Source organism: Triticum aestivum, chromosome 3B (assembly GCF_018294505.1).
Source record: "Triticum aestivum cultivar Chinese Spring chromosome 3B, IWGSC CS RefSeq v2.1, whole genome shotgun sequence".
Classification (NCBI taxonomy): Eukaryota; Viridiplantae; Streptophyta; class Magnoliopsida; order Poales; family Poaceae; genus Triticum; species Triticum aestivum.
Window position 1 is genome coordinate 86,589,809 of NC_057801.1, and position 72,089 is coordinate 86,661,897.

The 72,089-nt window shown below is 48.9% G+C and overlaps 1 protein-coding gene and 2 long non-coding RNA genes across 9 annotated transcripts; all 3 read left to right on the plus strand.

The window, feature by feature from the left end:
- The first annotated feature begins 13,219 nt into the window (after positions 1 to 13,219).
- Positions 13,220 to 13,889, plus strand: LOC123064910 (uncharacterized). Its single transcript, XR_006430844.1, has 2 exons — positions 13,220 to 13,393; positions 13,478 to 13,889. It is a non-coding gene; the product is annotated as an uncharacterized lncRNA (long non-coding RNA).
- A 3,317-nt stretch (positions 13,890 to 17,206) lies between these two features.
- Positions 17,207 to 18,311, plus strand: LOC123064911 (glycine-rich cell wall structural protein-like). Its single transcript, XM_044488304.1, has one exon. It carries the CDS (start codon positions 17,310 to 17,312, stop codon positions 18,069 to 18,071), a length of 762 nt encoding a protein of 253 aa, XP_044344239.1. The 5' UTR covers positions 17,207 to 17,309; the 3' UTR covers positions 18,072 to 18,311.
- Positions 18,312 to 39,755: 21,444 nt separating this feature from the next.
- On the plus strand, positions 39,756 to 48,504 carry LOC123068788 (uncharacterized). Of its 7 annotated transcripts, XR_006432022.1 has the most exons (11): positions 39,756 to 40,023; positions 44,276 to 44,864; positions 44,975 to 45,136; positions 45,254 to 45,367; positions 45,463 to 45,740; positions 45,850 to 45,903; positions 46,116 to 46,169; positions 47,105 to 47,166; positions 47,582 to 47,707; positions 47,789 to 47,868; positions 47,969 to 48,504. It is a non-coding gene; the product is annotated as an uncharacterized lncRNA (long non-coding RNA). The 7 variants fall into 7 exon arrangements; XR_006432020.1 differs by having other exon boundaries at positions 44,276 to 45,136; XR_006432024.1 differs by having other exon boundaries at positions 44,276 to 45,136; positions 45,466 to 45,740.
- The last annotated feature ends 23,585 nt before the right edge of the window (positions 48,505 to 72,089 follow it).

The window sequence follows — 72,089 nt, forward strand, 5'->3', positions numbered from 1 at the left end:
TACGTCTTCACGATCCAACCGATCAAGCACCGAAACTACGGCACCTCCGAGTTCGAGCACACGTTCAGCCCGATGACGATCCCCGGACTCCGATCCAGCAAAGTGTCGGGGAAGAGTTCCGTCAGCACGACGGTGTGGTGACGATCTTGATGAACTACAGCAGCAGGGCTTCGCCTAAACTCCGCTATAGTATTATCGAGGAATATGGTGGCAGGGGGCACCGCACACGGCTAAGGAATAGATCACGTGGATCAACTTGTGTCAACTTATGTGTTTAGAGGTGCCCCTGCCTCCGTATATAAAGGAGCCAAGGGGGGGAGGAGGCGCCGGCCAGGAGGAGGTGGCGCAGGAGGAGTCCTACTCCTATCGGAAGTAGGACTCCCCTCCAATCCTATTCCAACTAGGAATCCCCAAAGGGGGAAAGAGGAGAAGGGTGGCCGGCCACCTCTCCTAGTCCTAATAGGACTAGGGGAAGGGGGGAGGCGCGCAGCCCTGGTGGGCAGCCCTTTCACCTTTCCACTAAGGCCCATGAAGGCCCATATGGTTCCCGGGGGGTTCCGGTAACCTCCCGGTAACCCGGTAAAATCCCGATTTCACCCGGAACACTTCCGATGTCCAAACATAGACTTCCAATATATCAATCTTTATGTCTCGACCATTTCGAGACTCCTCGTCATGTCCGTGATCACATCCGGGACTCCGAACAACCTTCGGTACATCAAAATGCATAAACTCATAATATAACTGTCATCGTAACCTTAAGCGTGCGGACCCTACGGGTTCGAGAACAATGTAGACATGACCGAGACACGTCTCTGGTCAATAACCAATAGCGGGACCTGGATGCCCATATTGGCTCCTACATATTCTACGAAGATCTTTATCGGTCAGACCGCATAACAACATACGTTGTTCCCTTTGTCATCGGTATGTTACTTGCCCGAGATTCGATCGTCGGTATCCAATACCTAGTTCAATCTCGTTACCGGCAAGTCTCTTTACTCGTTCCGTAATACATCATCCCACAACTAACATATTAGTTGTAATGCTTGCAAGGCTTATGTGATGTGTATTACCGAGAGGGCCCAGAGATACCTTTCCGACAATCGGAGTGACAAATCCTAATCTCGAAATACGCCAACCCAACATCGACCATTGGATACACCTGTAGTACTCCTTTATAATCACCCAGTTACGTTGTGACGTTTGGTAGTACCCAAAGTGTTCCTCCGGTAAACGGGAGTTACATAATCTCATAGTTATAGGAACATGTATAAGTCATGAAGAAAAGCAATAGCAACATACTAAACGATCGGGTGCTAAGCTAATTAAATGGGTCATGTCAATCAGATCATTCAACTAATGATGTGACCTCGTTAATCAAATAACAACTCATTGTTCATGGTTAGGAAACATAACCATCTTTGATTAACGAGCTAGTCAAGTAGAGGCATACTAGTGACACTTTGTTTGTCTATGTATTCACACATGTATTATGTTTCCGGTTAATACAATTCTAGCATGAATAATAAACATTTATCATGAAATAAGGAAATAAATAATAACTTTATTATTGCCTCTAGGGCATATTTCCTTCAGCTGCATCACCCTTTCCTCTTCAAGGAAAACCAACGCAAGCTCAAGACATAGCATGTGGCTATCATTATGTTATCACCCTCACTGATGACTTGAGTAGATATGGGTATGTCTACTTAATGAAACACAAGTCTGAGACCTTTGAAAAGTTCAAGGAATTTCATAGCGAGGTAGAAAATCAACATGACAGGAAAATAAAGTTCTTACGGTCAAATCATGGAGGAGAATATTTGAGTCACGAATTTGGCACGCACTTAAGGAAATGTGGAATTGTTTCACAACTCACACCGCCTGGAAACACCTCAGCGAAACGGTGTGTTCGAACATCGTAATCGCACTCTATTGGATATGGTGCGATCTATGATGTCTCTTATTGATCTACCGCTATCATTTTGGGGTTATGCTTTAGAGACTGCCGCATTCACTAATAGGGCACCGTCTAAATCCATTGAGATGACATTGTATGAGTTATGGTTTCAGAAGAAACCTAAGATGTCGTTCCTAAAAGTTTGGGGATGTGATGCTTATGTCAAGAAACTTCAACCTGAAAAGCTCGAATCCAAATCGGAAAAATGCGTCTTCATATGATACCCTAAGGAAACTATTGGGTATACCTTTTAGCTCAGATCTGAGGGCAATCTCTTTGTTGCCAAGAATGGATCCTTTCTGGAGAAAGAGTTTCTCTCGAAAGAAGTAAGTGGGAGGAAAGTAGAACTTGATGAGGTAACCACTCTTGAACCGGAAAGTAGCGTAGCTCAGGAAGATGTTTTTGTGGTGCTTGCACCACTAGAGAGGAAGTTAATGATGATGATCATGAAACTTCGAATCAAGTTACTACTGAACTTCGTAGGTCCACAAGGACACATTCCACACCAGAATGGTATGGCATCCCTGTCCTAGAAATCATGTTGTTAGGCAACGGTGAACCTTCGAACTATGAAGAAGCGATGGTGGACCCGGATTCAAACAAATGGCTTGAAACCATGAAATCAGAGATAGGATCCATGTATGAGAACAAAGTATGGACTTTGGTGGACTTGCTCAATGATCAGAAAGCCATAGAGAATAAGTGGATCTTTAAGAAGAATACTGACGCGGATGGTAATGTGACCGTCTATAAGGCTCTGCTTGTCGCTAAGGGTTATCACAAGTTCAAGGAGTTGACTACAATGAGACCTTCTCACCTGTATCGATGCTGAAGTCCGTTCGAATCATGTTAGCAATTGTCGCATTCTATGATTACAAGATCTGGCAAATGGACGTCAAAACGGCATTCCTTAACGGTTTCCTTAAGGAAGAATTGTATATGATGCAGCTGGAAGGTTTTGTCAATCCTAAGAATACTGACAAGGTAAGCAAGCTCCAGTGCTCCATCTATGGGCTGGTGCAAGCACCTCGGAGTTGGAACATCCGCTTTAATGAAGTGATCAAAGCGTTTGGGTTTATACAGACTTATGGAGAAGCATGTATTTACAAGAAAGTGAGTGGGAGCTCTGTAGCATTTCTCATATTATATGTGGATGACATACTATTGATGGGAAATGATATAAAACTTTTGGAAAGCATAAAGGCCTACTTGAATAAGTGTTTTTCAATGAAGGACCTTGGAGTACATATTAGGCATCGAGATCTATAGAGATAGATCGAGACGCCTCATTGGTCTTTCACAAAGCACATATCTTGACAAGATATTGAAGAAGTTCAATATGGATCAGTCCAACAATGGGTTCTTACCTGTATTGCAAGGTGTGAAACTGAGCACAGCTCAATGCCTGGCCTCGGCAGAAGATAGAGAAAAGATGAGTGTCATCCCATATGCCTCAACCGTAGGCTCTATTATGTATGCCATGTTGTGTACCAGACCTCATGTGAACCTTGCCATAAGTTTGGTAGGGAGGTACCAAAGTGATCCCGGAATGGAACACTAGACAGCGGTCAAGAATATACTGAAGTACCTGAAAAGGTCTAAGGATATGTTTCTCGTTTATGGGGGTGCCGAAGAGCTCGTCATAAAGGGATACGTCGATGCTAGCTTTGACACAAATCTGGATGACTCCAAGTCACAAACCGGATACGTGTATATTTTGAATGGTGGGGTAGTCAGCTGGTGCAGTTGCAAGCAAAGCATTGTGGCGGGATCTACATGTGAAGCGGAGTACATAGCTGCTTCGAAAGCAGAACTGGAGGCGGTCTGGATGAAGGAGTTTATCACACACCTAGGAGTGATTCCCAATGCGTCGGGCCCGATGACTCTCTTCTGTGACAACACAAGAGCTATTGCCCTTGCCAAGGAGCCCAGGTTTCACAAGAAGACCAGGCACATCAAGCGTCACTTCAAATCCATTCGTGAATATATTCAAGATGGAGACATAGATATTTGTAAAGTGCATACGGATCTGAATGTCACAGATCCGTTGATTAAACCTCTTCCATGAGCAAAACATGATCAGCACCAGAACTCTATTGGTGTTCGATTCATCACAATGTAACTAGATTATTGACTCTAGTGCAAGTGGGAGACTGTTGGAAATATGCCCTAGAGGCAATAATAAAATGGTTATTATTATATTTCCTTGATCATGATAATTGTCTATTGTTCATGCTATAATTGTATTAACCGAAAAACATAATACATGTGTGAATACATAAACCACAACATGTCCCTAGTGAGCCTCTAGTTGACTAGCTCGTTGATCAATAGATGGTTATGGTTTCCTGACCATGGACATTGGATGTCATTGATAATGAGATCACATCATTAGGAGAATGATGTGATGGACAAGACCCAATCCTAAGCATAGCACAAGATCGTGTAGTTCGTTTGCTAAAGCTTTTATAATGTCAAGTATCTTTCCTTAGACCATGAGCTTGTGCAACTCCTGGATACTGTAGGAATGCTTTGGGTGTATCAAATGTCACAACGTAACTGGATGACTATAAAGGTGCACTACAGGTATCTCCGAACGTATCTGTTGGGTTGGCATGAATCGAGACTGGGATTTGTCACTCCGTATGGCGGAGAGGTATCTCTGGGCCCACTCGGTAATGCATCATCATAATGAGCTTAATGTGACTAAGGAGTTAGCCACGGGATCATGCATTACGGAACGAGTAAAGAAACTTGCCGGTAATGAGATTGAATGAGGTACGGGGATACCAACGATCGAATCTCAGGCAAGTAACATACCGATGGACAAAGAGAATTGCATACGGGATTGATTGAATCCCCGACATCGTGGATCATCCGATGAGATCATCATGGAACATGTGGGAGCCAATATGGGTATCCATCTCGCTATTGGTTATTGGCCGGAGAGATGTCTCGGTCATGTTTGCATGGTTCCCGAATCCGCAGGGTCTACACACTTAAGGTTCGGTGATGCTAGAGTTGTAATGGGAAATTGTATGTGGTTACCGAAAGTTGTTTGGAGTCCTGTATGAGATCCTGGACGTCACGAGGAGTTTTGGAATGGTCTGGAGGTGAAGATTTATATATGGGAAGTCCAGTTTCAGTCGTCGGAATAGTTTCGGGGGTTATCTGTATTGTACCGAGACCACCGAAAGGTGTCCAGGGATCAACCGGGTGGGGCCACCTACCCCAGGGAACCAAGTGGGGTGAATATGGGTGGGACCCAGCCCCCTAGTGGGCTGGTGCGTCCCCCAAAGGCCCAAGGCTCCCACCAACTTGGGGGGCAAGCTCCCCCCTCCCCCCCTTTAGTTGCATCTAGGGGGGCCGGCCCCTCTCCCCTTCACCCTATAAATAGAGGGGGGGTGGGAGGGCAGCCACACCCTTCCCCTGGCGCAGCCCTCCCCCCTCCTACACCTCCTCCTCCTCCCTAGTGCTTGGCGAAGCCCTGCCGGAGAACCATGAGCTCCACCACCACCACGCCGTTGTGTTGCCGGAGTTCTCCCTCAACTTCTCCTCTCCCCTTGCTGGATCAAGAAGGAGGAGACGTCCCCGGGCTGTACATGCGTTGAATGCGGAGTCGCCGTCCGTTCGGCGCTTGGATTGGATCTTCCGTGATTTGAATCGCCGCGAGTACGACTCCATCATCCGCGTTCTTGTAACGCTTCCGCTTTGCGATCTTCAAGGGTATGAAGATGCACTCCCTCTCTCTCTCGTTGCTAGGATCTCCTAGATTGATCTTGGTGACACATAAGAATTTTTTTGAATTATTACTATGTTCCCCAACATCTAGGCATAGTCACCATCTCTGACTTGATCTTGGTTACTTCCTGCTTAAGTTCTTGTAGTCCCTCGATCTCAGCCCTCAGATCTGCTACATCCTTTTCCACTCGATCCACTGTGATCTGTACCTTGGCTCTCGTATCCGCCATCTTGCCCGAGTATGAACTGCAACTAGTCCCGCCTACCTGAAGCAAGATGAATCCAACTCCTTTGGCGCACGGATCCCGTCAGATCCCGGAATTTTACCATCGAGAGAATATCTCTCAGCAACCGGATCGGACTTGATGATCTGCGCCCAAATGTCACCGTCACCGCGTCGCCGCCACTAATACCGCCGCCATGAACTGGGAGGGACGGGAGGGATTTTATGAGAGACCCCAACCTCCTGCTCTCCACAGCCCGATTCGCCGTCGTCGAGTAGCCGCCGAGGAAATCAGTCGGCGCTCCGATACCCTTATAAGACTCAAATTACCAGGAATTGCTAGATCAACTCGAATTACGCAAGAACAGAGAAATTCTCTGGGAGTTCGCTGGTACAAGAGATGGATCGCGAGGCAAGAGACCCTGTCTTCTGTATGATAGCTAGGGTTCTATCTACCAACTAAAAGGAATTCTGAATTACAACTTGCTGAGTCTCACCTTCACGTCTGCCTATAAGCTACCATCCAGCTTATCGCGGTAAAACCCTTTTACAATACTTAACTGTTACAGACAGTGACTGAAACTTAACCCCAGGTGAAATGGTGAGGATTCCATCCGAGCCGTTGAGTTGGTTGCTGCCTATCTGGACCGTTGCTTGTCTAAACTTGACTTGTCTCTGCAGGTTCTTCTTCAGTATGCTCTTGGTTCAGGTCCTGACAGTCTCTCGGTCACGGGATAAGTTAGCAGAATTGAATGTGGCGGTGCCGCTCAGCTGACTGTAGTCCATACGCTCATAGAACTGTACTCAACTGATGCGCGGCGAACAGCAGCTTTGCTAATCACCGAGCGGCGACGGTGCGCCGCCCGGCAGCTGGCAACGATTCGCAGGTGCTCCACCAAGGTCCAAGGGCAAACCCTAGCCGCTTAACACGTCGCCACAATGCGGCAGTTTAGCCGATGGTGTGGATGCGTGTGTACGTGCAGCCTTGAGAAGACTTGGCATGTGTTTCCATGTTGCAAATTAGTTTTGGGCCTGACAGCTTAGCCCATATCCTTGCTAATTGCCGGAGTAATTAAGCCTAATATTAGTACAGCCCTCCGCATTATTCCTGAACCAACCTGTGGTTGAGATGGCTAGGTGGACAGTGGTATCCCCAACCCACCAGGGTTCAAATCCTGGTGCTCGCATTATTCCTGAATTTATTTCAGGATTTCCGGCGATGTGCTTTCAGTGGGAGGAGACGTTCCCGTCGACGACGAGGCGCCTATGGTGGCTTCGTAAATCATCAAGATGATATGCCGGCTCAGTCTCTCGGAGGTGCTCATAGGGGTAGGGTGTGCTTGTGTGCGTTTATAGGGATGAGTGTATGCGCGTGTATATGAGCGTTTGTGTCTGTACTGATGCTCAAAAAAAAAGTACAGCCCTCCGCCTCGGCCTAATAATAAGGATTAGAGATTGTGGGTACACCCTTCATTTTTATATACAAGGCCACAAACTCATATTACAGATACCAAGATAAAATTTAATACATATTTTACAAGCTAGCTTTTTTTCATTTACTGAGACCATCAATACACCGCATGCATGGAAGAAAACTGAGTGGAGGAAGTAACCGCGTATCATTATAAGTGCAAGCATGCAAGTATTAAATGGGCTGTTAGCACGAGAAAATATCATTAATTTTTGCCTCCATTACGTTGATGGCCTTGTATAGATGCAAAATGTATATTCCATAGTGGTCTTGTATAAGTAAATGGAGGAAGTACAATGATTTGACCGTAAGATCCTACAGGGGTGCTTGCCTTGGACTAAAGGATGCCAGCTTGTAAGGTGGTAATGAGTGTGTACCTATTGTGGGTCTGTATCAGTCCCTATATAGGTGTTTGAGACTAGGTTATGTTGGAAATATCAACACGTTTTCGATTAGACTAATCCATGAGTAAAGAGTAAACATAGCAATCACAGTATGCATCTCATATCGATACCTAAGCATGTGAGCACTACACTACATAGAATCGAAACATCTATCAACACAACATATACGGCTAGCACATGAACGAGTAAATGAGGGATGAACAGATCATACCCACGGGTTGGTCAGGCCAACGCGGCGGCGGCAACAGCAACCTCAGCGGCGGTGTAGTCAGCCATGGGGTCGATGCAAGGGAAGTAGTAGAAGCCAAGGAGAACGGAGACGGGGACGGATCAGGAGCAATATAGGCCGTCGAATAGATGGGCCTGGGAATAGGCCCACGACCGAGGCCGCGAACAACCCACGGTCCAACATCTCGGACAGTGGCAGCACTCCGTTAGTGACTCGTTAATTAATCCATAATTAATTAATCATTCTTGACCGGCAAAAATAAGGTTAGGTCCATTTCCGCAACCCGCAGCGCGTGCGCGCGCGTGCATCGTGATGAGGCGAGGCGGGCGGGGGAAAAGGAGGAGCGCGCGTGTACAACTCCTCTTCCCAAGCTCTCAGTGACATATGATAGAACAACCCTTACAAAGGGGTCTCACTCTTACTACTATAACAGTATGGTACATAAATTTCCAACCACTTGCCATGCATCTAAATGGGTCTTAGAGATTAACCAAGGATTATTGTCTTATATGGACCAAAGCCCATCAGTAATTCAATAGGTTACAGGTCACCACAAAACACAGCCAAGAAGCTTGGTTGGAGGGGCGCTCAGATTCTTCCAACTCTGAAGGTGAACAGATGTCGTGGTCCAAGCTATGGAAACTAGATGTGCCTTCAAAGGTAAAGATCTTTCTTTGGAGACTAGCCCAACAGTCGATCCCGGCGGCGGATATGTTACATCACCGAAACATGTCGACGGTGGACAGCTGCGGTCTATGTGGTGCAACAGATTCCTGGCAACACTCCCTTCTGCACTGCCATGTTGCTTGTTCGGTTTGGGCATTAAAGCGCCGGAGATCTTTCAAGTTCTATCGGAAACGACCGAACCAGATGCAAAATGGTGGATCTTCTCCCTCCTGGACACGCTTCCGTCGGCGGAGTTTACTCAAGTATTGGTTACTCTCTGGGCCATTTGGTTCTCTCAGCGCCAAGCCTTACACGAGCACATTTTTCAGAGTCCGATGTCAACCCACCAATTCATCATGAAGTACATCCGGGAACTCAATGACTGTAAGCCAATTGTGGTGAAGAACACTCCAGCTATTCGATCCAGCGCGAGGAAGCCTAGCTGGGTGAGGCCACCAGAGAACTTTGCAAAAATACGTGTTGATGGGGCTGTTAATAGAGCAAAGATGAAGGCTCATTCAGTGCAGTGTGCAAAGACGGAGACGGCAATTACTTGGGCTCATCTGCAATCAGATGCGCCGGCATCATTGATCCTGCTACGCTCGAGGCACTAGCTTGCCGGGAGGCTCTTGCACTTGCCCAAGATCTATCGTTATCTCATGTTATAGTTGCCTCTGACTCCAAGGGTGTGGTGCAGGATATCAAGTTAGGCATTGGTGGAATGTATGCAACCATTGTGAAGGAGATTAGAGAGACGATGGAGCTTTTCCATCAACGTTCGTCATCTTTGAAGGCCGGGAAACCAATCAAGAGGCACATAGCCTCGCTAAGCATGATTTTGGTCTGGACCCGGGGCGCCATGTGTGGCTCATAAACCCCTCAGATTTGAATTGTATCCCTATGAACATTTTTCAATAAAGTGAAGTGTGTTTAGACTAAAAAAAGGTCCCGAGCTGATTAGGAGGTGTCCCGATCTACATTGAGTACGAGAAACCTTGTCAATTTGTACATGTAAAAAAGCGGACACCTAACCAGATAAGTGTTTTTAGCAGAGTCCTTGTCTTATCCCCCAAGGCGGCCATGCATCTTGTATTGTAGGTGGACTTCGAGTTGCATGCTTGGGCCGCCCTTTGTCCATTCGGCCTCTTCCGCCCTCCACGGATACACCCCAGGGGCATGTCATTGTCATGTAATTTACACACACAAAAATGTCAAACATTGTGTCTGTCATTTCAAAAATATGTTAACATTTTTCTAAAAAATTCATAAAATGTAAAAAATTGTTCATACTCCCTCCGTTCCAAAATACTTGACTTCCATTTATCTAAAAATGGATGTACCTGTATACTAAAACATGTCTAGATACATCTATATTTTAACAAATGGAAGGCATGTATTGTGAAACGGAGGGAGTACAATTTAGTAAAAAAATGTAACATAAATGTGACATTGAACATGTACATAAACACTATGGAGATAATTTTGCATGTTTTACAACTATGTTCATGAAAATACATACGTAAGATTAAAAATGTTCATGAAATGTAAATTCGTGTTCGCATAATTAAGTAAAAATGGTCAAAGCATAAATTAAATAATTGTGCCATTTATATAAAAATGTACATAATCACTTCAGAAATGTTTTATCATGTTTTACAAAAAGAATCATAACATCTTGGAAAACAAAATGGTCAAGGTGTGTTTAATATTATTCACTGTGTATTTAAAAATGGTCAATGTGCATTTTACAAATGTTTGAGATATATACAAATAAATGTTCAACGTGTATTTAAAAAATGTTCAACATGTATCTATTTTTTTCAACCTTTATGAGAAAATGTTAAATGTGTATTTAAGTAGTCAACATGTATTTTAAAAGGGGGGAAATAAAAGAAAGAAAAAATATGAAAAAAGTTGTAAGAGGACGAATAAAGCGAAAGAAAACTGAAAAGATAGACATAAAGAGAATAAGAAAACTAAAACAAAACAAAATCATGGTAAAGAATCGCACAAAAGAAAACATATAAAAGAAAGAAAAAATTGAAAACCAGAGAAAAATAACTTCTGAAATATCACTGTAAATAACGCTGCAAAACCGCTTTCCCAGAAAAACACATAACAACCAGAGCAAAAAAAACACTCGGGGCATAGCTACTAGGCCTAGACCACGTTCAATCGCGCCGAAGGCCAGCGCTAACTTCTCCTCGCACTCGCAGAGTCTAACTCAGAAAAAAAAAAACTACTCTTGCGGAAACAAAATGGCCGTGCTTTTCGGAAACGAAAAAAGTGTTTTGCTCTCTTTTTGTTATCGTGAGAGGCACGATTTTGCTTCCGCGAGAGGCACGACCGCGCCTCTCAGAAATGGCTTTCGGTAAGGAAAAAACATGCTCTCGGTCCGGGTTTTTCGTCCTGTTTTATTCGTGAAAAAAAAAAGTTCATCAAGACCTATCAACATGGAATCTAGTTTTGAATATCTCGACGTGAGGAATCTAACCGTAAAAATGGTCCGAGATTTGGGCGCACTGTTTAAGAGGTAAATCATTTTGAATAAACAGATATACAAAAAAGGAAAAACTTTCAGGTTGCAACAAGTGGCGCACAGGCAGCACGCCACTTTTCGCGACCCGAGGAGGTGGAAGTGATTTTGGAAGAAGTACTCCTCAATTAGTGTTTTCGATTGATCGGCAGCAACTAGCTGAAGAACGAAAAAAACACGTTTTCTCTTCTTTTTTTCCTTCCTTGAGAGGCATGTTTTTACTTCCGCGAGAGGCATGGCTATGCTTCCGTGAGAGGCACGCCTCTCGGAAACAAGAAAAAAATGTGTTTTTATCTTTCGCGAGAGGCACGGTCGTGCCTCTTTGAAACAACTTCTAGAAAGTGAAAAAAAGTGTTCCCAGTTTGGTTTTTTTGTTCAGTTTTTATCGTCCGGTTTTTTCGTGAAAAAACTTTGTCAAAAACTATCAATATGGGATCTAGTTTTGAAGATCCCAACGCGAGGAATCTAACGGTGAAAACGGTTCAACATTTGGACGCACAGTTTAAGAGATAAAACGTTTTGAATAAACCGGTCTACAAAAAAATGAAAAACTCCTAGGTTGCGACAAGTGGCGCACATGCAGCGTGCCACTTGTCACAACCTAGGGAGGTGGGAGTGATTTTGGAAGGAGTACTCCTCAATTAGTGATTTCGGGGTTTATGTTAATATGTATGGTGGAAATTTTAGTTGCACATTGCTAGTTGGAGAGGAGTTGGACCTCCTTATAAGGGATTCTCTTTCACATGCTATTGAAACTTGAGAAGTGGTTCCCGTGCGCTCCTTCACCTCGTCACGACGCGCTACGCTGCAGGTTGCGGCAATGAGCCAAGCCGAGCTCACACATATGTGCTTATTTTTGCCGGTCAGGAACGATGAGTCTCTAATAGAAGAGCATGATCTGAGACGTCAGATCATGGGCGGTTCCCGACGTGGGTCCGGCCCACGTCTCTCCACGCAGCCGCGCCTATATATTGGAGGGCCGGCCAACCCTAGCCTTCACGAAACATATCACATCTACCTTCAGGCCCACTGTCGTTCTCTTTGCTGCCGGCCAACCCTAGCAGACAAGAGCAAGCTAATTTCATAGAGGTTGAGGTCCAAGTTCCATTATTATTTTTGGAAAAACTTTCGATCTATTCATCATCAATCTTAACAGTAAAACGAGCACCTGAAATTAAAAAAAATACATTCAAATTCGCAGACCACCTAACGAGTACTGTAAGCACTGACGAGCCGAAGGAGCGCCCCCATCATCATCACTCCCTCGTCGGAGATGGGCAAAACATGTTATAATAGGCAGTCAGAAAGTCGTCGTGCTAAAGCCCCATTGGACCAACGCATCAAAACAACAACAGTCGCCGATAAAGAGAGACGTTGATCGAAAGGATCTAACATGAAGGCACAAGAACGTAGACGAACGAAGACCGGATCTGAGCGGATCCATCAAAGATAACTACCGATCAAATGATGTGAGATCCGTCGAAGACACACCTCCACACACATACCCTCCGCATATTTTGTCCAGTAAATATATCGAAGCTTATGAGTTATTTGATCCTTAGATGAAGGAGATGAGATAATTCTTTTCATTGAAATTTAGAGACTACTAGTTGGCCCGTCACATTCTTAGACTACTGGAGTACATCTTAAGCGAAGTCTACATACATTATCTCTTTTTTCATATTAATTATCATTCTGAGAGTGAACAAGCTAGTCATGTCCCCGTCATTGATCTGTTGCTTAGCTAGCAGTCAGATCGTCGTTCTGTCCATTTATTGCAATTCAAGTGTGACTTTGAGGCGTATGTTGCACCGCCTGCGTTTTTTTCTACTCTCGTACATATACATCAACCTTATCCTCCACTATTTCAGCAGTACCATGTCGTTATCCACCTCATGGAATTCAGTACTATAGTCAAATACAGCCTAACTAATTAAGCTAGAGGTTGCTTGTTTGACCTGACCGCATCTGTGAAGATAGTACTATCGTGTGGCGACTGCGCACCAATCTCGCTGCATATCTTCGTCCATAAATACAGCCCCCGAGCGAGCCGAGCCTCCAAGCCAAGTCAAGTAGTACAAACAAAGCTCTCTATCACGAATTCGATCAGGATCATCCTCCATCAGTCGAGGCTCGAGAGTGCGTGCTTCAGTTCAACAGGTGAGCACTACTCACCGTGCATGTCTCAGTTTTGGTGAATCTTTAGCTGGCTGGCTATTTCGATTTCTACTTACAATCTATAAGGTCCTCACTACGAGAATGAGCTCCTCGGACGACGCCTGCGGCAAGAAGGCGTCGTGGCCGGAGCTGGTTGGCAAGTCCATCGAGGAGGCCAAGAAGATCATCATGAAGGACAGGCCGGACGTGAAGATCATCGAGGTCTTCCCGGTCGGCACCGCCGTGACCGAGGACTTCAGGCCCGACCGTGTCCGCATCTTCGTCGACACCGTCGCGGAGACCCCCCGCATTGGCTAGCTTTGATTCATGCTCCACCGTTTTATGTGTGTGCGTGTGTTTGTGTGTGTTATATTCCTGAATAAACCATAGCTAGTGACTAGTGAGTAGTGCCATGTATGCATACTACTCCTAGCTATGTCGATCGCCATGTAAGAATTAATAATTAATAAAGTTTTTTATGGGAAATAATTAAGGTTGATCGCTGGCTTCAACTTTCATATCGTGATCTTTATTTCATTTCTCTGTTGAAACCATTTCAATATGAAAATACTCAAATGATCAAACATGCTCATCAATTACCAGGAACAAAAATATACTAATACTAGTCAATAAGACTCGTGCAAAAAAGAAAAAAAAACTAGTCAATGAGAGATTGCAAGAACTCCCACCCATCATTAAAACTAGGGCATCAAATAATATTTTTTTTGAGAAATCTCGCCACTTTATTATATAATAGCAATGTTTATAGGTACACGGCGTTGGTCATGGGGTGTTCCCAACCAAACATGCTGACCAACTCCTAAGTTACAAGCGAATTTGGTGAGACTGAGCCTCGAAATTATGACTTCTACGCTCGAAAACATAAAACAACCAAATTGAAGAAGCTTCTCCGAAGTGTTATTTCATGTACAATGGCCGAGTGCGCCCCACCTGAACCTTCATTTATATCCTGTACCACTCCTTTGCAATCCGAGGCAATCATCATATTTGTCACCTGAAGATCCTCTGCAAGAGCAAGGGCCTCCCTGCACGCTAGTGTCTCCAAGGTAGCGGGATCCGTTATACCATGATAAACAGCCGCTGAGGAGCCCAAACAGCCGCTGAGGGCATCAAATAAATAGGCAGGGTAGCGCACATACACTAATTACTGGGCCACCAAAGGCACGCCAATACTATTAGATTTTAGTTTTACAGCTTTTTTGTTTAAAAATTATTTTGTTTCACAAATGTTATTGAGGCATGTTTATGTATTTAATAAATTTTTCAAACATATTTCAATTTCTACGTATTTTCAAAAAAAATGTAAAAAACTATTCAAGTATTTAAAAAACTGTTCATGGAATTTAAGACGTCTTCACACATTTTAAAAATGTACATGTATTTTTAGAAGTGTTCACATATTTTAGTAAAAGTATTCTTTAATTTTATAAAAAATCATACCATTTGAAAAAAGAACATCATGTATTAAAAATATTTTTTCCATTTTTAAATTTGTTCATGTCTTTCAAAGGTGTGTTTATTTTTTTAAAAGAACTTTAAAAATGCCTTTGTCTATATATAAATGAAAAAAGTATTTCTTGAAATGGTAAAACATGAAAAAAGTTGGGAAATAAAAAATGAAAATGAAAATAAAAACATAAAAAATGGAAAATTATAAAGTAAAGAGAAAAAAACAAAGAAACAGAAATGAGAAGGAAAAATTGCTAAACCAATACAAGTGCACACGGTGAGAGAAAAATAAAATTAGACCCAGTGGCATAGCCAGGCAGTGGGCCAAGTTGGCCTAGCACTAGAACATTCCATTTGAATTTATTTATTTATGTATAAAGAATATATTTTTTGCTTTAATATGGAGGCTATAGGGAAACCTCGGTGTGGTCCATGGACCACCCTATCCACCCCTAAATACACTATCGGCGGGACTCCGGAATTGAATCGACCCATTTCTAACATCTGGTGTGTTTTGTCGATAGTTGGGTGCAATAAGCGTCGAATAGGATTTAACCATGAAAATGATGCTGTGACGGATTAACAACCACATGCACATGTAATAGTTGGCCCAATGTACAATTAAGCATGGACTCAGCCCATAAGAAGGCACTCACCTACCTGTCCAACACAGTTTTCCACACACATATGGACGTCCCCAATCTATCATGGATGCTCAATCTGCATCCAACGGTGGATGTAAATTATATGTGTTTGCATCCGTGAGCTTGAACATATTTGCCATTCTTGAAGTGCTTTTAACAGGAGGAATATGAGTGAGATGTGTTTGAAGTGTATCGAGAAAAACGTGAGGGGCTTGAAGGGGAAATTTTGGATGCATTTTAGGCTATTTTACTAGATTCCTAGAAAGAATCTTGATGTAATCAATTGCCTCGATAATTCTTGCACATCCACTGTGGACTTGAGCTTTCGCGGCACAAAGCTTGTTTAGATCATTATGGCACGGCCTCAGGCATGTACACGCCCCATGAGGAAAAGGCAGACTCCTAGCATATGTGCAAAATTGAAAAAGAACATCAACAAGTCATTGCAAATTTCCGCTGCAGTTACCTTTATAATCTTACAGAAAAAATATCTTGGTACAGTAGGTAGCAATTTCTATTACCTTCATCTCAAAAAGAACTTGTTTTAGATTTATCTAGATACGGATGTATCTAACACTGGAACGTGTCTAGATACACAAATGGAAGACGAGTTTTTTTGGAATGGAGGGAGTACATCATATCGGGAATTTAGTGATGTACAAAATAGAAAAGGTCAACCTTGAGTTTTTTGGCTCACGGTCCTTAAAGTACTCAATCCGTCCCAAAATTCTTGTCTTGGATTTGTCTAAATATGGATGTATCAAGTCACGTTTTAGTATTACATACATCCGTATCTAGGCAAATCTAAGACAAGAATTTTGGGACGGAGGGAGTAGAGAAAACGGAGAGAGAACTAGATGGATTTTTGCAAACAATTATATACAGTGATTTTATTGTTATATTATGTATGTAATTTCTCTCTCACAAGGTAGTTATAGGTTAAAATTAGACAATTGTGCCATCGTGCGTCAGCAGGGAGCGAAGGATACCTAGTTGCTAACAGATTCGGGGTGAACGGCGGCATAGTCGAAGCCAGGCAGGCACGCGCGTGGGAGGGTGGGGGGCGTCGGTGGCCGAAACGGTGGAGTGAGAGAATGTCGGTGTTGGGCTAGAAGGGTATGGATACAGAGCAAGGGGGAAGGAACATAGTGGAACAAAAGCGGACTGGGATTGTCAGAGTCCTACGTGGCGGAGGTTCGGACTCCCACAAATCTCTCCTGGTTTGTGGCCGGTTTGCGGAAATCCAGACTCGCGAACCCGTCCTCCAAAGTTTGCGGTATCACGTTGGATGGTTAAAAAAAAACGTTCGGACGCATCAATCTGGACGATTTGCGGACATTTTGTGACACGGCGTTGGAGATGCCTTTGGTTTAGCACATGCCCTCGAGCAGAACATATTCGCTAGCTGTCAGCACACCTGCAAGAAAAGTAAATCTGCACCCAGAAGATGAGCTTGAAAGGCCATGTGGAACTCAACTTTGCATGTACATGTCGACCAAAGTACGTGTGAATGGTTGCGTTAGTTTTTTCAAAAAGACCAGAGCAACACTTTAGAACATGACAGCAAATGAAATTGTTCCGTGCATTGAACAGCATTTTCTTGGCCATGCATGTGCTATACAGCTCACCTACAAACCACCTTTGCTTGAGGCCGGTTACTCAGTACAGCATTGATCAAGCAACATGATTTATTTATCATAACCGGATTATATATAAAGGCATGCAGCTACCAGCTACCCACTTACATCATCGATCGGTGTACACTACACATACAACAATTGCACCACCCTTCCCCGCAGTTCCTCATGGCCACTTCTTTTTCTTGCTTCCTTGCCATCTCAATTCTAGTAGTGTTCTTCTCACTCCCCCCGCCTACTGGTGCAAGGCTCCTGTATGCGGACAAGAACACCCTCAATGACAGCAAGTCTTTCTCCATCGGAGGTGGGAGAAGCAAGGGCGGTGGCCGAGGTTTCGGTGTGAGTATCAGCCATGGTGGGCACGACACCTCCATCGCCATAGGTGGCGGACTTGGAGGTGGAGCTACTACTAACCATGGCGGTGGCCCAAGCGTAGGTGGTGGAGCAGGTGCGGGCATTGGCATCAATATAGGGCATGGTGGCGTGGATGTTGGGATAGGCGGGGGTGGAGGTGGAGCAGCTAGCACCGGCGGGGTGCATGCAGGTGGTAGCGGTGGAGGTGGCATTGGAGTTCATATAGGGCGCCATGGTGGCGTGGATGTAGGGATAGGTGGAGGTGGAGGCGGGGCAGCTAGCACCGGCGGTGTGCATGCAGGTGGTGGCGGTAGAGGTGGCATCGGATTTCACATAGGCCATCGCGGGGTTACTATAAGCGCCGGTGGTGGGGGCGGTGGTGGCGCCGGTGTAGGTGGAAGTGGGGGAGGCGAAGGAGGTGGTAGCGGTGTTGGTCGTGCCGGCACTGTTGTGGGTGGTGGGGGAGGGTATGGCAGTGCAAACGGCGGTAACGGAAGCGGGGGAGGTACCGGAGTTGGGTCAGCTGGTGGAAGTGTAGGTGGTGGCTCTGGAAATGGTGGTGTAGTACATGGTTGATTGGTGTGTTAATTTGAGAACTACATATCCATACAACATACTTTAGTTTGCTAATGAAATACTCCCTCTGTAACTTTTTATAAGACATTTAATACAATATGGGTATGTATAGGAAACAATAAATATGCTAGTATTTTTATGTTTATTGTATGTCTAATATTATTGGTGTCACCTTCTAAATGAGCTGGAGTGCCTTGAATACGATGGTATTGTACTATGTGGTATCTTTTACCAATGGAACATGTAACGGGTCCACACTAATCAGATGGTGTCTTTTGTAAAGTTAGAGTGTCCGGTCACTGCCCACGGATGCGTCCGGACGCGTCTGCGGGCATTTGAGGGGTCATATTTGCCCTCTACGGTTGTAGATCAATAAACGGACACAGGCAAACACAATACTTTCACCAAAAGATCGGATGTCCAAACGACGACCAAAGTTCAAACGACGGACAACTTGAAACTACATCTAAAACTTGAAATTAAATTGAAGCAAAGCGGATCTTCACCACTTTCGGGCCGTCCCCTTCCCCTTCTGGTCGGCGGCGCTGCTGTAGCCGTTGGCGGTTTGTGGAGGATCGTCCGACTCGTCGAACAAGGAGCCGTCGTCGTCGTCGGAAGAGGAGGAGATGATGATGAGGCCCTTGAGGCGTCGGACGGCCCGGTCCTGCCGCCACTTCACCTTGGGCATCCGAGCCGCCTCCATCACCTTCTCCTTGGCCTCGCGCTCAGACTGCTTGATAGCTAGCCGGAGAGCCTTCGCATTCTTCCGGAGGAGCCGCCGAGCGTCTATCTCCGCCGTCGTAAGCGACCGGCGGTAGACCCAGGCGAGGAGCCGTCGTCGTTGTCGGAAGAGGAGGAGACGATGATGAGGCCCTTGAGGCGTCGGACAACCCGGTCCTGCTTCCACTTCACCTTGGGCATCCGAGCCGCCTCCATCACCTTCTCCTTGGCCTCGCGCTCAGACTGCTTGATAGCTAGCCGGAGAGCCTTCACATTCTTCCGGCGGAGCTGCCGAGCGTCTGTCTCCGCCGTCGTAAGCGACCGGCGGTAGACCCAGGCGAGGAGCCGCTCGTCCTCGTCGGGCTCCATGGGTAACCCGCGGCGGCTGCGGACAGAGCTCTTCGCCACGTCCCTCTCCCTTGCTCGCTGCCTCTCGCGACGGGCGGCTCACGCGTCTGACTCCGGCGTGCGTGTCTGGGCCGGCGCCGCAGGGGTGGGCACAAGAACCCACCGTTGTCCGCGTGGGGGAGCAGCAGCAGGCGGCGCAAGGGGACAACGTGGGGAGGCACGGACTGTGCAGCCCACACGGAGCCAAGCGTGGGCCGGAGGAGCCGGCGCCAGCTTCCTCGCTGCGCCGGCGGGGGAGAGGTGAGCCGATCCGGAACTGCCACCCGTGTCCACCTTGGATCTCTCGAGGACAATGCAGAGGGCTAGATCCTCGTCGGAGTCGAAGGAGGATCGACTGCCGGCGCTCGACATGGTGGCCACAGTCACCGGAGTGGTCAAAGTGATCGGAGTGGATCGAATCGGAGAAATTGGAGGGAAGAAGAAGAGACGGATCGAGAGTGGAGTGAGTTAGGGTTTTTGGATTGGGGATATTTGTGGGGACGAAGTGGGGTAGGGGTGCGCCGGACCGACGTGGCGGGCGTGCCCAGACGCCCCCATATTTGGGATGGATATGAGGGGTGTCAGACAGCCCGGGCGTTTGAGAGCCGTTTGAGGCACCCGACTGGGTAGGAAAAACGTGACTGGTCAGTGACCATGCGAGCCGTCTGGGCATTTGTGACCAGTATGAGGCGCCCGACTGTAGATGCTCTTAGATGAGTTTTATATATTACCCAAGACATGGTTTTTCTCAAGAGTACCCCAATTACATATCATATTTTTATAGAAGGCCAAAAGATTTCCATAACATAGCATAACTTTATGAGAAAGATTTCTCTAAACTTTATGGACATGTCTGGTTCGTGCTTCTGTAGCGTCACTTGATTAAATCGTTAAGGGATACCTGAATCATGTTTGCTTCGGTTCCTCTATAATCACGTTGATGCTCCTCATTTGTTCTCGTCATGTTGCCCCCGTCTTTGTCTTTGGGTTCATTTCGAATCGATCGATGCAAGCGGAAGTTTAGTAACGGAGGGAGTAGAAGAGAAAAGGGTATTTTGAATAAAAACTTCCTTCGTTTCATAATTTTTGTCATGGTTTTAGTTCAAAAAATAGAAGAGAAAAGGGTGCCAGCCAGCTGTAATGTGGACTTTGACAGGTCCCGAACCCAAACCAACGCATCAGACTTCACTTCACTGAGCCTGGTCATAGTGGGAGTAACTTAAAGAGTAACATAAATGCCACATAAGCAAAAATGATGAGGTGACAAGTAGTTAATGAGGAGAGAGACAAATAGAGTAGTAACAAGAGCATGGTTAATAGTATAGTCAGCCGTCAGCTATAAGCCAGTGCCATGTCATCTATAGCTCATCTTATAGCCAACATGTACAATAATAGATCAAAAAAGTGTACTATTTTTTTATTATGTGGCCCACCTTTCATTCTCACAAAGTGCCTAGGAGCACGTGCTAGAGCTGGCTCTTTACGAAGAGCCCGCTTACCTTCTCTCTCCTCTTCTCTTTCCTTCAACTAAGCAGAAATATACTAGTTTATTCCTTATAGCCCGCTGACTCAGCTCTATTATACTTGCTCTAATATGTTACCATCACATAGCATTTTTCAATGCAAAATGAGTCTACATAGTGATAAATGAAGACATCTATATTACTACACATATGACACTACCTACTATGAAGGTAGTAACATAGGCTACTAACTAAGTTACTCCCCACTATGACCAGCCTGACCCTCTCTCCAGTCTCCCAGAACACCCGAGCCGACCCACGTCTCCCTCTCCCTCTCCGTCCGCTGGATCCCCACCCGCCGCCGTAGCCGGTTCCCGATGGCCCAGAAGCGTGCCGCCCGGTGCGGCCGCAAACCCGCCGCTGGATCTGAGGATTCGGTGGAGCTAGGGCGCAACGGGGAGCCGGTGGAGCGCCGACCCGCGAAGAAACCCTCGCCGGAAGAGGCCGATGCCTCCCAGTCCGACCAAGTTCGGAATGGAGGGGAAGCGACGGATGAGGAGACCGCCGCTCGAGCGTTAGCGGCAATGGCGGCGGCAGGAGATGAGCCTCCAAAGGCGGCCAAGCCATCGGCGACACCGAGGCCCTCCGCCGCTGAACCCAGCGAAGAAGAAGACGGAGTTACCTCCCGCGGCCAGGAGGAGGTGGCAAAGAAGTTGTCTCCATCAGCCAAAAATACTGTTTCTCGGAAGGGAAACGAAGAGGAATCGACGAAGGCTCCGGGTCCAAATCCCCTGCCCAAGAGGAGGAAAAGGGCGTCGGGCAGCACCAGTAGGTCGCAGCAGCCAAAGGTACCGGCGCCTGCACAGCAACGGGAGAGTGAGCAGCTTATGGTTTCTTTTTTTTTCGAAAAGGGGGACTGACAAGCCCAAATCAAAGAAGATCAAGCGAGCACCAGCACAGGAAGGGACAAAAAAACAGGCCGAGGGGGTGCTAAACCTGTCCCAGACTGAGCAGTGCAACGTTCAGACTGTGGACAAGGACAAGCCCAAGTCAAAAAAAAATCAAGCGAGCACCGGCACAGGAAGGGGCAAAGAAACAGAAGATTCTCGTGGCGCTCGCTGATGACGACGTCAAACAGGCAGACGGAGAGCTCAACATGTCCCAGGGTGAGAAGTGCGACGGACAGACTATTGACAGGAGCTTTGAGGAAAAGTGTGCCATATATCCCCTAGTCGGGCAGGAGGTGAAGCGGCTCGCTGGAGAGCATCCTGGTCTCAAAAGCTCCTTCACTGAATTAGATGGCAAGATTGCGCTCTTGATGGAGAAGGAACTGAATAAAGTTGCATGGAAGGAACTGAAGATCCAGATTGAGATGGATACAAAGGTACAAGCACCGAAGGCAAGGGTGAGGAAAGAGCTTGTCAGTTTGCTGGCATTGGTTTCTAAGAAAGGATGAAGGTATGGGATATGATGTTCGTTACTTTCTCCCTGTTTTATTGTTTGGTTGATATAGTATATGTGGCCCGTGTGGGCATCAGCCCTTCCCCCTCAAATGTGGAAACCGATAGAACAACTGAACATACCTGTTGATCATATTATAAAATTCCAACAGTTTTAGGATTGACTTACAAAGAAGCGCCTAGGCGGGTGCTTAAGCGCGCCTAGCCTCTAGGGTCTAGGTGATAGCAAAACGCCTAGCATTTAATTGCGCTTAAGTGCGCACTTAGGTTAGAAAAGCACTAGGCGGTGGCAAAACGCACAATTAACGCTTAATGTTTTTTAACTATGGTTTTGGTTCCATCCGATCAACTGCCAGATGCTACTCTCTCCGAGGAATTAATTTGGGAGAATGAAAGGGGCCTCATTCACGAAAAAGGGTTTCCCTCCGCTTTGTATTACAAAGCAACCAACTTCGATACAGCCAACGTTAGGTGCTGGGGCGGAAGCAGCACAGTCACGCCCAAAAGAAATGAAAGAGAAAAGAAAAAAAAGAAACAAATGCGAACAAAGACGGATCAACGAAAACGATGAAGACCCACAACCGCTGCGCCCACCGGAGAATTCCACCACACTCCGAGCACTCCGGACCGCCGCATACCAAGAAACACCTTCAAGAAGGACAGCGACGTAGACGACGGTGCTGCCCGGACAAGTCCTAGGGTTTCCCCCGGTATGTAGAGGATTGCGGGGGAAGGGGCAAACCTGGCGTCCTTCAGGAAGGCACGATAGCGCCCACAGACGTCACCGCGTCGGTGCCGGACAAGCCGACACGGATTTCTCCGGACCACCAACCACCCACTACTCCAGACGATCCATCATGCGCCAACAAACACGCCGCCCACCAACATGCGCCACCACGGCCGTGCAGTCCCCATCGCCGTCTCACCGTGGCAAACGAAGCGAGACCGGCGGGAACAGAGAAGGCAACCAGGAACGAGGGGCGGCAACAACAGCAGCCACGCAGGAGGGGACAACCCCCACCGCCCGTGGCGGGAACCGACCGGACGTAGCAACGGGGCAAACCGGGCAACCGCGACCAAATCGACTGTGGGAAAGGGAAGGTGGAGAAGTGGCCCATGGCCACGGCCGGCGCTGTGCCGGCTCCAGCTCCCCCGCGAAACCATGTTTCGCCCCCGCGCCGAAGGCCCAGATAGGCCCGGCCGAGCCCGAGACGGGCTCGTGAAGCCCTCGTCGCCGCGCTGCAGTACACGAGCCGCCGTCGTTGCTACCCCCCGCACGAGTCGCCCCGCCGTCCGCCGGAGACGCCGCAGAGGAGTTCCGGCCAGGCCCGCCCAGACCCAGACGGGGCCCAAAAGGGCCCAGATCTGGGTCGGGAGGGCATCACCACCAGCCACTGCAATGCCCCACCGCCAAGCAGCAGCGCCGCCGCCACCTCGCCACCCGGCACCGCGCCACCCAAGGAGCCACGCCGCCGCCGAAGTACACCGCCGCCAGCCGCCAGCCACCCGAGCCGTGGCGCTGTGCAGGGGGAAGGGACGGGGCCGCCGCCGCCGGCACCACCCGAGCAAGGCCCGGTGGCCCAGGCCGGCGGCGGCGCCGCCGGGGGAGCAGTGGAGGGCTGGGAGGGAGCCCCCGGTCACCTCGCTCGGGGAGGCGACGCGGGGGTACGGTGGAGGGGGAGGGGGGAGGGGGGAGGGGGGAATGGAGGTGGACGGGGACGGGGTCCGCCAGTCATGAAAGGGGCCTCTAATCAACATATGTAGGATTTAACCTGATTTATTAAAATTTGCTCATGCTTCTTTATTACATTATAAATTAGGTTAATGTAAAGCTAGTATAATCTTTCTGAAGATATCTCAGGACTTGATTCGTATCAGAATTCCACCGATTCTATGTTAACATGGCATGGTCAAGTGGCATTTTAGTTTAGAGGGACTAAAGTTTTTCTCCATCTCTTCTTATTTCTCTCACTGACAGGCTGACACAATTAGACAAGGTCTAATTTCATAGTTTACCTCCTTGTTATGCTTGCATAGTCTATTGCTCACAGCTTTGCACTCTGTTTCCTTTGTCTAACAGCAGGTGATCAAGTTAGTGTTTTGGTGAAAGGGCCATGGAGCACTCACTGGCAGAGTCATTAGTGTTCACCGTTTGAATAGTCTAGATTAGTGGGTAAGGTAATTAGGGCGTAGTAAAACCTTTGGTTTCGGGATCTTGATGATGCGTAGAGCAGGAACTGCGACACAAAGTCATGCACTGATGGAGTGTTTTGTAGTTGTTGTCTTTTGCCCGCTGGTAATTTTTTTGGTGGCAGCGGTTGGTTGGTGAAAATGAAGTGGTAGGTAATGCCGTATTCTGGTAGTGTCATGTGTCTGTCGGAAAAGTTGACTAATTGATTAGTGGTTAATGTAGGATCATATACCTGCATACTTACAACATGTGTTCTGTGTCATGTGTCTGATCAATTATTTTTTGACCAAGTGTGCCTAATCTGATAGCACCGACCAGCCTATGCAAGCTGATCCACCGAAGCATGATCATGAATCGGAAAGGGGCATGATCTGTTGGCCGTGTCTGGTTTGAGTGCTTCCACCACCTCTGCACAATCAGACTCCAACTGAACTTTCCCCGTGGCCATGTACCGGTCAGCAAGATGCAGCAGTACCAGTCGAGGTGCCCAAGCCTTAGATTCCTCAGTTCTGATACAGTCAGGTATTCTGCATGCCATAGAAACTATCGCCATTCCGTCAGAGCCCTGGACTACCGTGTCAGAGCCCTTGGTTGTTTTTTACGCCAATGAATGCGTAGCTAAATTTTCTGAGGTACATTTGGTTTCCGGATCATGTCCCAGATTCCCCGCTCGCCAGTTCCTGCATTGGTGCTGCTCTCTGCCTTATCTCCATCTTGCTTTAGCTGTACCGCCAGTTTATATGCACTTGTGACAGCGAAGACCCAAGTTTTCTCGTGGTGCCAATCTATACAGTCATCTAACCCTGGTACACAAAATATCCGGTTTAGGGAAAAGCCTCCACGCTTGCATGACAAAAAGTGCTTGATTGAAGAGGTGCATGTGTCTATAGCCAATTTGTCCTGCGCCTTTTGCCTTGATCATGTTATTCCAGGCCATCAAGTGGACTTTTCACTGCCTGGATTCATCACCCGACAAGAAGTCCCTAACTAGTTTCACATTTCTAGCAGAAGCCTGTGACATCTTGAACACCCTCATAACATATGTAGGCAGGGTTTAAGCGATGTATTTGATGGAAATTTCTTTGCAACTTGAGACATGTATTTCTTCGGACCAGTTTGTGAGCCTCTTCTCAAACCTTTGCATTATCGCTTCGAACTGGTTTTCCTTCAGTCTCCCTTGAGGGGTTGGTCGCCCCAGGTATTTGTCTTCGAAAGTAGCATTTTGCACACCCGGAGCATATTTAATACCGTTGTAGACCTCCCATGGACAGTACTCATTGAAGAGGATCGAACATTTGTTCACTAAGGAGCTGGCCAGTACGACGCTGAAACAAAGAGATGGCCCGACACACAATGGTTGTTTGCTCGACTCACCAGTCCTAATAATTTATACATCAAATATACAAATCCAACAACTTCACACTGCATGACCTTCGCTATTGTATTTATGATTTATTTAGCATTAGTTGTTGTCGTCTCTACTACAAAGTCTTCAACATTAGTTGCCATCATTTTCTTTACAGCCATTGCCTGTTAACATGACTTGTTATTGGTAATATACACCGCAAGAAAAGTATTGCAGAAAAATGGCCAGCCTGGACCCTTCTATCTCAGGCTTGATCTATAAAATCGCTCGGATTAATACAATATAAGAACAGTGGAACAACCTCATATTAACCGGAATAATTTGAAACTCCCTGTTTCTAGGATAGATATGCCATTCTACCTTAGTTTTTTCTTGAACAATCATTCTACCTTTCTTAGACATATCAACAACTTAATGCCTACATCAAACCTGCAGAAATGGATCTTAGCGCATAGGTTGCTACAAGTCATAATAAATATTGTAATATATTGAACCTTCCAAATGCCATGTCAGATTTTATTCGGACATCTATCACATGACTTAGCAAAATTGCTTGACATGGAAGGCAGTGAACAATGCTCTGTTTCAATAACTACTGACAATTGATTTTAAAGAGATTGTAGAATAATAGATTCTCTAGAAATGCAACTAAGTGGAACACCCTATATGATGCACTAACATAGGAAAGCTAACACACAAGCAAACAAGCTAGCAAGTAATAGCACAAATTAAAGCAAAGGAGTGAGATAACCAAAGCGATGAAGAAGGATTTATCATGAAATTCACGTTCTTGGCAAGAATTCTAGTACCTGTTGGAAAGGTGGAGGCCTGCAAAATCCCTCATCGACAATTGACATCTCATGCTTGTTCTCCGAGAGCCTCAGCCAACAAATGCTCGAGCTCCCTCCACTAGTGGTAGTTCATGGGCGAACTCCAAAACCTCACAAACTTACCTGGATCACATATCTACAAATTGGAAGTTTATGATGACGCCAGCCGAGGGTTTCACAAACCCAAAAGTAACAAGTAGCAAAGAGAACTTGGGAGGATCCAAGATTGGCTTGGTAGAATCACAAATCTGGGGTTCCTCTTTCTTTTTCTCTTAAGATAAGAAATCAAACTTTGGTTGATTAGAGAGGAAAGAATTAAATCTTGAAGGCGACAACGATGGTCTGGATATGTCAGATCTGGTAGACACATCCCACTTGGGGAAGAAGGGGGGAGGAGGGGGGGGGGGGGGGTGTACATACATGTCTACTAGAATATGCCCGTTACTCAGCTTTTCAGGCAAACCTAGAGTTTCCGAGGCAGTTCAGAACTCCCGAGATCCATCCGAGAAATACTCCAGATTATTCAGTGCAATTCTAGACAATCCTGAAGCCTAGCCTAGATCATGTCGAGAGGGTCTGGGCCAAAAATGCTAGTAACAAGCACATTATAGTGGACACTTTATTTTTGGCTTCTGCATGAGTGTTTGTTGATAGGATTTATTTTAAGCATGAATCCTCACTCATTCCTCGTGCGACCCATCTTAATGTGAGTGGCCATAGTGACTCACATAATGCATAGAGAGAAGTGTAAATCAAATAGACACCATCCCTTTATCCTTTTTACTATGGGTGGTCTCCGAGCATCGTTGTTTCCCTTTTTGAATGGGGTCAAAACTATTCATATTCTCAATTTAACCATTGGCCCATCATATATCATTATCATTAAAACCCACTTAGGGGCTAATTGTTCTTTCAACAACAAAACACCCATACACAAGCATAATAAAGGAGAGGAGTTTGGTGTTGATTGGTGGCTCCTTGTTAGTGTTCACGAATCTTGTCCATGAAGGCTCAAACATAGTTGGATTCTGCCACACTCAGATCACTTTATTTTGGTTAGTTGGTCTGGAGATTAGTTGATTTGACATTTAGATTAGAGAGTGGTTTGGTCACATCTGTTTGTTGGGAACTCAAAGGTGTGCTGTCTTGGAATATTGTACATAACAGGGTCAAATATGGTCAGATTGTAATGAAATTTAGATAGAACATTGAAGACTCTCCGTACTAGGATCTATAAGTTCCAAACATTCTGTGCTAACGTTTTAAGGACAGTCATCTTAAAACCAAATAGGACAAAACAGTGGTTCATTTGTTTAGCAGATTTTAGCTTCCTCTTGTTTGTTCATGTTAAGAGTTGGTGGTGGTAGTGTCAGTGACAAGTTATAACTTGTTGTTGTTGTTATGACCCTCTAGAGGTTATAGAGAAGACTCTTGTATCTGTTTTGCTAATAGTGAAAGTTGGAGTTGGCCTGGTGGTCTGTGCTTTTTACTCACCTTGAGGTTTTGCTTTTTTATCTTCTCTTGTGCACACTGCTTTCTGTCCGACAGAGTCGGCATCTTTGAACACGTTCGTTTTTCAATTTGCGCCAAACTTAACTTGTGAAAGTGATCTGCTGCAAATGAAGGAGGCTGGCAATCTTAGCCCCAAGGAGTAGAGTCGAATTGGGGAATTGAACATATAAAGGATGAAGGAGTTGCTAGACACAACGGTGGCTCGAGCGCACCGCACCACGCGAGGGGATAAAACCACGGCACCGCGCTGCACTTGGGAAAGAAAACAGCGAGGGCGCACCGCACCACTCTAGGGCTTTCTCCTTCATCCCCGTTCCCTCGTCTCAACCGGCAGCCACTCCATCTCCATCCCCTCCCCTCTCTCGCCGCTGCCTTGCTCCCGCTCCCGCTCTCCCTCCCCGCCGTTGTGACGACTGAACCTTGGAAGGGGATCGATCGCACGGAGAATTTGGGATGAGGAGAGCAGACGGTGAAGCAAGGTAGGAGAAGGGGATTGAGATTCAGAACGAGAGAGTTCAATTCCTCGCTGACAAATACAACGTAGCAGGAGACTTAAGTAGTACCTTACACACGCTTGGCCATAGGCGGCCCAAGACGCCCATTGGGCTCAGCCCAGTTACCCTTCTCCCTATTTAGTCCACTGTTACACAGGAGCAGGCGTGACAATTTCCCCCTCTTGAGCGAGAGCGTCATCGGTCCAGCACGGTGCACCAGGGTAGCGCTGACGGAGCACCGTGTAATCCTCCCATGTAGCCGAGTCTGGTGAGAGTGAAGACCATAGAACCCGGACCTGCACAATGTAAGAATTACCTTTCTTGACCATACGGCGATCCAAAATGACTTCCGGTTGGAGCGGGGCAGCCGTGAGATCTGGTGTGCAGGGCAGCTCTGAGAAGACCGGTGTGTAATCCGGTGTAAATGGCTTCAACTGGGAGACATGAAACACGTTGTGTATTCTGCTATCCGGAGGTAATGCCAACTTGTATGCCATGGCGCCGATGCGTTGCTCCACTGTGAATGGTCCAAAGAATTTGTATGCCAGCTTGGGACATGGATGATTGGCCACTGTGGATTGAGCGTAAGGTTGAAGCTTGAGTAGTACCTGAGCTCCCACATCGAATGCTCGCTCAGTCCTATGCTTGTCTACCTTTTGTTTGCACCTATTCTGAGCACGAGTTAGTTGTGTGCGTAGTCTGTCATTGTGTTTGGCCCAATCCAAATCAGCATCAGCATTTTTAGGAAGGTGTGTTGCGATTGTAGGCAAGCCTCCCAAATTAGGTTCTTGTCCATACAGAGCCTTGAAAGGAGATGTATTGAGTGAGGAGTGATGGGTAGTGTTATACCAGAATTCAGCCATGGGGAGCCATTTGCGCCATTGCTTGGGTGTATCATGCACAACACAACGGAGGTACATTTCGAGGCACTGGTTGACACGCTCACTTTGGTCGTCGGTGTGCGAGTGATAGGCGGTTGAGTAGCTGAGTTTGGTCCCGGCGGCCTCTAGCAGAGCACGCCACATTGCACTGGTAAAAATACAGTCACGATCAGAGACAATCGAGTGTGGCACCCCATGTAACTTGATGATGTTGTCCCAGAATGCTCTTGCCACAGTAGCTGCAGTGAAGGGATGGCGGAGTGGAACAAAGTGAGCATACTTAGTGAAGCGGTCCACTACCACCATAATCACTTCGTACCCTTTGGATGATGGTAAACCTTCGACAAAGTCCATGGTGAGATCATGCTAAGGTTCTGTTGGTATGGGAAGTGGCTGTAATAAGCCTGATGTCTTCAGGTGTTCATGTTTTGCATGCCGACAAACGGAACATTGGCGCATGAAATCTTCGACTGCAGCTTTGAGACCCTTCCAAGCAAACAGTTTCTTGATGCGCTGATAGGTTGCAGTAACACCAGAATGGCCACCAATTGCACTGGCATGAAATGCACTGGTCAACTTAGTCTGTAGTGCGGTGTTGGCACCTATCCAAAGCTTGCCGTGACAACGAATCACTCCTTGTCGCAGTTCATACCCCTGATCATCTGGATTGTTCAATGCCAAACGTTGGAGCAAATCTTGACTGTCCATGTCAGTTTCGTAGGAATTTGCAACTTCTTGAAGCCAGTGTGGTTGGCAAACCGTCAAAGCATCTACTGAGAGCAGGTGACCGACTCGGGATAGCGCATCCGCCGCGCCATTGTCCGGGCCACGCCTATATTTGAATGAAAACTGAAGCCCCACCATTTTAGACATCGCCTTGTGTTGGAGCTCTGTTTCAAGCTGTTGATCATCGAGGTGACACAAGCTTTTGTGATCAGTGACAATGACGAATGGGGCGAGCTGGAGATATGGACGCCACTTCTCCACGGCCATCATCACAGTGAGAAATTCTTTCTCGTAGATGGAGAGACGTTGATTGCGAACACCCAGGGCTTTGCTAAGATAAGCAACTGGGTGACTATCCTGTACTAAGACTGCTCCTATGCCTGTGTCACACGCATCGGTCTCGATCCAGAACGGGCAATTGAAATCAGGAAGGGCCAACACCGGTGTGTTCACCATCGCCTCCTTGAGCAGATCAAACGCTGTTTGAGCTTGTTCAGACCAATTGAAACCCTTCTTAGTGAGGAGTTGAGTAAGCGGCTTCGCGAGAATGCCATATCGAGGCACAAATTTGCGGTAATAACCTGTAAGTCCGAGAAACCCGCGCAGCTCTGTTGCATTTGTTGGTCGTGGCCACGCTTTCATGGCCCTTGTCTTGCTTGCATCTGTCGCGACTCCCTCACGAGAAATCACATGTCCCAAATACTCGACACTTGGTTGGGCAAACGAGCATTTGGACTGCTTCGCATACAGTTGATGCTTGCGCAGAGTGGCAAAGACTATGCACAAATCCTCATGCTCTTCCAGGGAAGGACTGAAGACCAAAATGTCATCCAAGAAGGTGATGACGAACTTGCGATTCGGACCCGAGAAAACAGAATTTATGACACACTGAAATGTGGGTGGTCCATTTGTAACACCGAATGGCATGACCCGGAATTGGTAGTGGCCATGGTGGGGTTTAAAGGCCGTCTTCTCTTCATCGCCTTCTCTCATCCGTATTTGATGATAGCCCGCACGCAAATCGATTTTGGAGAAGAGCGTGGCGCCTGCCAGTTCATCCAATAATTCATCGATGGCAGGAAGAGGGAATTTGTTCTTTATCGTCACTTGATTCAAACGCCTGTAATCCACGCAAAAGTGCCAAGTGCTGTCTTTCTTTTTAACAAGCAGTACTGGGGCGGCGAACGGGCTCATGTTGTGTGTAATCACTCCAGTTTTTAACATCTCACTAACCTGTCGCTCTATTTCATCTTTCTGCAATGGCGAGTATCGGTACGGGCGGCAATTCACTGGTGCGGCCCCTGGCTCTAGGGTAATGGCATGATCATACTGTCGGTGCGGGGGCAGCTGAGTTGGTTCTTCGAAAATGTCACTAAACTCTGTCAGAATTTTCTGAATTGTTGAGGAATTGGTTGTCCAGAGTCTGAACTTGGTTGGGTCAGTTGAATTTCAAGAAGTGCTGCTCCCCAAATCTCGTTGGAATCATGCATTTGCCACAAGGTAGCCGCATCCATCGCACTGAGAGCTGGCTGACCATCTGATCGCACTCCTGTCAGATGCACTGTCTTGCCTTCGTCTTCAAATTGCATAGTTTTTAGTTGCCAGTCACACTGCATCGGACTGTGTTGGGCTAACCAATCCACACCCAACACTGCATCATAAACTCCTAATTCTAACACACGCATATCTGTAGTGAATTGATGCTCTTGGACACACCACTGCAGCCGGGGCACCATGGCCGTGCAATTCAATCTCTGACCATTAGCGACGCGCACTGATATTGGAGAGATGTTAGTGGTTGCTGCACCAATTCGAGCTGCAAAAGTAGCATTGACGAAGCTATGAGTGCTTCCAGAATCCACTAGCAACAACATGGTTTGATTGCCCACCGTGGCACGGAGACGAATGGTTTCCGCAGTTTCAGTTCCTTCGACAGCATGTGCAGAGAGCAGATAACACTCGGGGTTCCCAGCTCCATCCGGTTCGTCCAACAATTGCAAAGCTCTGACAGCTTCATCGGATAGCACCTCCCCATGATCACCCACTTCTATTGTAAGCAGCTGTGACGCCCCCGATTCAATCGTACACTAATCATGCACGCAAACGTGTACGATCAAGATCAGGGACTCACGGGAAGATATCACAACACAACTCTAAAACATAAATAAGTCATACAAGCATCATAATACAAGCCAGGGGCCTCGAGGGCTCGAATACAAGTGCTCGATCATAGACGAGTCAGCGGAAGCAACAATATCTGAGTACAGACATAAGTTAAACAAGTTTGCCTTAAGAAGGCTAGCACAAACTGGGATACAGATCGAAAGAGGCGCAGGCCTCCTGCCTGGGATCCTCCTAACTACTCTTGGTCGTCGTCAGCGGCCTGCACGTAGTAGTAGGCACCTCCGGCGTAGTAGGGGTCGTCGTCGACGGTGGCGTCTGGCTCCTGGACTCCAGCATCTGGTTGCGACAACCAGAAAGAAAGGAAAGGGGAAAAAAAAGGGGGGGAGAAAGCAACCGCGAGTACTCATCCAAAGTACTCGCAAGCAATGAACTACACTACATATGCATGGGTATATGTGTAAGGAGGCCATATCAGTGGACTGAACTGCAGAATGCCAGAATAAGAGGGGGATAGCTAATCCTGTCGAAGACTACGCTTCTGGCAGCCTCCGTCTTGCAGCATGTAGAAGAGAGTAGATTGAAGTCCTCCAAGTAGCATCTCCAAGTAGCAACTTCAAGTAACATCTCCAGTAGCATCGCATAGCATAAACCTACCCGGCGATCCTCCCCTCGTCGCCCTGTGGAAAAGCGATCACCGGGTTGTCTGTGGAACTTGGAAGGGTGTGTTTTATTAAGTATCCGGTTCTAGTTGTCATAAGGTAAAGGTACAACTCCAAGTCGTCCTATTACCGAAGATCACGGCTATTCGAATAGATTAACTTCCCTGCAGGGGTGCACCAACTTACCCAACACGCTTGATCCTATTTGGCCGGACACACTTTCCTGGGTCATGCCCGGCCTCGGAAGATCAACACGTCGCAGCCCCACCTAGGCAAAACAGAGAGGCCAGCACGCCGGTCTAAACCTAAGCGCACAGGGGTCTGGGCCCATCGCCCATAGCACACCTGCACGTTGCGAGGGCGGCCGGAAGCAGACCTAGCCTAGCAGGCGTTCCAGTCCAATCCGGCGCGCGCCGCTTCGTCGCTGACGTCTGAAGTGCTTCGGCTGATACCACGACGCCGGGATACCCATAACTACTCCCACGTAGATGGTTAGTGCGTATAGGCTCGTAGCCAACTCAGATCAAATACCAAGATCTCGTTAAGCGTGTTAAATATCCGCGAACGCCAAACAGGGCCAGGCCCACCTCTCTCCTAGGCGGTCTCAACCTGCCCTGTCGCTCCACCACAAAGATCCACTCGCGGGTGCTCCACCAGCCGACCCGACTTTAGTCACCATCTGTATAGTATGTATGTATGTAAAGTATATACCCGTGATCACCTCCCGAGTGATCACGGCCCGATAGAATAGCACGGCTGACGGACAAGAATGTAGGGCCACAGATGGAAATACTAGCACCCTATACTAAGCATATATGATTGTAGGTAAAGGTATCAACAGTAGTAACAAGGACAGGCTATGCAGCAGTATAGGATTAACTAAAAGCAGTAACAGGCTACACTACTCTAATGCAAGCAGTATAGAGAAGAGTAGGCGATATCTGGTGATCAAAGGGGGGGCTTGCCTGGTTGCTCTGGCAAGAGAGAGGGGTCGTCAACTCCGTAGTCGAACTGGGCAGCAGCAGTGTCGGTCTCGTAGTCTACCGGAGAGAAGAGGGGGAAGAAACAATGAATACCATGTAAACAGATGCATATCGATGCATGACAAGACAAGTAACGATGCTAGGCGTGCCCTAGCGTGGTATGAGGTGGTACCAGTTAAGGGGGGAAACATCCGGGAAAATATCCCAGGTGTTTCGTGTTTTCGGGCAGAGGAGCCGGAGGGGGAAAGTTGCGGGTTCGATAGGTTAGGGGTGTGTGGCGGACGAACGAACTGCGTATCCGGATTCGTCTCGTCGTTCTGAGCAACTTTCATGTATAAATTATTTTCATCCGAGCTACGGATTATTTTATATTAATTTTTAAAGTTTTAATTCATTTTCTAGAAATTACTGGATTTAATTTAATTCGAAATTATAACAGTAATTATTTTTGCCTCCTAGTGTTACTCTAGCCTATGAGTATGCCAGTGGGGCCAGCGGGGTGGGTTGACCTAATCAAAGATTGAGTAGTCAAAAGATGAATAGTGTAGGCTGGTCCCATATGCCATTGTCTCAAATGATAATAAAGCAACTCACTAATTTAATCAAGGGGGAGTCCCACATGTCATCTACTAGTAGATAACCTAACTACTAATTAATCCTAAACTAATTGGACATGGCTGGAAATTAGTCACGGCCGGCCACACACACAGAATACACATACGCACACACACGGAACACATAGCTAGGGGTTACTTCTGTTCCCTGTTAACACAACAAAGCATTTTGCAATTTTCATAGGATTTAATCCAGGCATCGAAAGGATTTGGTCCAGTGGGATAAAATGGAGTTTGTCATGTGTACTTTCTACTCATATTATTTTTACTCATGTTAGCACTTGATGAGTTGTTGTTTAGGGGCTGTCCAGAGAGCTAAATAGCATAGCAGCGCAAAAGCTAGCTACTACTACAGTAACTGAATGTTACTGTAGCAGAGCAGCATCATAGTAGCAACCAGCGGCGGCAGTAGTAGTAAGCAGCAGCAGATTCAGCAGAGCAGCAGCGGTGCGTGAGCAGCAAGCACGCATCAGCAGAGAAGGCACGGGGCTAGGCGAAGGCACGCAACGGCAGCGGCCGCAAGCAGCGTGCGGGCCGGTGGGCGCGTGGCCGCGGTGCTATGCGACCATGGCGCGCGGGCGCGAGGCAGGGGAGCGGCTGGACGGCAGCAGGCGGGGCGGGCATTCATGGGTGCCGCAGGGGCGCGGACGGATGCAGCAAGGGCTCGGGGGAGCGTGGCCAGGAGCGCGGAGTGCGAAGCTCCGGACGTGACGGCCTAGCACGGGTGGGGACTCCTACGGCGAGGGATTCGAAGGGGAAAGGCGGGGAATCGGCAGAAGGGCTCACCGCGGAGGCACACGGAGGCCCGGCGAGTGACTAGGAGCAGCAGGGGATGCTCAAATCGAGGAAGATTGCCGGCGACTGGAGGTTGAAGACGATCCCGATCCGGTCGAAGCAAAGGCACCTAACTCCAACGGGTGGCACAAGAAGACGAGGAGGGCGATGGCGAAGCTCGTGAACACGTCGGCGAGGCGAAGGGGGCTCGGTGGCCGCGTGGGCGTGCTCGACAAGGCCCAGGGAGGGCGTTGGCCATGGCCACGATGGAGCGACGGCGGTGGCAGCGCTCGATGGATCTGGAGGAGGGGGAAGGGAGAGGAGTGGGGGGCGAGTGGAGCAGAGCAGGCAAGTGGGAGGCGAGGGGGCCGAGGCGTCGGAGAGCTGGCGGCCTTATCCTCCTCCCAGCGTCGCCGACGAGGCGGTCGGGTGGGAGCGCGTCCAGGCGCCCGGTCGGAGGAGCAGTGAGAGGAGGGGATCGACCGCGGGTGTGTGTGTGGGGGGGGGTGGGCTGGGCCGGCTCTAGTGGCTTGGGTCCAGTGAACAGGGGGCTTGTTTACCTTTTAAAAAAATCCTTTTACCTTTTGTTTACTTTTCTTTTACTGTCTATTAGTTTCCTATTTTGTTTACTAATTATTTTATTTTTATAAAATATAAAAATAGTACCTAAACTAGCATTACCAAATATACCACTGCCAATATTATTTTGGCATTTAATTAAAATAGTTTGTAACCTTATAACTTGAAAAGGTATTTAATTAATTGTTCAAGTTGTTGTTTTAGTTAATTTGGAGCATTTAAATATTTTATAAAAATGTGGTTTCTCCACCATTACTACTTACGATTTATTTGACACAACCTGAACATTTTAGTTTTAGTTTCTGAAAACTTTTGTTGTTTGCCTTTAATTCAATTTTGAAGTTGGATCGGTTTCGAACTAACGCGAGGTTAGCAACAGTAATCGTGTGACGTGGCACCATTAACGTGCGATTACTGTAGCCTAATTATCCGGGCGTCACAGCAGCTGAGCTGACCGTTTGCACTGATGCTCTCTTGAGTATTTGTCCCCACATCTGAAACAAAGACCATGCTGTCTCCTGTAGTCACGAAGTTGGTGTTCGCGACTGAAATCGTCAGCAGCCGATTTGGGTGACGAACATCACGTGCTGGAGGTATTGCTGCAACGGGCAAGACAGGTGCTGGAGGGGGACGCCCGAGTGCTGGCAAGGTACTTGGAACAGGCAGTGGCCGTCCTGCAGACACCGGACGAAAACGAGGACGCTGAATCTCAAGTTCCTCCTCCTGAATTCGAGCAAAGACCGTCGCTCTTGTGATGCTGGTAGGCGCCTGAAGACGGACTGCTGCTCGGAGCTCATCCTTTAGGCCCAACAGGAATTGGGTGACAAAAAATTTAGAGCTGAGAGAGGCATCCAACGCTAGCAAATTATACATGTGGACTTCAAACTGTTGTCTATATTCTGCCACTGTCCCTGTTTGCCGAAGCTGCAGTAGGTTGTGCATTGTGGACTCGAATTCTTCAGGACCAAATTCCTCCACAATTGCAAAGGAAACATTTCCCATGTAATTTCCGTATGCATCTGACGAAACGCTCTAAGCCAGAGAGCGGCATGGCCATCGACGTAGAGCGCAGCAGTCGCCACCCAGTTGTGCGGCGGCACCCTGTATAGCTCAAAATAAGCTAAACAACGATCCAACCAAACACGCGGTGCCTCACCATCGAACCGAGGGAACTGATGCTTGGGAGGACGGGCATAGTACTCATCGCGCCCGACTGGCTGCGGTCGCGCTCCTGCAGGCAATCTGATCGGCGAGACGAGGAAGCAGAGGCGGCCCTTCGTTGGTAAGCCGCGTGAACGGAGCCGTGCCGATGATGACTTGAGGAATTGGCACGGCGCTCGGAGGCGGTGTGGGACGGAGCTCCGGTGGTGTCGGGGCCTCCCGTGTTACCCTTGGGCGTGGCGCAGGGGCGGAGGGATCATCGACTTGCGAGCCTGTCGACGGAGCCGACGAAGCCGACGGAGACGCAACCTTGCGCACATCATCGATCTCTGCCTGGGTGAGCCCGATCTGCTTCTAAAAGCTTTGTAGCTCCTGTGAGACTTGAGTGTTGAATGTTGTCTGCGCCTCCGCCCGCTTGTCCGCGAGCACTTTTTCCTCGTCAAATCTGGAGAGGAGCGTCTCCATCAGGGCGGTAAGGTTGCTGGTCTGCTCCCCCATGGCGGCTAGTAGTTGTCGCGTCTGCACAGAAGGTTTGGAAGGCGCCGTGGCTCTCGCCCCGAGCAGATCGAACCCCGCGTAGGATTTCGCGCGACCTGACCGGAGTGAAATCGCACCTACGGCGGTGGATATTACCGATCCGGCCAAGGGAGTATGGGAGTCGTGGTGGGGGAAAAAATCCGGCGAATTGAAGGCTCTGATTACCAATTGTGACGACCGAACCTTGGAAGGGGATCGATTGCACAGAGAATTTGGGATGAGGAGAGCAGACGGTGAAGCAAGGTAGGAGAAGGGGATTGAGATTCAGAACGAGAGAGTTCAATTCCTCGCTGACAAATACAACATAGCAGGAGACTTAAGTAGTACCTTACACACGCTTGGCCACAGGCGGCCCAAGACGCCCATTGGGCTCAGCCCAGTTACCCTTCATCCTATTTAGTCCACTGCTACACAGGAGCAGGTGTGACAGCCGCCCGCTTCGCCTACTCCGGAGGAGTTAATTGCATGAAAGTACCACAATTGAAGCATTACATGTAGATTGGTACCATTTTTGGTAATTTTTACATGTCAGTACCAAGTTTGAGGCTAACCGTTACAAGAAGGTCTAAACTGTGTATAAACGTGTATTGACGGTGTATCTGACCAGAGGGGCCCGTCCGTCCAGTGCCGACGTGGCATGTCTTTTTCAAAAAAGCCCCTTGCTTTGCATGTAATCACATAAATGCCCAAATCTTTTCCGGGAAAAAAAGTTACTTAAAGTCTTTTTTGTTTCGTTCCAATTTCCACCACCGAATCTGACTGGTTTGAAAATTTCCGTCCAATTGAACAAATAAATAAAACATAATAAGTGTGCTGTCCAGGGTGTCGCGACATAACCACTACGCCAGGCCTTCGCTCGCGTTGTACTTCAGGCATTCGTTCTTTTATACTATCACACTGTGGCTGGGCCGGCCCACCGAGGACTGCATTTTGTTTTCGTTTCTAACTCAACTGGCGCGCATGCTGGGCTCGTTCATTGCCCCGGATTCATTTCATTTCTCTTATGCTTTCAAATACGCACGAACATTTTTTAATGTACGCTGAGCACTTTGAATAAAAGTTGAACAGTTTTAATGCATTTCTAGAATTTATTATTATTACACAATGATTTTAAATACAGGTTGTCAACTTTTTCTTTTCAAACGGTCAACACTTTTTTCATCATAATGAACGTTGAACATATTTTAAATGCAAATTGAACATTTTTGTAATATAGGTTGATCGATTTTCTTAATATGATGAACATTTTACTTAATGTGTGATGATTTTTTTGTAATTTATGCTGAACATTTTCTTAATACACGATGAGTTTCAAGAATATTATGGTGAATATTTTCTTAATACATGGTTATATTTTTGTATTTCAAAAAATGTTCTGCATGTATTAGAAACTTATTGTGTAAAATGATTCTTGCATTTCCAGAAACATGTTGTTTTTTTAATAAAAGTTGAACATTTTTAATCCATTTCTAAAAATTATTATGATTAAAAAATTATTTTTAATACATGTTTTGCGCCATGTGTCTAAAATTTAATGCATTTCAAATTATATGTTCAACTTTTAATGCATTGCATGCAAGAATGATTAAGAAACCGGGGTAAAAAGTTCTTGAAACTCATCGTGTATTAAGCAAATATTCATCATAAATTACAAAAAGTTCACTGCACAATGTGTAAAGTGTTCATCATATCTTAAGAAAAAATTTCAACATGTATTACAAAAATGTTCAGTTTGCATTTAAAATATATTCAACGGATATTACAAAATTAAGAAACTGCTCACTGTTTGCAAAAAAATCATCATGCATTGAATTTTTTTCACTACAAGCAGAAAAGGTGCTCAGGGTACATTAAAAAAAATTACATGGGTATTTGAAAGCATAAGGGAAATGAAACGAACAGAAACCGGGGCAACGAACAACCCGAGGACGCGCGCCAGTTAACTGCGAAACCAAAAAAAAAAAGCTGGCTTTGATGGGCCGGCCCAGCGTTCTCCACATAGTATACTAGTATATAAGAAAGTATGCCTATAGTACGACGCGAGATGCCGAGTGGCTCTGTGGTTAGCGCGCGGCAGAAATTGTCAAACCAGTCCAGTTCCGTGGTGAAAATTGCGAACAAAAAAAAAGACCTCTCGGAAGCCTTTTTCCCGCAAAAAAAATTGGGCATTTATGTGATTACATATAAAGGAAGGGGTCTTTCTGAAAAAACATGCCACGGAGGAGGCGGGGCCCGTGGAGGAGGACAGCCGCCGCCTCTTCCCTGCCTCCCCATCTCGCCCGAAACATCGCTCCTGGAGCCCTTCCCAGTCCACGGTGGAGCCCCCATCCCAGCTCCGCATCCGAGATCCGCGACAAGGGAGGGGTGGATCGATGATGCTGCAGCAAAGAGGAACGAGGTTGGGCAGTGGTGAGGCATCGGCACCAGAGATGCAGATCTGCGGCGGAGCGGGATCGGTGACGAGGATGACCTGTGACTCCTCATGGCAAAGGTAATTTCTGACATCCCCTTCCTGGCTCCCTTCCTCTGCTTCCCTGCTGTCGTAATCCCACCATCCGGCTTGTGGCGAAGTCTTAGTTGAGGAGAGGGTGGCGCTGCCGTAACCCCACCTGCTTGATTTGATCTTTGCCAATGCACATTGTATAGATTGATTTGCATCATGACTCGGATTGCAGAAGTGCATTTTGTAAAGCAAAAAACTTTTGATGCAAAGGATCAGGGGACGAAGCTGAATGATCCCTTTCAGATATCAGCATTGTACTTGCGGAATTGCATGGCATGCAAAGCCTGAAAGCAACAACTCCCTGGACTGGACCGACGAAATGAACTTGCAGCTACAAGGTGGACATCAGAATATTGGAGATTAGGCACGCACCGGGCTGTGGACATAAGAATATTGGAGATTAGGCATGCACCGGGCTGCTGTTAGCACACACACATCGGTCGCTGATCACTGTCGTTTTGAGCAGTTTTCCGGTAAGCCTGAGCTTTAATCTCGGGTCAACTGTGAGCCTCATTATCAGAGCTAGGATACAAAGGACACACTGTGCATATGTTGCAACCTTGACTTCTCTCGTCTATGAATAATATAGCTGCAGACACATTTAGGACCTCTCGTTTCTGAAATGGACAAGAAAAAAGGGCAAAAACAAATTTGTCAAGTTGCTGTACACATTTCCTTTGCTGTGATCTGTGGATGACCCTTCAAGCAGGGATTAGGTATAGATGTAGAGTAATTTACACCGAAGGATTACACATGTAACACACGGCAACCTAATTCATTTGACCGAGTCAGAGTTGAGGTCCCTGTTGATGAAAACTGCTAACTGTTCTACTGTGAATCTTATCACTCCAGACTGGTTCAGTAATGGTTGTAAGGTAGCTGTATAGTTATTTTGGTTGTTTGGCCTCTTCTTCGTTGGTTCCCATTTTCTGCCATGGTTTCTGTTTTTTCCCCTGTCTTTTGCTAATCAATTTTTTTCTTCTAACCAAGATTTTGCACCCTTAGGTGTGTATATTCTATATCAAAATAAACATATATACGAAAGAGGAAGCTCGCCCTTCCTCTAACCAACTCAGATGACCTAAATCGCACGCTTAATTTATTTATGATTTAATAGGCACCTACAAAGAGCAACTTTGCTTATGATCCAGGGCAACGGTTATCTGTCTTAAGCACTCAATGAGCACTTTCTACCAGATTAATTGAATGTTAATTATATAGATGAAGCTTAAAGCATCCACCTACTATTTCCGACCTGCACATTGGTCTCAAGCTACAAACTAAACTGGACTCAGACTAATGAGTACAGAGTTACAGTACCTCTGGTTAGTGTTATTGTTGAAAATTGAATTAGTAAAATAGCTTGTGGTAAAAATAAGAAAGATATACTGGCCACATGTGTGTTAATTATTGTTTCAAACCTGAAAATAGAAGTCTATAAATAAATCCCTAAATGTTTTCCCCTCAGGACAGAGTTGTTATTTTTTAGGAGCAAGGTACATGATATATATGTAGGGCCTCTTTGGTCAACGTCTCAATGGATATGAAGTAAACTCACGTTGACTCCGCGGCCCCATGTCTATCGAGCCCCACCTGCCATCCTCTCCAGAATCAGGAACAAAAGTGAAAAAAGCGGACGGCTGACCCGATCGGGTGGTCAAAACCGACGCGCGCCAGCGATGCCTCCAGATGAGCGGGTAGTCTCGGATGGTTTATATGTTCGATGTCCTGCTTGGCCATGGCAATTGGTAACACTGTCACCTCGGCTAGATAGCATCCTTATTATGTGCTTTAGTAGAGTGAGGTTTCTCTGTGATGCTACTGAGCTCGCGATTAACATGACACCCTGCCTAGGTCCTAAGGGTTGGTTAGAAACCTGAAGATACATTATGCTCGAATGACATTAGCACCACAGTGATTAATCAACCCGATATTACTTGCATGATATTTTTTATAACCTGTCGTAATCCCACCATCCGGCTTGTGGCGAAGTCTTAGTTGAGGAGAGGGTGGCGCTGCCGTAACCCCACCTGCTTGATTTGATCTTTGCCAATGCACATTGTATAGATTGATTTGCATCATGACTCGGATTGCAGAAGTGCATTTTGTAAAGCAAAAAACTTTTGATGCAAAGGATCAGGGGACGGAGCTGAATGATCCCTTTCAGATATCAGCATTGTACTTGCGGAATTGCATGGCATGCAAAGCCTGAAAACAACAACTCCCTGGACTGGACCGACGAAATGAACTTGCAGCTACAAGGTGGACATCAGAATATTGGAGATTAGGCACGCACCGGGCTGTGGACATCAGAATATTGGAGATTAGGCATGCACCGGGGTGCTGTTAGCACACACACATCGGTCGCTGATCACTGTCGTTTTGAGCAGTTTTCCGGTAAGCCTGAGCTTTAATCTCGGGTCAACTGTGAGCCTCATTATCAGAGCTAGGATACAAAGGACACACTGTGCATATGTTGCAACCTTGACTTCTCTCGTCTATGAATAATATAGCTGCAGACACATTTAGGACCTCTCGTTTCTGAAATGGACAAGAAAAAAGGGCAAAAACAAATTTGTCAAGTTGCTGTACACATTTCCTTTTGCTGTGATCTGTGGATGACCCTTCAAGCAGGGATTAGGTATAGATGTAGAGTAATTTACACTGAAGGATTACACATGTAACACACGGCAACCTAATTCATTTGACCGAGTCAGAGTTGAGGTCCCTGATGATGAAAACTGCTAACTGTTCTACTGTGAATCTTATCACTCCAGACTGGTTCAGTAATGGTTGTAAGGTAGCTGTATAGTTATTTTGGTTGTTTGGCCTCTTCTTCGTTGGTTCCATTTTCTGCCATGGTTTCTGTTTTTTCCCCTGTCTTTTGCTAATCAATTTTTTTCTTCTAACCAAGATTTTGCACCCTTAGGTGTGTATATTCTATATCAAAATAAACATATATACGAAAGAGGAAGCTCGCCCTTCCTCTAACCAACTCAGATGACCTAAATCTCACGCTTAATTTATTTATGATTTGATAGGCACCTACAAAGAGCAACTTTGCTTATGATCCAGGGCAACGGTTATCTGTCTTAAGCACTCAATGAGCACTTTCTACCAGATTAATTGAATGTTAATTATATAGATGAAGCTTAAAGCATCCACCTACTATTTCCGACCTGCACATTGGTCTCAAGCTACAAACTAAACTGGACTCAGACTAATGAGTACAGAGTTACAGTACCTCTGGTTAGTGTTATTGTTGAAAATTGAATTAGTAAAATAGCTTGTGGTAAAAATAAGAAAGATATACTGGCCACATGTGTGTTAATTATTGTTTCAAACCTGAAAATAGAAGTCTATAAATAAATCCCTAAATGTTTTCCCCTCAGGACAGAGTTGTTATTTTTTAGGAGCAAGGTACATGATATATATGTAGGGCCTCTTTGGTCAACGTCTCAATGGATATGAAGTAAACTCACGTTGACTCCGCGGCCCCATGTCTATCGAACCCCACCTGCCATCCTCTCCAGAATCAGGAACAAAAGTGAAAAAAAGCGGACGGCTGACCCGATCGGGTGGTCAAAACCGACGCGCGCCAGCGATGCCTCCAGATGAGCGGGTAGTCTAGGATGGTTTATATGTTCGATGTCCTGCTTGGCCATGGCAATTGGTAACACTGTCACCTTGGCTAGATAGCATCCTTATTATGTGCTTTAGTAGAGTGAGGTTTCTCTGTGATGCTACTGAGCTCGCGATTAACATGACACCCTGCCTAGGTCCTAAGGGTTGGTTAGAAACCTGAAGATACATTATGCTCGAATGACATTAGCACCAGCGTGATTAATCAACCCGATATTACTTGCATGATAGTTACCATTTGGAGGTATGTTATTTTGCTAAAAATGGTACCTATGCTCTAACCTTTTGTAAAGTGAATCAAATCAACTTAATCCAAATTAGGACACTTTTTTACAATCTAGAATTGTGCTTATGATATTTTTTACTTTAAAACTACACTACTGAATATAAGATCTCACAAATATGTTCAGGAAATGAATACCATTAAAAAGCCAATCATGATATGTCTCCTTATTTACAGACTGATCTCAGTTTCTACTATGCATTGCTTTTTTGTTAGCTTGCAATATTATTTAATATATTTATCTCAGAAATACAAGTAAAATACACACTTTTGAAAGCTCACAATGTAACAGCTTGATGGATTTATGCCTTTCAGAGGGGGGCATGGCGCCTCAGCTCCGCCACCGATGACAACCTCGGCGGCAGCAGCACGCGCAGTGCCGACATGGTCAAGGTGCGGCAGTATGGGAAGACGTGCAAGGAGCTCACCGGCATGTTCATGACACAGGAGTTGGCCATGCACTCTGGCTCTGTATGGTGCATTAACTTCAGCTTGGCTGGACGGTACCTTGCGAGCACCGGCGAGGACCGTGTGATCCATGTCTGGGAGGTCTCCGAGGGTGAGAGAAAGGGGGAGCTGCTCGGGGAAGGTGCGGTTTCAGAGGAGAGTGGTAGCGGAGGCAGCCTGTTTGTGGCAGTTGCTGGAAATGGATCGCGGTGGTGGCAATGTCGCCGCTCAGCAGTGCAAACAAGGGATATGTGGAGAAGAAGAGGAGGCCACGGGTGCAGAGCAGCCGCAAGTCTGTCGGTTCTGATCATCTGGTTGTGCCCGAATGCGTGTTTGGGTTCAGAGATAAGCCATTTTGCTCGCCCCTGGGGCACACCGCTGATGTTCTTGATCTACAAGATGCTAATCGCTTCAGCTTTGGGTTAACTTGTTGGCTGGCTCCTGAAACTGAGCACATGTTGGTATTTCATTGTTGTACTGGTGTATGCAAGGGTTATTTTCGTGCAGAGGTTTTGAACTGTGATTTCCTTCTCTTTCAAGCCTAAAGCATTCAACTGATAATTTCAGGCAGGCATTTCAATTTTCTATCATGCTTCTAGATATCAAACGTGGTTGAGAAAGTTCCATTTTTAAGGGGCTGGAGCTCCATGGCTTACAGATCTAACGACCCCTGATGCTCTTTGCATATTTCCAATGATAACATCACTGTTCGCCATGCTTCCCTTTGAGGTATGTGTTCAATTCTTTTTACCTAAATGTATGTTTGTTCTTGGGCTACAAAATTTGAGATGCCATTTATTGCATCCTTCAACTATTTTTCCTGCTGAACCTGCCGGCTCGACCCAGGAGCGGCAGGTGCAGATGCGTGTGCGAGGAGCGCCGTCGGTCGACCGGCGTTCTTTCTTCGTCAGGAAGGGTGCAGCCTGCTACTCAAGCCCCTCTCCTTCGCTCCTTGAATAGGTACATCGACCTTCTCCTTCCCCGTTTATCTGACCCCGTTGTGCTCTTGCCATAGCTGCTCCTAACCCAGGCTTTCGCCGCTCCTCAACTCTCAGCAGGAGAGGCATGGGCACCACCACACTGGAGAGATGGACGAGGACATGAAGCTTTCGTGGAGAGGACGAGGTGGCCGCCGCTGCACCCCCATGCCGCGGACGCCGAGATTCCCATCCTCTCTGCCCTTGATAACCACTTCGGCGGCGCCATGAACGGCACAATCGCCTCTTCTCGGCAGGCGCAGACCGCATGGTCGTCTTCCTCTCCGGCTTCTTCTACACCATCAGACTCAGACCCTCTCCCGCTCCCTCTCCCTCTGCATCTCTGTAAAAATATGGTAAGCATTTCTTCAGAGTATCTCTATTGACTGATTTGGTTCCTTCGGTATTGACCTGTGCAAAATAGGGTCAATGAAATCAGAGTATTGACCTGTATTGCATTTGTAGCTTAGGTCAACTAGGAGATGATGCAAGCCAAGGCGCTCACACCGATTTAAGATGGTATATTCTGAACTTCCTTTGGTTTATGAGACAAAAAGGATGTTATATCTGCATGCTACTACAGTTTAGGCATTGATATTATTTGAGCATCTTTTGGTCCTGATGCCATATTTATTGCAGTTACAAAATTATTAACATTAATTTTCATTTTTCATTTGTTGATCTAATTTTTTAGACCAAAATGAGAAGCCATCCTTTTATTTTCATTTCAGGTGTGGGTGATCAATAGAAGACAAATGAATACACTGATGGAAGGCCATGTCAAAGTACCTTTCTATTTTGTATTTTCTTTTTGTTTAGGATCTACTATAATTTCCCAGAAAGTTTTTATTCCATAGATGATATTTGGTTTTATTCTACATTTTTTTTCCTTTGCAAAGATAGATATTATAAGAGATAAATAGCATGTAAAGGTTAACCTTATATAGCCTTTTTTATGAGCGATAATCTAACACTTACAAGATCATCTTAGGATTTCCTAATGGATACTGTACACATTCCACCAAGGATTATTTTAGATGCTATGCCTACCCCAACTTGTTTGGGACTAAAGGCTTTGTTGTTGTTGTTGTTGTTGTTGTATGCTGAAAGACACTATAGCTCCCAAAATCTGTATACTACACCCAGCCTGCAGGAAACGTTGGTATAGAGTAGAGACTGTGACTGGGTTTTATCCATTTCTACAACACTTGCCAGAGTGTACTGTCAAGAGATTTGTTTATTTACATATGAAATCACCATAATTTTTTGCCATGGCTCTGGTTCTTGATATAGTGCTTAAAAGCACTATCCCATCCTGATTGTCTCACTGAATATCGTCTTCGAGAACTGGGCATTCTTCTAGTCCATGAAGAGCACTCGCATGGTCAAGCACCATGAGATCTTCATCCGCAACACCGAGTGACCTTGAAGATGAGGCCAGAGAGATCCGTCGCCTACTGGGTTCGATCGGATGCCATCGATTTCACCCACCGCCAATGACGGCGAGGCCGGTGGCTCTGGCATTGAGCGATATACTTCACCTCTCACGTGAAGAAATAAGATTTTTTGAGGATTAGGATTATTTATAAAATATAATGAGCATCTTTTACCACCAATGGCCTATGAAGTCTCACCGTATTAAGACACATGCATCACTATTAATCATCCCAGCTAAAACCACAGTCAGATAAATCAACTTAATTATTCTACTACTTTCCAGATGACAGCTGTTAAACAAAGGTAGACACAGCCAGTGATACCAGCGGTGGCCAATTACCCATGGTAATTCTGAAAACATACTTATGATTGATTGTACATCGCAAAGAATGTTTCTTCTTCTTCACTAATGCATGCTATTTGATCAGTATTTTTTTATCACTTATGCATGCAAGTTGATCAAGTATGTAATAAAACAAACTTCTTTCAGGTCCAGTAGGTGTTCTGTTTGTTATTCATTAATGCTCTGATTTATTTGCTGTTACATGTACAAGCTGTTTGCTATTCATTAATGCTCTGATTTATTTGCTGTTACATGTACAAGCACTGCTTACTGCTTCCCACTGACCATATACAATAGATAATCTTTCTACCTTTCACGAGTACACACAAGCTAATTAGCCCCTCTGTTTGTTTATGTTGTCCTCTATTTGCTATTGCAAACTCTTACCATGTTGTCCTCTAATTTGCTCCAACACAGACGAACCACTGCGTCAGAAGCACAATAAGCCATACGAGTATATTCATCGCCCACGCAAAGCAAACTCAATCCAAAAGTTCAAAGGCAAGAAAATCCATGTAAAGCCTAGAAAGTACATTCTCCGTGGTAAGAGCTACATTACTCTTCTCATTCCATCAACTCTCGCAACAACTGCTAAAAGATATAACTTTGTACAACTTAACATAGGTGAGCCTTGCATCCACTACTTAGATGAGTTTACTCACCACATTGTGTGGGGCAACCCAGTTAAGCTCTACAACCATAATGTTCGTACACTGTGACTAATCTTTGCAATTACTCTGTCCAGTTTCATATAGTATCATGGTAGAAAATGTTATAGTGACTAACCTTTACTGTTATTTTCAGTACTTTAGCGTTCCCCTTTCTATGGGTTCCCTTTTCCCACACATGGATGCTGACCATGGTGAACTGCCAATCACTATTGGAGACGGAACTACGCTGTCACGACCCCCTTTATCAAGGGTGTTGACAAAAGGGCCACCATCACTAAAGGCTGGAGTGACTTCTTCCGTCAGGCACACATGAACGAAGGGCAAGTATATGCTTTCGCCTTCAAATGCACTTCCAAGGGACTCTGCCGGATCATCTACTCAATATAAGCAAGTTGCAAGAGCCCCTTGTTATATAACTTAGTATTCTTAGTATTAGTACAGATGCCTATCAAGACTTCCGTGTTTATCATCTTTTTAGATCTTATGTAATCCCCTAAGACCATCCTGTGCATTTAGCTATCGGTTATTTGCCGCTTAGACTGCTATGTGGTATGCTTTTGAAACAACCTTGATGGAAGAAATATATGCTTTCACCTTTAAGTGCACATCCAAAGGCCTTTGCATGATTGTCTATCCAATCTAAACAGATCAAAAAAGTCCTTTCCTACATGACTTATTGCATCATTTTCAATCTTATGTACTTACTGCGTATAGAATGAGCTATTCTTTTCGAATAACAATATGTTAATACATGCTCTTACAATAATTAGCTTACACTCGGCCTTTGCGCCATTGGCGCAATGGGTCATCTAGTATTTTTAAAGGCCCGGTCGTAACTAGGCATGCGTAGGGCGACTGGGGGCGCGACCGCCGGGGTCCCCGCGGGGCCGCCGCCTGCTTCCTCTGGTGACCGACGTCAGGTGGGGGGCCGGTTCTGAGCACTCGCCGACGCTGACGAGGACGATGGGGATGAGGAGGCGGATGTGGCGCCGCCATCTCCGCCATCGTCGACGCCTTCTGATTTTTTGTGCGAGTTTTTGAATGCAGGATACAATGAAGATGAGGTCGCCACTACCGTCGACAAGGTCTTGCCCGTTGATGATCCGGCCAGGGTCGGGCTTCATGCAGGAGAGACCAAGGAGATGTTGCGCCGGGTGGTCCACCGGAGAACGGCGGCGGCGGCGATCCGGCCATGGAAGGGCCCCCCTGCCTAAGGTACGTTTACCAAACCTAACTATTTTTGATCTGATTCGGCCGGAATCATGGACTACGGTGACAAGGAGAAAGAATTCTCGTCGGGCAGGGCCTAGATAGGCGCCGGAGGTGACTGCAGCAGCGCCGCCGGTGGTCATGGCGTCCCGGATCAGGGCGGCTCGCCAGGAGTGTTTGAATTCGCTCCTGGGCCGAGATGCGTTGCGGATTGTTGTTGGGCCGATGAGTATCATTGGGCTGGGGATTGTTGGGTATGTGGCCCAGACAGAACCGGTCCAGCTCGATATCGAGGGGGACGAGGCATGCATTGAGTTGCGATCGACGTTGCCGTCTCCCTCACCGCGTCCTAGGGTTTTTCTTCGTTGGACACCGAGACTTCGCTCCGCGGGGATCGGGCGGGCTCGGCGCATCCCGCCTCTCAGAGCCATGGCGGGGCGCGGTGGTGCTCCGTCGCCCGGAAAGAAGCCGGTTGCGCCAGCCGGGGTGGGCCGCACTGGTGGAGCGCCGCCGCCGGGTGCTGTGCCCTTGCCGGCAGCTGGCGCTGGCCGCGATGGTGTGTCGCCCTTGACTTCTGCTGTGGGCCGTGGAGCTGGCGTCCCCGGTGGGGCGGCCAATGTGGTGGTGGGTCGTGGCGGTGGCGTGCTGCCCGGTGCTCAGCCGCCGGCGCCGGGTGTGGCGGTCTTGCCTTCGGCCGGGCGAGGCGGGCCGGTCCTTGGTCCTCGACCTACGGCGCCCGGCCTAGCTGGGGTTTCCACTGCGGGTCGGGGTGCTGCGCCGCCCAGGCCACCTGTGCCAGGGAGCCAAGGGGTGACGACGGGTCAGCAGCCTCGGGCGGCCCCGCCACATCACTTTGTTGCCCGACCGTCGCAGAATCGGGCTGCGCCGGTGTTGTCGCAGGTACCGCCGCCATAAACCAACATCGTTGGTGGTGCTTCGGCTGCGCCCCGGGGTCAATGGGGGGATGATGGTTACAATGCTTATGGAGTTAGTCAACACCGGGGCTCTTCATCCACGGGTGGAGGTTGTGGATATGCTTGGCAGAGCGACAGTTCGGCAGAGAGGCCGTTTCTGGGTCCTATGGGTGGTTTTGTTGAGGGGCATCTGGCCCGGGATATCGGCAGCGAGGTGGTTTCCGCGGTCATCGTGGTGGTCGAGGCGGTCGAGGTGGCCGGTACCGTCCACGACAACCTCCTCTGACCGTTGTGGTCGAGCAGACGAACGCTGGCGGGGCTGCCGAGGAGCCGGTGTTGTCCGGTCAGGCTATGGAGGTAGTGACGGCTCTCGCTAATGTTGAGGTTCCTGAGAATGAGACTATGGGTAATTTGTTCGTGGAAGTGTCAGACAGGGCTGATTCAAATAGGGCGTCCAAGTGGGCGCGCAAGAAGGAGAAAATGTTATGCTATCGTTATGGCGAGAAGGGTCATTTTATTGCTGAGTGCCTGGCTGAGTTATGTGATACTTGTGGCAAGCTGACACATGACTCGGGGGAATGTCCGCTTCTGCGAGATCAGGCACCGTCTTTTATGATGTATGGAATGTATTGTGCTGAACTCACGTTCTTTGAGTCTCATAATGAGAGGGAGGTTCCTGACGAGACCTAGAGCATGACCACTGGGATTGTCAAGGTGACTAGAGGAGAGGTCTCTGAGACCCAGATTGTGCAGAGGCTCCGGGAGTTAGCCCCTGGGGACTTCCAGTGGGAGCTCGTCAGTCTCACGGAAAAGATGTTCAGGGTTGGGTTTCCTTCGATGGAGGATTTGCAGAGGCTTCTGAGTTTTGGGATGTGCAAAGTGTCGGGTACAAATTGCATCCTCGAGTTCCATGAGTGGAAGCAGGTGGAGCCTCAGGGTAAGCCTCTTACTCAGGCGTGGCTGCATTTCTCCAGGGCTCCCTCGAAGCCGATGCAGGATGCTAGGGTCATGGCTAGCTTGGGCATTATGGTGGGGAAGACTGAGCGAGTGGATATGGCTTTTACCAGAGCTCATGGGGTAGCTCATCTACTGGTTAGTATTTTGGACATTGAGTACGCGCCTGAGGTCGTCAAGTGGACATATCGAGGCCAGCTTTATAACCTTGTGATTGAGTTTGAGGATGAGAGCCTGTTCGCCGAGGCAGCTAACGGGACTGATGTTGATATGCACGAGGGAGATGACAGCGCGGGAGCGAAGGAGACACCGGTCGATGATACTGGACGAGAGTTGTCCAAGGGACCGGGGTCCGTGTCTCCGACGATCGGGGATGGGACGGTTCCACCCTCCTCGGTGCCTAAGACTTCTGTGAGATTTGAGTCTTTCGAGCCCGCTTCTGCACCCCCGACGCTTTGGAGTGATCGGGTGGAGTCTGATGAGGCTTTTGAGCTCGCGCTGCTTGCTTTGGTTTTTGAGGATGCTGTGAGCCCTGCTCCTGGGGCCTCGCCGGTCTCGGCCAGGGGAGAGGAGGAGGAGGTTAGGCAAGCGGCCACTCCCTCACGTGCACAACACGTTGTCTCTCCTCAGGACGAGGTTCCGGTAGTGGAGGTCTTTTCTTCGGGAGGGGACCCGGGGCAGGCGGCCTCGGCTCTCTCTTCTCCTATCGAGGTGCAGGTGCTGTAGGGGGCGGAGCCGCTTTCTGAAGGGGACTCGGGGAAGGTGGCCCCCGTGTCCTCTTCTCCTCCCGTGGTGGACGAGGTCTCGGCGGTGGTGGTCTTACCTTTGGGAGGGGGTTTGGGGCAGGTGGCCCCGGAATCCTCTTCTCCCATCGCTTGTCGGCGCTGCAGGTGGCGGCATCGCCGCCGGAAGGGGGCTCTAGGCACATGGCCTTAGAGCCCTCTTCACCTGGGGCGCCTATGGTGGCCGCCCCTCAGGTGCTGGGTGGGGAGTTCGGGCAGGTGGCCCATGCACTCCCCTCCCCCGGTGCGTTGTCGTCTCCGTGATGTGGGGCGCGACTGACGTCTGCGGCGCTGGAGAGTGCCTCACCGCTTCCTGGCGTTACCGCTGGGGCGTCCGTGGAGGCTGACCGGCTTCGCATTTGGGGTGAGGCAGGAGGTCCCACCACGGGAAGGATCTCTCGGGAGGAGGTTATTGCGTTTGGAGGGATTCTGAATCCGGTTTCTGAGGGATGACGGTTGAGCTACCGTCTCCAGAATCATCCAGAGGTTGACGACATTCAGCAGTGGTGCGCCATGAGGGCGGCCAAGCTTCGTGATGTTGAGGTCACTACTGGTATGTCGGTTAATACCTCTAATTCCATTTTGCATTTTTCTAATATTGAGATTATTAATAATGCAAATCAATTAGGAGTTTCACTAGGTAGTAATGATAGTGAAATTTCAAATTCTGTTAATGATCTCCTGGATTTAGAGGCTGAGCGGGCTTTAGAGATGATTCATACCTTAGCAGCAGTTAAGTCCATGAGTGATTCCGACTTTGATGCTTTGGGGTCAGGGTGCTCGATAATTTTTGTGCGGATCTTATACCTCCCCTACCTGAGTCGGAGGAGGAGGATGATACTTCTGAGAATGTTGTGGTTAGACCTTCTGAGACTGGTTGTGAGGACCAGTTGCAGAGTCAGAACATTCCTAAACGCAAGTGGAAGCGGAAGGTTTACCCGGTGTCCGCAGTGCATAGGAGTGCTAGGATCCGTACGGCAAAAAAATTCCATGATGAATTATGAAAGGAATCTTTTGGAATAGCAGAGGTCTAAAAGACTTGGCTAAAAGAAGGTTTCTTGCAGAGGCGTCTATCGAGCATAGGTTAGATTTTATCGCTTTGTCGGAAACTGGTAGAGATAATTTTGCCCCACAATTTCTAAATACTTTGTCGGGAGGTATTTGATTTTGACTGGCACTATCTGCCACCAAGAGGGAGATCGGGTGGGATCTTACTCGGAGTTCGATGCGATTCGCTAGAGGTTCGAAGTGTGGTAATGGGAGATTTTGCAGTTAAGTTTCGGGTGCGGTAGAAGGCCGATGGGTTCAATTGGGCTCTAGTGGCGGTATATGGTGCCGCACAACCCGAACTCAAACCCGAGTTCTTGGATGATCTGGTTAGGATTTGCGGCTCTAAGCAGCTCCCTATCCTGATGGGGGTGATTTCAACATCATTAGAAGGCGTGAGGAGAAGAACAATGATAACTTTGACGACAGATGGTCATTCATGTTTAATACTATCATTGAAAGCTTGGATCTGAGAGAGATTGAGCTTTCGGGAAGAAAATTCACCTGGGCTAACGCGATGCCAAATCCGACGTTTGAAAAGTTGGATCGAGTGTTGGCTAGCGTCGAATGGGATCAGAAGTTTCCCTTTGTAACAGTTCAGGCTCTTTCCCATGGAATTTCTGACCACATGCCTTTATTTCTGGACTCTGGTGAGGCCACCCACTTGGGAAACAAAAACTCATTTTCGTTCAAGCTTGCTTGGTTTGAACAAGACGGCTTCTTTGATCTCGTAGCCAGAGAGTGGGCTAAGGATAAGGAGGTAGGACTGCGCTTGAGCGCTGGCAGAATAAGATCAGACATTTGAGAAGTTTCCTGCGTGGGTGGGCTAAGCATCTTAGCGGAATTTATAAGGTCGAAAAGGAACGGCTCCTTACCCTTATTCAGTCCTTAGATGTAAAAGCAGAAACCACAGTTCTGCCGGCCTCGGAGCTTCATGCCAAGCTTGACGCAGAGATGAGGCTGAAAGAGCTTCTTCGTGAAGAGGAATTGAAGTGGGCGTTGCGGGCCAAGGTCCGACGAGTAGTCCAGTGGGACGCGAACACTCAATTCTTTCACATGATCGCTAATGGTAAACACAGAAAGAAGAGGATGTTTCAGCTTGAACAAGATGAAGGAACGATTTTAGGACAGGAGAACCTAAAATTATACATTACTGAGTACTACAAGCAGCTGTTTGGACCTCCAGAGGATAACTGTGTGTCTCTGGATGAGTCCAGGATTGAGGATGTTCCTCAACTAACTGCAACGAAGAATGATATTTTGGCTGCTCCTTTTACTGAGAAAGAAATGTTTGAGGCCATATCGCAAATGAAAAATAATAAGGCTCCCGGCCCGGATGGATTTCCAGCTGAATTTTATAAGAAGTGCTGGCATATTATTAAGGGGGATCTCTTGCCTTTGTTCAATGATCTATTCTCTAGACAACTTCAGCTTTTTCAACTGAATTTTGGAACGATAACCCTGCTTCCTAAGAAAACAGAGGCTGTGAGAATTGAGCAATTCAGGCCCATCTGTCTTCTTAATGTTAGTTTCAAAAAATTTATCAAGGTCGGGACTAATAGGCTCACACAAATCACGCATGCTGTGGTGCAACCTATCCAAACTGCTTTCATGCCGGACAGGAACATCCTCGAAGGGGTTGTGGTCCTTCATGAAACGCTCCATGAGATCCACACGAAAAAACTAGATGGAGTTGTTTTAAAGGTGGATTTCGAGAAAGTGTACAACAAAGTCAAATGGCCTTTCCTTCAGCAGGCCTTACGCATGAAGGGTTTTGATGAAGCTTGGCGACGCCAGGTAGAATCTTTCACGCAAAAAGGGAGTGTTGGAATTAAAGTGAATGACAACATAGGTCATTATTTCCAGACACACAAGGGCCTGAGACAAGGTGATCCAATGTCTCCTATTCTGTTCAACATTGTGGTTGACATGTTGGCAATTCTGATAGGAAGGGCAAAGGAGGCCGGTCAGGGGGGGGGTGGCTTGGTGCCTCATCTAGTTGATGGTGGTGTGTCCATCCTGCAGTACGCTGATGATACAATCATCTTTATGGAGCATGACTTGGCAAAAGCGAGAAATATGAAGCTGGTGTTATGCTTATTTGAACAATTGACCGGATTGAAGATTAATTTTCATAAAAGCGAGTTGTCCTGCTTTGGTAGAGCCAATGAGGAACAAGAGGCTTATAGGCAATTGTTTGGATGCGAATTGGGGGCATTACCTTTCACGTACTTAGGTATACCCATTCACCATCGTAAGCTAATAAATAGAGAATGGAAGTGCATCGAGGATCGGTTTGAGAAGAAACTGAGTTGCTGGAAGGGCAAACTCATGTCATATGGAGGCCGATTGATTCTTATTAATTCGGTGCTCACGAGTATGCCTATGTTTCTCTTATCTTTCTTCGAAGTCCCAGTTGGTGTTAGGAAAAGGCTGGACTTCTATCGATCCCGGTTCTTCTGGTAGAGTGATGAACTAAAGAGAAAATACCGACTCGCCAAATGGGATATCATCTGTCGACCAAAGGACCAGGGGGGCCTTTGTATTGAGAATCTTGAAGTCAAGAACATATGTCTTCTCAGTAAGTGGCTGTATAAACTATCAGTTGAGACTGAGGCCACGTGGACGCAGATTCTCCGTAGTAAGTATGTGCAGTCTAAGACGTTGTCCCAGGCGACAGTGAGACCGACAGACTCGCCGTTTTGAAAGGGGCTTATGAGAGTCAAAGTTGTCTTCTTTAATAGAACAAAGTTTATAGTCGGTAATGGAAACACCACCCGCTTCTAGGAGGATACCTAGCTTGGTGAAACGTCGTTGGCGCTTCAGTATCCGTCCCTGTATCGTATTGTTCAACGACGTGATGCTCTTGTTGCCACGATTATGCAATCCATTCCCCTTAATATTCAGTTTAGGAGGGCGCTTGTTGGCGACCGGTGGGAAGCATGGCTTCATTTGGTGAGTAGACTGATGGAGGTTCAGCTATCTCATCAGCCCGATCAGTTGTGTTGGAAGCTTACTAGGTCTAGAGAGTTCATAGTTAAGTCGATGTATATCAATGTCATTAACTCTAGTGTTATTTCTAGTTCCAAAGATGTTTGAAAAGTCAAAGTTCCTTTGAAAATTAAAGTGTTTATGTGGTTTGTACATAAATAACAAGTCATTTTAACAAAGGATAATTTGGTTAAGCGCAACTGGACAGGATCTACTAGATGTAGTTTCTGTGATCGGGACGAAACTATCAAGCACCTCTTCTTTGACTGTCCTTTGGCAAGAGTTTTGTGGCACATGGTGCATATTGCCTTTAACATTACTCCCCGAATTCGGTCAGTACGTTATTTGGAACGTGGCTTGTTGGGATAGAGTCCGAAACAGCTAGAAACATTCGTGTAGGAGTATGCGCTTTGTTGCGGGCAATTTAGAATTACAGAGATGATTTAGCTTTTAATAGAACAACAAATATTCATTTTCTGCAGGTTTTATTCCGAGCTACTGCACTGATCCGTATGTGGTCGTTACTCACTCCGACGGAGGCCAGGGAGCGTTTGGTTACTGGATCTGTCCGGTGAGAGATGGTAGCGCGGGATACCTTCAATCAGTTTGGATGGCGGTCATGTAATAGGATAGGCAATTAGTTTACCTATCTTTGTTATGCCAGCCTGTTGTGGCTTTTGGGCCTTTTATTTTTGGCGTTGTGGCTCTTTGTGAGATTGCCGTTATTTTGTTTTCAAACTATAAGACCTTGTTGAACATCTTTATTTATCTATAAATGTGGCCGTATGCATCGTTCTGATGTAGAGCCCGGGGAGTCCTTCCTTTTCAAAAAAAATATATTTTGTTGTTGTTTACTACTTCCTCCGTCCGAAAAAACGCGTCCCTCAAATGGATGTATCTAGCACCAGCATCAAGTTAGTGCTAGATACATCCATTTGAGGGACAAGTTTTTTCAGACGGAGGGAGTATATACTTACCGGCTGAAGCTATTGTGGAAGTTCACTGTAAGTTAAGGGTTGTGCATATTTACTGTGTAAATAAATTGATGCATTGCTTTTGTTAGTGTCCTACCCTCGTATCAAGCCAAAACTGGATAAGTAACTAAAATGGTAGCAGAATGATGGAACTCAATCGTTTTGGCGAGTCTAACAGAGCATGGCAAGCACGAACAGCCAACATCCATACCAAAAGCCTTGCCTCGAACAACTAACCATCCGTTAATTATAAATCCACTTGTAGTCAAACTCGTGCTATATTCGACACATATCGAACATCTGACTGACCAACCATATGAAAGAAGCAGTAAGAGTGAGTGTGTGATTTAGCTCTGGCTCCCTAGAAGCTAATAAATCTCATATTTGTAGTTTCACTCGTACACAAATGCTTTCTCGGAGCAAGCTGGGAAACAATTTCAAAATGATCGACTCTCATTAACTTTTGAGCAACTTTCATTGAGTTTCATGAGATTTTTTAGGAAGTTTCGACCACTCTTAATCAAGTTTCATTAATACCATGCAAACTGAAGGCAAGATGTAAGCATAATTCAGACAGTGTAAAGCCAGTTCAATAATTCCAGTTCGGCGCTCAACACATGGATGTGTGCTACAAATTCAAATTTGGAGTACGTTCTACATGAGCTCCGGGTGCTTCGTTGACACACATTAAATAAAAGATCCTCTGTTTTTATTCCAGATAATTCAACAGCCAACATTACTGCACGATCCCGCGGATCATGTCAATGGCGGCGGCGAGAGGTTGTTCGGCTGAGGGCCTATGGGAGGCCCAGGTTTCGGAGCCGGAGGCGGCGGCACTGGGACCAGTAAGAGCTTCCTGCCGCCGGTGATCTGCAGCTGGCTCCGACGAGCTGCGAGGCCATCAAGACGCGCAGCCGGCGGCTCGCGCGCTCCTGGCCAATACATAACGCAAAGCAAAACAAATTATAGCAGCTAACCAACTTAGTCCTACCTACGTACTGCCGTTTATCGATGCATAAACCTACGTACCATGTATGGCGCGGGCCTCCAGAGGATAAGGCGACGAGACGAGGAGGACGGCGACGAGGACGGCGGCGAGCAGAACCGACGGTGCCGGCCGACGGGCAAGGATCTCCATTAGGTGGCGGCACCTGAATCTTGCTGATAGATTCCTACAAGATAGGAGTACAGTAGGATCTGCTACTACTACACGTTTAGCTCCCGCTGGTTTGGAGAACGTTCAGCACCTGCTCCTATTTATAGGGAGGAAGGCTGACCTAGCTTGAGTTAGTACTTGGTCTAGACTTGTAGAGGTTGACGATGCTTAGCATGGCCGAGGTTTCTCCAAGTTGTTTTGAGCTGGCCGAGGTTAATTACGCCGCGGAACCAAGCAAAGCACGCATGCATGCACGTGCAGCCAGGTCTCAAGATCTGCGCTAGCTTGCTCGGGCTTCGGACAATGCTGTACAGGTGGCAACTGAATTTATGGCTAGATTCCAGCGGTTCCCACCTCGCCGTGCAGTTGCCACTTGGATCCGGCCTACGCGATCTATTTTAAATTTCAGTCGTCCTGACTCCCCTACCTGGTAATGTCATCCAGCCGCTTACTGGCAATTTGTTTTGAGTAATGCTACACGTACAAACAAGTTATAAGGTTTTACAAAAAGGATTAATTTGATTGGTCAATAGGTGGAGAGGCGGCCCATCCCCCCTGAAAATCAAGGGGGAGGGGGCAAGTTTGTGATTGGTTAGTAGATGAAAAAAATCATAGTCAGAATTGCGTGTAACTCTTTATATGTTTAGCATTATGTTTTGGAGTACAAAGTATTTCTCCTGCAAATTTTTTTTTTGAAAAAAAGGATGACCTCCGGCCTCTGCATCTCGGAATGCATGTGGCCAATTTATTGATTATTCTTAAGGACCTTACAAAGTAGAACAACAATATGACTGAATCCGCCATCTTGGCAACATCTGCCGCTACTCCTATCCAAATGATGAAGGGGTGCAAGCTGGGCCATACCTAGACCTCTCACCTAAACCTAACATCTAAAGGAGGAGGCCCCGCCCGAGCCATCTGCCGGGTCCGAGGCTCAAACCGGTCCGACGCAGTCACACGTGTCGTCGCCGCCATCTTCCACTGGTCCAACTTCAGAGCAAATTGAGGTGACAACCTTGGCAGGTCCTCCGCCATCGACGCCACCACGACGCCAAATGACGACCTCTACCTACGCGAGCCTTGGCAGGTCCTCCGCCATTGACGCCACCACGACGCCAGACGACGACCTCCGTCTACGGGAGTCCATCTCCAAGCAACGGACGTAAATCCATGGTAGGATACCACCACCATCGCCACCACCCACAAGCGCCACCCAACCCCAAGGTTCCCAAAGCGGTGCCTTCAAGAAGGGAACGGCGCCGTGAGCGCCGCCGCCGCCCAACAAAGTTAGGGCTTTCACCCGGGAGACCTAGAGGAAGGTGAAGTGAGGAGATCAGTCCATACCGAAACCTCCAAGGAGGGGAACGACGCCCCAGGTGTCGCCGTCGGCGTGGCCGCTCATGGCCGGCCAGGGGTTTCACCCAAACTAGATCCTCGTCATCAGCAGCGCCTCCTGTACAGAACCGGCGACCAAGAGGAAACACGGCCCGACCAGGTTGACCCGCACGCCAAACAGGGGAGGAGGGGAGGCGCCAGATCGCGCGCACCGTTCACCGCAGAAGCCGCCGCCGGCCACCAACGACCACCGGATCCTGCTGCCCGCGCGACCGGGACACCAGATCCACCGCCCGCACGGCTGCTAGCCGGCCGTGCCTTGCCAATGGAGCTGCCGCTCCAGATCTGGGGTTCCCCATGCAGAAGCAGGGCAACCAAGGCCCCGCCGCCAGCATCCTTGGCGCCCCAGGCTTGCCTGGCGACTGCCTCAGGCGGCGGCGAGGAAGGGAAGAGGAGGAGCGGCTAGGGTTGGGAGGAGGAGGGGCGGACAAGGGTTGGGAGGAGGAGGAGGAGGAGGAGGAGGGGAGGACGAGGGTTGGGAGGAGCCTGGCTGAAGTCCTATTTCTTGAAAGTTGGGTTTTTGCCTCTTCGTCCTAGGAGACCATAGACTTGATCGTGCACTACTTTCACTACACTGCAATCTGGCTGTTTCAAAATACATGAACTGATCATTGCAGAAAAGTACAACTTCTGTATCAAAATATAAGACGTTTTTGTAATTCAATTTGAATCACAAGAACATCTTATATTTTGGTACGGAGGGAGTAGACGGGACACGCGATGTTTTGTCACCAAAGTGGCTAATCTCCTGAGCATGATTACGGGTGTGCCTTCCCATGTACCAATCACATGATACAGATCAACGATAAGCCCTTTGAGACCACCATACAACGCTTCGACCACCTCGTCACGGCTGGTCCAGCCACCCTTGCCACGGGCGCCTGGAGCACCCTTCCGTGATCTATGTTTTAGCCCACAACTTATGTCCAGTCTATTTTGGCTACCCGCTATGACCTTATATGATAATCCCAGGTGACACGTGTCCGACTCAAACATCTAACTCCTCACATACTCCAAGTCTAACTATAACCAAATACACATATTCGACACAATTTTAGCACTGGCTATCAATACCATTTTGACTATGCGCTATCACATTTTTAAGAGCGGAGAAGTCTCGGAGGACCCGGACTTGTGCTACTATGCTACGTACATATTAAACAAAGAGATGGTCAACTCAAATCAGTACCCAACTAAAAAGTAAACTACAACATGGTCCCACATTTTTACAACAGGGTGCTCCTTGCATCACTGAGCTGTAGGTCCGATCCAATGCCGCCCTTCCTAGAGACTGTATACCACTAGGGGCAACGAGGTCTCCGCTGCTCCACTGCCGGCTTTCTCCAAAAATGGATGCAATGCACGCAGAACTAAAGCGACATGCCTCCTTTTTGACTTGCATGTCGGGAGGAAGGAGCAGAAGCCCCACCGAACTTGGTGATGACCACCTGTTGGTGTACAAAAGTAGAGGCCCTACTTTTGATCCCTTTACTTGTGCACGGGCAGTCAGAGCCTCTCGCCACGGCCACGCACAGACACGGCAGGAGAGGAAAGCCGGAGAGAAGCCGAAGCCGCAAGACAAACGGAGCAACAACAAGGACCAAGGTCACAAAGATCAGATAGGCGTAGCAGGTTCCCCCGGCAAGACCCTTGCCGGGGCAGCTCGCTCGCGCCAGTCAAAGTGAGCCACCCTTGAGCCCACCAACGCTTGACAAACGCGTTGGGACATGGCTCGGGAGTCACCTCTGTGGTGGCATGCAGATCTTTGTGAAGACAAAGAATAGATGAGATCAGATGAGGATAGGAAGGCAACCATCCTCACCGAAGAGACCCATAAGACCCGCGGCAAGATCCTTGCCGGGGAAGCCAGCGCGCCACGGCAAGACCCTTGCCGGGCCACCCGGCAAGACCCTCGCCAAGCGCACCGGCAGGGCCATCGCCAGGCCCGCACAAGCCAAGTCACCGCCGCCGTTCGCATGCGGCTGCCAACCCAACCAGCTGGGCAGACACCTACGTGGCAGCATGCAATCCTTCGTGGAGGCTCCACCACCGCGCCACCTCAGTTGCCTGCCTGCCTACATGGCACCACATGCATCACTGGCCAGGGCGCGTGTCGAAGCGAGGGGGAGCGGCGACGGACGGGACGGGCCTCGCTCCCATCCCTGATAAAGCGAAGGGACACCTAAGCCTCGCATTAAATGCGTTTTGTCCTGTAACACTAGTGATAACCTCGCAATACTGTAGAACTTTCCACTTCCTGTGAGCCACTATGGCAGCCCCTTTCGCCTATAAAAGGAGGCCCATGGCACACAGAGAAGGGATTCGGCTCTTTTGAACCCCACAGCACCCAGAGCTAGTTCGAGAGCTCAAGAACACTAATACATCCACCAAAGCAGGATCGTAGGGTTTTACGCATCTTTGCGGCCCGAACCTGGGTAAATCCCCTTGTGTCGTCTGTTAGTCCCGCTCTTCTCACGATCCCCGTGCCCTGCAACCGTAGAAGGGATTCCAGTGATCCCATATGTGTCGTTTCTCACCGACATCTTTGGCGCGCTAGGTAGGGGGCACTATTGTGAGAATCTGGTCTAGCAGTTGGCCTAGCTGTTCTCCATCGCCATGGCTCCTAAGAAGAAGGCGACCATGGCGATCGGTTCGTCTAGGACCAAGTTGCCGGCACCAGCGCGGACCACTAGCAGGCCAGTCGCGAAGAGAACCCGTGGCGCGGCCCACGAACATCCACATCACCCTAACGGTTCAGGCCTGGCGACTGGCGCCATTCGCGCGCCAGGCGACGAGCCACCAGTCGCGGGCTCCAAAGACGGAGTCGGGCCCCCCACAGGCGGCGCGGGGCCCTTCAAGGGCGTTGCCGTCCCGCCAGGCGGCGACACGGCGACCTCCAAGACGCCAACACCGACACCCACGGCGTGCTCCTCTTAGGTTGTGCGAGATGAGCAGTGTCACCCTGCCGGTGACCCTGCGCGCCGCCCTGGGAAGAGTCCCGTGCGTCCATCACATGAAGAGGAGGGCCAGCATGCGCGCCGAGGTGCTGAGGGAGGTGGCGGATGGCTGCGGAGCCGTGACGCAGCTCCTTCTAACATGGTTAGGAGTCGAGGCGCATCGCGGTCCACCCAGCTTTCGCCGCCACCCACGCCAGCGGAAGCCCTAGCGCGTGCACAGCTGCTCCTCGGTTTTCCTCCCACCATGGAGAAGCTTGACGAATGGAGGGCCACCGTCGGTAGCCTCGTCGGCATTGTCAACAACGATGGCTGCGGCTGGCGGAACCCGTCGGCCGTCGCTCCGCCGGGCTGCAACGCGCTATTGGAGGCCACTCCGGAGGCGGCACGACCATGGTGTATTCCCCGCCTCCATCCCGACCGCCCCCGGCATCGGTCCGTTGCGGCGACGCTCGTGATGATATCTCCATAGCGTCGTCCGACCCGCGAACCGACTGCGATCAGCGCCAGGTCCTTCGGGAGTGGGCTCATGAGGACGCTCGAACTACGATCGAGCACCGACATGACGCGCACCACCAGTCGGACAGGCGGGCAGGGCCCGCTACGGACCACCCAGCGCTGGGAGGCTACGGCGGCCTACCTTACGAGGTGGGTTGTCCGGCTTTCACCCGTGAGCTGTGGCAGTTCCAGTGGCCCTCCCACCATATGTTCAAACCCGACGTTGGCGAGAAGTACAATGGCAAGACCCACCCGTCAGAGTTCCTCAGCATCTACACCATCGCGATGCAAGCTGCTGGGGCCCGCGACGATAAGGTGCTTGCCAACTACTTCCCGTTGGCACTCAAGCCTAATGTTATGTCATGGTTGATGCACTTGCCGGTGGATTCCATCTCTTCTTGGGCGGATCTGTGCCATGAGTTTGTTGGCGCCTTTACCGGAGGTCACCAAGCTCATGGCCAGGCGAGTGATTTACACATCATCCCCCAGAAGGAAGGAGAAAACCTGCGCAAGTACATCCAAAGGTTCAGCCGGGTACAGTACAACATCCCCGATGTTCATCCCGCCGCCGTGATCAGTGCGTTCCATCAGAACGTGCGCAATCGCAAGATGCGTGAAGAACTGGCGATGAACAAGGTTAAGGATGTGGCCGAGCTCTATGTTCTGGCCGATCGGTGCGCTCGTGCCGAGGAGGGAAGGAAGTACCCCGGCGAAGATGCCGGTGCGGAAACCGACTCCACTGGCGATACCGCCACCCCAGCAAAGAAAGGCCGGCGCCGTAATAGGAAGCGCAAGGGCAAGGCCGTGCTTGCCGTTGAGGGATCCGATGACACTAGCACCACCAAGAAGACCAAGGCAAGCGACCCCGGCAAGGAGGTTGCGGGGTGTGATGCTTGCCGGGCCTTAGCGGCTGCCGACAAGCAGTACTGCAAGATCCACCGCACCAAGGGTCACGATCTCCAAAACTGCTGGCAGGTAGAGCTGCTCGCCGAGAAGCAGAAAGCCGAGTATGAGCGGCGGGACAAGGAGAAGGGCCCAAATGGTACCGAGGGATCCGACAAGAAACATGGCGGCCAAGGAGGCCATCGCGGCAAAGATAATCAGCAAGCGAGGCCCGCTCGGGGTCGCGACAAAAAGCAGGAAGACGATGACCATGACGAGGACGATGAGTTCGGCGACCACGAGTTCTAGAAAGCCACAGAGGCCATGTGCGTCGATGGTGGTGCCTCGCTGCATACATCGCACCGCCAACTCAAGCAGTGGGCGCATGAGATCACCGCGGTGGAGCCATCGTTTGACACACGAAAGCCGCTGAAATGGTCTAGCACACCCATCATCTTCGACACCGTGGACCACCCTGACCGCACTATTGCGGTCGGGTGCTTGCCATTGTTGGTTTCACCAACAATCCGCAACCTCAAGGTGACAAAGATGCTGGTTGACGGCAGGCCGGCCTGAACTTGATCTCGCCCATTGTGGTCATAAGGCTGCAGATCCCTGATGGAGACCTCGAGGAGACGGGTACGTTCCAAGGGGCTAACCCGGGGAGGAGCCAGCCAAAAGGGAAGATCACGCTGCCCGTGACATTCAGAGCCGAGTTGAACCACAGGACGGAGAGGATTGTTTTCGACGTAGCCGAGATCCCCTTGCCTTACAATGGGATCCTCGGCCGCCCGGCGCTAGCCAAGTTCATGGCGGCTTCACACTACACCTATAACATGCTGAAGATGCCCGGGCCGATGAATATCATCACCATCCCCTCTGACAAGAAAGATGCGCTGATCTGCGCTGACAAACTCTACCGGGAAGCAGTGGCAGCAGCAGCCGCTAAGGCACCTGCTCCTGCCGACGGAGCCCCGGAGGAGAAGAAGACCGGCAAGACCCCTCGCACCCACTCCAGCAAGCGCACCTCTTCGGGGTGTTGTGCTTCCGTTGAGAACGTGCCAGAGAGCTCCGCCGGCAAGAGCAAGAAGTCCAGAGCTACACCACCAGAGACCAAGAAAGGTGACCGTCAAGGAGGACGGCACGGGGCGAGCTTTCACCATAAGCTCCGCCCTCGACGGCAAATAGGAAAGCAAGCTCGTCACCTTCCTGTGGGCGAATTTCGATGTGTTTGCATGGCAAGCCTCCGACATCCCCGTCGTTCCCAGGGAGGTGTTTGAGCACCACCTTGCTGTCTGTCCTCACGCGCGGCCCGTCAAGCAGAAGGTCAGGAAGCAAGCTCTGGAGAGGCAGGAGTTCATCACAGAGGAAATCAGAAAGCTAGAGGCGGCAGGCTTGGTGAGGGGAGTACTCCATCCGACGTGGTTGGCCAATCCGGTAGTGGTGCGCAAGGCAAATGGGAAATGGAGGCTATGTATTGATTACACAGACATCAATAAGGCCTGTCCAAAGGACCCTTTCCCGTTGCCGCGCATCGACCAGATTGTTGACTCCACGGCTGGATGTAACCTCTTATCGTTCCTCGACGCCTACTCGGGATACCACCAGATCTTCATGGCAAAGGAAGACGAGGAAAATACGGCATTCATCACCCCGTGTGGTACGTATTGCTTTTTACGGATGCCTTTTGGGTTGAAAAGTGCTGGCTCGACCTTTGCAAGAGCAGTCCAAATTGGTTTTGAGCCCTAGCTACATAGAAATATGGAAGCTTATATGGATGGCATAGTGGTCAAAACCAAGGACAAAGTAACGCTTGTGCAAGATTTGGAGGAAACATTCGGGAACCAGCGCAAGATCAACCTCAAATTGAACCCTGAGAAGTGTGTCTTCGGCGTCCCGTCCGGCAAGCTTCTCGGGTTCTTTGTGTCCCAGCGCGGGATTGAAGCAAACCCAGATAAGATCAAGGCCATCGAGCAGATTGAGGCACCCAAACGGATCAAGGATGTGCGTTGGCTCACTGGTTGCATTGCCTACATGAGCCGGTTCATCTCCAAGTCTGCGGAGCGTGCCCTTCCTTTTTTCAAGATCTTGAAGAAGGCAGGGCCAATGGAGTGGACCCCAGAGGCCGAGGCAGCGCTGCAAGATTTGAAGAGGTACCTCTCCTCTACCCCAGTGTTGGTCACGCCCAAGCCACAAGAACCGTTGCTACTTTATCTAGCGGCAACAAATCAGGTGGTTAGCGCCGCACTAGTGGCGCAGAGAGCGGTCGACGAGGAGGCAGCGGCAGCGGTAGAGCCAACAGATGGCAAGCTGAAACCCTCTCCAGTAGGGCTTGATCCCGGCAAAATTGAGTCCCCGGCAGGGGCTAACGCCAGCGCGATAGGACCCACGCGACCGGGTGAAGAGGCGCAGAAGAAGAAAATGGTGTAGCACCCAGTGTACTTCATCAGCTCCCTCTTGTGGGGGCTAGGTCGAGGTACTCAGGTGTGCAAAAGCTTCTCTTCGGCCTCCTTATGGCTTTGAGGAAGCTGCGCCATTACTTCCGAGCGCACGAGATCACGGTGGTCACCCGCCTCCCATTGCAACGGATACTACACAACCCAGATGCGACGGGGAGGATCGTGGAATGGGCCCTGGAGCTGTAAAGTTTCGGTTTGAAGTTTGAAAGTACCTCGACAATTCAGAGCAGAGTCTTGGCATAGTTTGTTGCGGAATGGACCTCGACGCCCGACGAAGAGGTACATGAGACCACTCTCCCCGGCAAGGAAACGAGCCGCGACTGGGTCATGTACTTTGATGGTGCCTTCTCGCTCCAAGGCGCCGGTGTTGGTGTGCTGCTTGTCGCACCTCAAGTATGTCATCCAGATGCACTTTCCCCAGGAGATGTCAACCAACAACATCGCCGAGTACGAGGGTTTGCTTGCCAGTCTTAGGATAGCGGCAGACCTCAGGGTTAAGAAGCTCATCATCAGGGGCGACTCACAGCTTGTCGTCAGGCAGGTCAACAAAGATTATCAAAGCCCGTTGATGAAAGCTTACATAGATGAGGTGAGGAAACTGGAGGAGCGCTTTGACGGTATTCAAGTGGAGCATGTCCCTCGGGCGGAGAACGATGTCGCCGATTACCTGTCAAAGCGCGCCACCCTCAAGCTACCTGTGGAACCAGGTACTTTTGTGCTTCAGTTAACCCAACTATCCGTTCAGTCGTCGACCGGGCAGAGCAAGCGGAGGAAGCTAGGCCCCGGCAAGTACTTCCCCACCGAGCTCCCCGGAGCCGCCGGCGAAGATGTTGTCATGGGTGCCAATCCTGCCGTAGGGCAACCGACTCCGGCAGGACCTCAGGTCATGGCCGTGGAGGCGGCCACTCCCGCGGCAGAAGAGATGCCTTTGGTCCTTGCCGTCGAGCCACAGGCTCCGGCATGGGCACAACAGACCGTTTGATTCCTTCAAAAAGGAGAGCTTCCTGAGGAGCAGGAAGAGGCAGAAAGAGTAGCCCGTCGGTCTGTTCTGTACCAATTCATTAACAACGCATTGTACAGAAGAAGACCGAATGGGGTGAAATTAATGTGCATCCCCGGGAGGAAGGACTAAAGCTGTTGGCAGAGATACATGGAGGCATATGTGGCTCCCACATAGGGTCGAGGGCCCTTGCCGGCAAGGCTTTCCGGCAAGGTTTCTTCTGGCCCACCACCCTCCAGGATGCGACGACACTAGTAACCAAGTGTGAAGCGTGCCAGTTCCATTCAAAGAAGCTCCATCAACCAGCTCAAGCCCTTCAAACTATCCCTCTCTCCTGGCCCTTCTCGGTCTGGGGGCTCAACATACTGGGCCCTTTCCCCGCGCTGTCGGGGGATTTGAGTACTTGTACGTCGCAATCGACAAGTTCACAAAGTGGCTAGAGGTGGAAGAAGTGAGGAAGGTGACGGCGCAGTCAGCCATCAAGTTCTTCAAGGGGCTAGTGTGCCGTTTCGGGGTGCCCAACAGGATCATCACCGACAACGTCACATAGTTCACAGGCCATGCCTTCATGCAATACATTGAAGATCTCGGCAGCAGGGTCTGTTTTGCTTCTGTCGCACACCCACGGAGCAACGGCCAAGCAGAGAGAGCAAATGCTGAAGTCTTGCGAGGCTTAAGGACGAAAACTTTTGACAGGCTGTGCAAGAGTGGAAGGCGCTGGATTGATGAGTTACCGGCGGTTCTTTGGTTGATCAGAACAACGCCAAATCGAGTCACAGGCCAGACACCCTTTGCCCTTGTTTACGGGGAAGAAGCAGTTATCCCCATGGAACTCATATACGGGTCACCTCGAGTGCTTGCTTATGATGAGCTTGAGCAAGAGCAATTGCGGCAAGATGACGCGACGCTCCTTGAGGAAGATCGTCTTCGGGCGGCTGTGAGAGTAGCACGCTACCAGTAGGCCTTGCGCCGCTACCATAGCCGCAAGGTTCATGCCCGGAGCTTTCAGGAAGGCGACCTTGTTCTTCGGCATGTTCAGTCGGCCAAGAATTCCAGCAAGTTGACGCCAAAGTGGGAAGGCCCTTATCGGGTAACATGAGTCACCAGGCCCGGCGCAGTCCGGCTGGAGACCGAAGATGCCGTTCCAGTGAGCAACTCCTGGAACATCGAGCATCTCCACAAGTTTTACCCATAAGGTGCGGCTACCGGGCCTCCCGGCAGGCCACCCCTTTGTACAAGCCTTGCCAGCAAGGCATGTAACCCTTTGTACAAAGCCAGGCGCAGACCCTGAGCATAAATAAACGAAGCGCTGGCGCCCTAAGTTATAGCATGCATGCTAGGTTGAGTCTCTTCCTTGGTTAGGGTTGATAGTGCTCAGCGGCGGCTAACCCCTAGCTTAGAGGTCGAGTGCGCGTCTCTCTGTTCTTCTTTGTCTTCTTTGGTTCACAGGGCACGTAAGTATTCTTGCCGAGCTATTTTGGAAGGAAAGGAATGGACCGGCGCCCGGGCCCCGACATTCCAGAGTTGCCGGAGGCTGCAAGAACAAGGATCTCTCCGCGGCAAGCCAAGATCGCCAGGGGCTGCCGATCCAGATAAGTCCTTTATCCCCTATCATGCATTTCGTTATGGACTGGGATACATGAAATCCCGTTCTATCTCTGAGCTACCGTGCTCCCTCTTTTCGGCACCCAAGGATTATCTCCTGGTTCTGGATCTGGTCGTAGCCCCGGCAGCAGAGAAGGGGAACGAGGGGCCTAAGCCCACCTCATCCCTACCTCTGCCAAGAGCGTGAGAAAGGTTGAGCGAGGTGGGGAGACAGTAAGGCCTGTTGCCGGGCAGAAAAACATTTGTCTTAAAGATGACAAGGATTTACCCCTTGCCGTGGGTTCCTCCCGCGAACGAAAATCCCGGCAAACATCCCTTTTTCATTAAAAACATCCCGTACAGGTACAGTTCATATGAAATGAAAAACATGAACAAGGGGATTACAAGTTCTAAAGCTAACAAAGGCCCAAAGGCTTACAAGACTAAAAAGATATAAGGTGCCCGTAATCCCTTTCTTGTCCCTCTCCTTAGGAAATGGAACAAGAAAGCAGAAGGGCAAAAAGGGCGCCTAGGCGAGCTACGAGTGGCAGAAGACACCAAGAGAACATCTCAGTGGCCGTCCAAGGGCTGGATGGTGATGGCGGCGCCGGAGGCAGAGCTCGAAGACGAGGCGGCAGGACGCCAACATGCGACGAAGGCGTCGGTGCCCGCGCACTCCGACTTGACGGCCTTGCCGCTCGTCCTCTTCCTCTTCTGTAGCCTCCCTATGCCAACCGCCCAAGGAGACGACCCCGAGAAGTTCAAGGAGCCGGCGGCACGGATGATGGGGTCGCCGGTGCCACTCGGAGCGGCGCCTGACACCTAGTCGGACCCGTCATCCTGCCGCTCGCTGCCCTCGTCGTCGCTGTAGTTGTCTTCCTCGCCACTCTCGCTTGAGGAGGAATCTTCATCGTCGGAGGACCTCTCTATGCAGCACCTCACGCGGGTCCCGTAGTGCCCGAAGATCTTGATGGAGAGGAGGCCACCCTCCATTAGTTTGAAATGGAGCGCGAGCCCATCCATCAAGCTGTGGAGGCGAGCGAAGGTCTTCCACCCTCGATGAAGGTACATGACGTGAGGGGCGGGAAACTCGACGTTGACCCACGTGCCACTGTTCCCACAACCCCTCATGTGCAGCCGCAGCGCCTACGGCGGATCCAGCTCCATCTCCCGCACACACGGGGTCGGAAGGCGAAGGCGACTACGCGGCGGATGGCGCAGCCTGATGAATAATTCGCAGGGGTTGTCCCCAGCGTGGCCGTCCATCGGAGGAAGGACTGCTGGAGGGGGCGAGGCGGATCTGCCGCCCTGTCCTCCTCTCCCTCGAGCACCACGGCGGCCTCGACCTTGCCCCCTCCCCCTTCCTCTAGCGTCCGGCTCCGCCGCTACGAGCTCTTGGGGAGGAGTGATGCGCTGTCTGGCCGAAACCCTCGCCGCCACCGACGAAGTGTCGCCGCGCCCCCTCGCCATGGCAGAAGAAAAAAGGAAGCAGGGATGAGGAGAGGTAGATGGTGAAAGGTTGAGAGGCACCATCCCTCCCGCTCCCCTCTTTATAAAGGGGCGGGGGTGAGGCTCGGCCGCCCCTCTCGACCAATCTGGCCTCTCGAAGTGACAGCGAGCGGGGCCGTCGACCGCCCTGCCCGCTCCATTGAAGGCGCGTGGGAATCGCCCCGCCCGCGCGCGACTACCCACGACCCCTACGCCTGTCATTCGCTCTGCATGCAGCGAACATGGCGCAAGGGGCGGGCGCAGTCGGACGCGTGGAACGATGGTTCCCGAGCGAGGGCAGTAAATGGGAGACGACCCTGCGGTCTCAAAGACACACGCAAGCCGCCTCTTTACTATCCACTACGAGCTGACGCCAGCATGCCCACGTCATGCGCGCACACGACCCCCATGTCGCGCGTTCAACGTGGGTCGTGGGAAGCGCAGCAGACGGAACAGTGGCCACGGTTAAAATCCGCCCCAACTGCCCGCGCATCGTTCTGGGCCTGGCCCAATAAATGTGCTGCGCTTATGTGTGGCCCAGGCCCGGGGGCTCCTATCGGTGTACAAAAGTAGGGGCCTTGCTTTTGACCCCTTTACTTGTGCACGGGCAGTCAGAGCTGTTGGGGAACGTTGCAGAAAATTAAAATTTTTCCTACGGTTTCACCAAGATCCATCTATGAGTTCATCTAAGCAACGAGTCAAGGGAGTGAGTTTGCATCTACATACCACTTGTAGATCGCGTGCGGAAGCGTTCAAGGGGATGGTGATGATGGAGTCGTACTCGACGTGATTCGAATCACCGATGACCAAGTGCTGAACAGACAACACCTCCGCGTTCAACACGCGTACGGTACGGGCGACGTCTCCTCCGTCTTGATCCAGCAAGAAGGAAGGAGAGGTTGAGGAAGACAGCTCCAATGGCAGCACGACGGCGTGGTGTTGTTGGTGCAGCAGTACTCCGACAGGGCTTCGCCAAGCACGTACGGAGGAGGAGAGGTGTTGGGGAGGGGAGGGGCTGCGCCTTGGCTTGTGGTACGGCTGCCCTCCCCTCACCCCTCTATTTATAGGGGAAGGGGCAAGGGGGGCCGGCCCCTCTAGATGGGATCTAGAGGGGGGCGGCGGCCAGGGAGGGGTGGCTTGCCCCCCAAGCAAGGGGGGTGCGCCCCCTTTAGGGTTTCCCCCCCAACCCTAGGCGCATGGGCCCAAGGGGGGAGGGGCGCCCAGCCCACCAGGGGCTGGCTGCTATCCCACACAGCCCATGTGGCCCCCCCGGGAGGGGTGGCCCCTCCCGGTGGACCCCCGGAACCCCTCCGGTGGTCCCGGTACAATACCGGTATTACCCCAAAACTTTCCGGTGTCCGTTTGACAACTTCCCATATATAAATCTTTACCTCCGGACCCTTTCGGAACTCCTCGTGACGTCCGGGATCTCATCCAGGACTCCGAACAACATTCGGTAGTCACATACAAGTCTTCCTAATAACCCTAGCGTCACCGAACCTTAAGTGTGTAGACCCTACGGGTTCGGGAGACACGTAGACATGACCGAGACGGCTCTCGGGCAATAACCAACAGCGGGATCTGGATACCCATGTTGGCTCCCACATGCTCCTCGATGATGTCATCGGATGAACCACGATGTCGAGGATTCAATCAACCCCGTATACAATTCCCTTTGTCAATCGGTACGTTACTTGCCCGAGACTCGATCGTCAGTATCCCAATACCTCGTTCAGTCTCGTTACCGGCAAGTCACTTTACTCGTACCGTAATGCATGATCCCGTGACCAAACACTTGGTCACCTTGAGCTCATTATGATGATGCATTACCGAGTGGGCCCAGAGATACCTCTCCGTCATACGGAGTGACAAATCCCAGTCTCGATCCGTGTCAACCCAACAGACACTTTCGGAGATACCTGTAATGCACCTTTATAGTCACCCAGTTACGTTGTGACGTTTGGTAC

What these genes read in the sequence shown, in the direction of transcription:
- LOC123064911 (XM_044488304.1), top strand. Translation starts at nt 17,310, where the DNA reads ATGGCCACTTCTTTTTCTTGCTTCCTTGCCATCTCAATTCTAGTAGTG.